This window comes from Phascolarctos cinereus, unplaced genomic scaffold (genome assembly GCF_003287225.1).
Source record: "Phascolarctos cinereus isolate Bilbo 61053 unplaced genomic scaffold, phaCin_HiC Scaffold_3;HRSCAF=262, whole genome shotgun sequence".
Classification (NCBI taxonomy): domain Eukaryota; kingdom Metazoa; phylum Chordata; class Mammalia; order Diprotodontia; family Phascolarctidae; genus Phascolarctos; species Phascolarctos cinereus.
In genome coordinates, this window is record NW_027555736.1 from 110115212 (window position 1) to 110185673 (window position 70462).

The 70462-nt window shown below is 44.1% G+C and overlaps 3 protein-coding genes across 7 annotated transcripts in view; 2 read left to right on the forward strand and 1 right to left on the reverse strand.

Annotated features, from left to right (window-relative positions):
• Positions 1–8361, reverse strand: part of HIF1AN (hypoxia inducible factor 1 subunit alpha inhibitor) — an 11436-nt gene extending 3075 nt beyond the window's left edge. Inside the window, 8 exon segments of the mRNA XM_020966673.2 lie at positions 1739–1802; positions 2241–2347; positions 3268–3413; positions 4832–4852; positions 4855–4979; positions 7287–7537; positions 8138–8160; positions 8163–8361. Of these exon segments, the coding sequence (XP_020822332.1) occupies positions 1739–1802; positions 2241–2347; positions 3268–3413; positions 4832–4852; positions 4855–4979; positions 7287–7537; positions 8138–8160; positions 8163–8331 (906 nt within the window). The 5' untranslated portion in view covers positions 8332–8361.
• An 8007-nt stretch (positions 8362–16368) lies between these two features.
• On the forward strand, positions 16369–23698 carry NDUFB8 (NADH:ubiquinone oxidoreductase subunit B8). 2 transcript variants are annotated; one of them, XM_020966652.2, is made up of 5 exons: positions 16369–16468; positions 16725–16851; positions 20364–20463; positions 20935–21090; positions 23515–23698. In XM_020966652.2, exons 2-5 carry the CDS (start codon positions 16745–16747, stop codon positions 23605–23607), a joined length of 456 nt encoding a protein of 151 aa, XP_020822311.1. In that variant the 5' UTR covers positions 16369–16468; positions 16725–16744; the 3' UTR covers positions 23608–23698. The 2 variants fall into 2 exon arrangements, with proteins under 2 accessions (XP_020822311.1, XP_020822300.1); XM_020966641.2 differs by having other exon boundaries at positions 16405–16559.
• Positions 23699–28057: 4359 nt separating this feature from the next.
• SEC31B (SEC31 homolog B, COPII component) lies at positions 28058–56875 on the forward strand. 4 transcript variants are annotated; one of them, XM_020966607.1, is made up of 26 exons: positions 28059–28234; positions 29297–29383; positions 29808–29931; positions 38497–38692; positions 38907–39002; positions 40007–40150; positions 42094–42236; positions 42845–42944; positions 43180–43341; positions 44246–44398; positions 46354–46584; positions 49028–49102; positions 49536–49631; positions 49922–50021; positions 50739–50917; positions 51167–51293; positions 51552–51697; positions 52094–52267; positions 52371–52538; positions 53209–53380; positions 53559–53885; positions 54195–54253; positions 54461–54607; positions 54903–55022; positions 55390–55461; positions 55591–56875. In XM_020966607.1, the coding sequence occupies exons 2-26, from the start codon at positions 29305–29307 to the stop codon at positions 55771–55773; spliced, it is 3573 nt and encodes a 1190-aa protein (XP_020822266.1). In that variant the 5' UTR covers positions 28059–28234; positions 29297–29304; the 3' UTR covers positions 55774–56875. The 4 variants fall into 4 exon arrangements, with proteins under 4 accessions (XP_020822289.1, XP_020822266.1, XP_020822282.1 ...); XM_020966623.1 differs by having other exon boundaries at positions 40010–40150; XM_020966617.2 differs by lacking the exon at positions 28059–28234 and adding an exon at positions 28399–29215.
• Positions 56876–70462: the final 13587 nt, after the last annotated feature.

The window sequence follows — 70462 nt, forward strand, 5'->3', positions numbered from 1 at the left end:
TTTCCTTTTGAAAGGATGAAAGGATGGGGGTGAGTAAAGGTAAGGGAGGCTTCCTGAGGCAGAACACTTAAGCAGGCCTGAGATGGTGACTGAACCAGAACACTCAGAGTGACAAATCCCCAGTGAACTATGGGGTGTTCTGGGAGTAAAGACACCATTCTCCTGCAGAAGTGAGAAGGAAACTGAAAGCTCCAGACCTAAAAACAAAACCAAACAAAACCAGGCCAAGCCAGGCACAAGGAACCATACAATGTAGTGGGAAAAGCACTGAAACTAGAATAAGAAAAGCTGGATTCAAATCTTAGCTCTGCTACTTACCACCTGTGTGACCCTGGGCAAGTAACTTACTCTTTGGGCCACAGTTTCTTCATTTGTAAAATGAGGACATTGGATAAGATGATCTCTAAGATCCCTTCTGCCTCAAAATCTTATGATTCTATGAACTATAACTATAAAGAGAAGCTTAGAAAGTTTACGTACCGCCCTTTCAGGGATTGGATGGTTTTGGGGGCTTTTTTTTTTAATGAATGTATGTATGTATGTATGTATGTATGTATGGTATGTACTTCTAATTACCTTATCCTGGCATATTATTTCTGAATGTATAGTCTTTTTCCCCCTTGAAAATAAAAACCCTGGAAAATGTACACCATGCAAAATAAGACTTAAAAAAAATGACCAATGTGGGAATTTGCTCAACTATTAATATTTTTGAATTTCTTTTCCTTCTCCCCCACAAAGGGAGCAAGGTGTGAAGGAGAGAAAACAGACTGTTAACTGAAAAAAACAAAATTAAAGAATTTTTTAAAATGAACTCTTATAGAAAAGAGTATATGGTGGCAGAATAAAGAAAAGCAGAAGCAGATGTGAACCTGACAGCAAATAAGGAGAGGCCTAGGACAAATCTGGTCTTGGACACTAACTAGCTGCATGATCTGCTAAGTCTCAGTTTCCTCATTCCTGGATAAATGAGAAAAATATTAGGGTATTTTACAGTGTTGTTGTGAGGCTCAAATGTGCTATCTTATATATGTAAAGCTCTTTTGTAAACCTTAAGTGCTATATAAGGCACTATATAAAACAGCTATTTGTGCCTTAGATAAACCACTGGACCTGCAGTCACAAAGACTTGAGTTCAGATCTGACCTCAGACACTTATCAGAGTCTGGGCAAGTCATTTAACCTCTGTGCCTCAGCTTTCTCAACTGTTAAAAGGGAATAATGATAGCACCTACCTTTCAGGGTTGTTGAGAGGATCAAATAAGATGTCTGTAAAGCATTTTGTAAACCTTAAATCATATTAATGTCAGCTGCTATTATTTATAAATGTTAACTACTACTAGAATGGCAGAAGCAGAGAAAAGGGGAAAGTGAATTAGGAATCAACAAGACTTGGGCATCAGCAAGGTCTAGGAGACATAGTTACCTTAGGGTTTAGTCCTCAGCGAAGATTTAGAAAGCCACAAAAGGAGTAAGGGCAAGATTCTCTGGACCTCTTCTAAGAAGAACTAGTACCTAGGGAACCTCCTCGAGTTCAGAAAAGTCTAAGTCACTCCTTCTTCTCCTTGACAGGGCACCTGAACCTCCTCCCTCTGCCCACAAGGAGACCTGAACCATGAAGTGATCTTCTCACTAAGGGAAACCCTTCACTTCACCAAGGAAACTAAGCCCCAGAACAAGCACAGCATAGCCTGACTTCCTCCCATCACCACCCTTACCCCAGGACAATAATATTCACCTTGTACCAGAAGTTCACAGTGATGGTGGTTCCCCCATTCAGTAATGACTCTATGTGGTGCCACCTGCAACAAAATAAACTAACATGCTCCAGTTGTGCCATGGGTATTTTTCAGAATGATGGGAGAATTACACAGGGTCCAGGGCAAAAATATAAAAAAATAGCTAAGTCATCACCTAAAACCACTGAGGTGAAGGGCACTGATACTCTTAAAACAAGACTTATATTCAGTCTCCAAATATCAAAGAAACAAGATCAACAGACCTTCTGGAATTTTTATTGATAAGAGGAATGAACATTATGTTGCCTTTATCACAAGACAGAACTATTATTCACCTGCCAGGCTTAATGAGCACCCACTGGGGATTTGCTAGCAAAACCAAGGAGGTTTCAAGCACTCCCACAGAACACAGCTAATTCTCACCAGGGAATACAAGGGACATCACACCAAGTCACAATATGAGGCCGCTTTCCCCACCACCCATCTCCTATCCCTTCTTACCAGTACATAGGGATGTAAAGAACATCACCAGGGCCAACCACCGTCTCATAGCCAACCACATTCTGGAAGTTTGGAAACCTCTCATAGTCAGGATTGTCAAAATCCACCTGGCAGATCCAATGAGAGAAGAAATTTATCAGCCAACAAGTATTTACTGATATCTAAGCTAGATGTCACCTGCACTGATAGAAGAAATTTCCTTAACCAATGAAATCCTAGTTTTAATCTCTATCCCTGTGCTAGATGCTGGGAATTAAAAGAAGAAGGCAGCACAGTACCAGGAAATGTATAGCCTACTTGGGAGGCAAAACTAAACATATGGAACAATCAGAGAATAACAGATACAACAAATCTAACTGTAAAGGATCCTAAGACCTGGTAGTCTGGGAAATGACTGACACAACCTAAAGGTCTGGGAGTTTATCCCAAAAGTTTGAAAGTTGGGAATTTTGGAATATGCTGCCAAAGCACAAACAAAAATATTCTAGTGGGACAAGAATCCTGCATGTGACGGGTTAGAAACCATTTTCTATAGAAAGCCAATTAACACCTCCCTGGCTACCCAGTCAGTTATGCCCTACTATGCCTAGGACTTCCTAGGACAATGTATACAAGTTATTCTGCTCTATACTTGGCACACTTCAATGACTTAACAGAACAATCTCAAAACCCAGGAAACAGCTTGAAGGTCTGGACCTGAGCATAAACTTTTTGGGGGACTATAAAGATTAGCCCAAGTACACCAGCCCAATCCAAGACAACATAAGCTATAGTAAAAAAGGGTAATGAAATAGAAGTGAACCTACACAGGGCATGATTACCCACAAACATCAAAACAAAGGTCTTGGGAATTGGTGCCAAATGAGAAGAATTACAGAATAATTTCATATGCTAAAATATAATTCTGACTCATCTGCCAGGCAAGCTATTTTTATTAAAGATTCAACACAACAGTGCCCACTCCCCCATGAAAGAGAAATATTATGAATAAGTCTGAATTGCCTTCCCCCATACCCTATTAACTCACCTGACTCTGCCTATCACAGGGATGGTGCACAGGGTAAGGATAGAGGCACTCAAACTGATCTGGAGGAAATAGGATGCATCGCTTATAGCCCTTGATTTGAGCAAAGAAGTTTTGTTGTTCATCATAGTGAGCAGGTGTCACATTTCCTGCAAGAGTGAAGAGACTGTCATCAACAGCAGAGCTATAATGAATAGGCCAGAACAGGGGTCTGACAAACTCTGGCCCAAGGTCCACATCTGGCCTACCACATGTTTTGTATATCCCCATGAGCTAAGAATGTTTTTTACATCTTTAAATACAATAAAATTTTATTTAAAATGTAAAAATCATTCTTCACTCACAGTCTGTAGAAAAACAGGCATCAAATACAGCTGGCTGTAGTTTGTCACCCCCTCAGCTAGAACACAGAATCCAGGAGAGGCTGCACGAAAGTACTGAAGGGTCAAACATCTTTGATGTTTGGGAATCTCCAATCTTTCCACCCACCTAAGGACCCAAAATCATCAAAATTACAAAAATCTACATGAACTAATTCTAAGCATGTACAATCATAAGTTTCAGCAAAATATCTAAGTGATAGGTGTTTAATGTGCAAGCAGTTCATTAACCATCAAGACCTAAAAAGTTTGCCAATCATAAAATATCAGATTGTGCTGACAGCTGATATCTCTTTAAGAGTAAGATAATGTACCAAAATGGTATTTATAATTTTGGCAAAAATGGCAGCATATACTCATTTTTTTTTGGTTTCCAAGGCTAATACCTTTTGCTAAAAAGTCCACTTTAAATAAATCCATTGAGAAACACTGAAAACCAAGAAGCAACACAGGCATTCCACTCTTGGGTGAAGCCAGGCAGATAATCTGAGCTATATGAATCGGCTTTTAAACTTCTCACCAAAATAAATAAAGAAAGAAAGAAAGAAAATTAACTTCTCACAGGACATGCCTAAACCCATTCCAATCTTTACCTCCTCCACCCATGCCAGTTGCTATAACTTTTTCCAGAATCTACGTAGAGTATTACATGGAAGACATTTAATACACATTCCTGAATGACAAAAACGAAATCTTTGCAGCTCAAAACTGCTTCCTCAATGGTAACGGTTCATAAATATCCTTGAGGATGAGATGATCTGCTCCCCCACTGCCCACCAATGGCAGGCAACCAGGAAAACAAGAGCCTATGTTAACTCAAATATGAATTTGTTAGGTCAGCAAAGAGCAGGTGTGTATTAGCTTGAGAAAGAAATTTCAACTAAAACTGAACTGTGACATTAAGTCAAAACCTGCTAAAGAAGCACTTAGAAGGAGAGGAATGGTTTTAGAGCCCAAACCTAAGAGATCTAAATACTCACCGAATGACTGAAAAGACACTCTCTCTCCTGACAGAAACCAAACATCTTGTCCCAGATTAACGCTTTTCTGCGCATGATAAAGACCTTGTGCTTCAGAGAAACTCCTAAAGTCTAGGTTGGTATGGCCCACAATCAGCTGGGGAGATTACTCTAGCACTGGGTCACTGAAACTTACAACCACTTCTAGATTTTTGCTTAGTTTCTTACCTTCCATGCCAATGAGCAACAGTTGGAGGTCAGCTGCCCCCAGCCACGCTTTCCCTGCTGTTTATTAATCCAGTTCCAGTTAAAACCCAAGAAGTCCATGACAATCTTCCTGCCTACTGTGTCATTGAGAGTCTGCTGCAGATACAACCTATATTCCCCAAGAAGAAAGTTTCATTAGCATACATTCAAGGCACAGCCTCCCCACATCCTGAAATACAAACCCACACTCAGAGCTGGCACAACCCCCACAAGGAACAGCTGCAAAAAGCCAATACTAATCTAGGAAATCTAAATCCTTTCCCCTATATCTCAGGGCTCTAACATCAAACCTATGCTCTTAGGAACTCCTGCGCCTGAAGAATTCTTATTATGCCTTTCAAAGCCTCCAGCTTTTAGCAATTTTCTAAAATAAAGCATAAGGCTTTTGAAGATTCTCTCTCCCAAAGAGTCAAGTGTTACCCACAAGATATGACAGCTCAGATGAACTTGGCCTAATCACACACAAGGCCAAACATGGCAGTGACATTCCAGGTGGAGCCCAGAAGATTATCAATCACCTTAAGGTGGCAGTAATATTTGAACTATCTCCAAAGTAGAATCAAACAACAAAACTAATGGAATATGCTTTGTAAACAAAGTGTGTGTCAGCTATGACAGTCACCAAAAGAATAAGAACTGGGTAAAACAATAAGCAAAATTTATAGGAAACAATTCAATCCTTCAAAGGCCTAAAAAGGCTACTTACTCCCATCAGGAAGGCAGTCATTATCTCCTGGGCCTGCCTTAACAATCACAAAAGTTAAAGCTCAAAGGGACTTAAGAGGTCAATCTAGTCTAATTCCCACACTTTACAGATTTGAAAAAACTGAGACTACAAAAGTTTAAGTGACTTGGCCAAGGTGAAATTAAGGAGCTGAGCCAGAACTTTAACTCACGTATACTGGCTCCAAATCCAGAGTTCTTTCCACCCTACTGGACTGCCCTTAATGATGAGAAACTACTAAACTCAAACTAAGTGCAGAAGTTCTAGGAAGGTGCTGGGAGCCCTGAATCCTGGGCTTTCTACACTGCTCCTGCTACACCTGACAGATATAGTGAACAGACTCAGAGGAATTCTTCCACAAGAAGCCTGTTTTCTCCCAGAACCATAGCACAACAATTACTGGACAGGTCTCCAGAAGATATTCAAGATAGCACCAAACAAAGCACAAATCATGGTAATAGTCTATCAAAGCCCATCCAGTCTTCTACCCCCCAAAAAGAAATTTAAGCTCCTCTGGCAATGAGATTCCTAAAAGATCAGAATCCAAAGGCAACAAAGTACCATGAAGAAGGAAATATCCCAGGTCCATGGAACACAGTGCTGGGAAGACCAGGGAATGGATGAGGTTGGTGGTGAAGTGCCCAAACAAAGATAATCTCATTGTGATGAATAATTTCCATGAGATAAGAGTTTCTGAGCAATTAATCAATTTATTAATTAGGCTAGCATATAATCAATAAATTGGAAAAGTGGGTGTCCCTGAAAGGCAGAGATCAACCCAGACTGGTGAACAATCAATGAGAAGGGGTGGAAGCCGAGGTGGGCAGAAAGTCAGCTCCTAAGGTGGAGAACTAGGCTAGAATAGCTGCGAGCAGCTATTTGGACAAAAAGAATCCATCTCTACCCAGACCACTTAAAACAAAAACAATGGGCTGGGAATTCACCTAGATTAGATACCCTTTATATTTTAACCAGAAATAAACTCTCCTAGTTGGGTAGGATCGACTTCAAAGACTAGTCTCTGAATGAGGAAATAGGGAAAAAACCTGGATGCCCCCTTATTAATAATCATTTCTCTCATAATCACACATCTACGTGAAAAACTGCTCAAAGAAAAGATCAACCCTAGGGTGAGCTGCTTTAAGAAGAGAAGTGAATTTTGTAAGCCAAAAGCACTAATAAGCTGCCAGACCCACACTACACAATGATCAATGATTAACTGAGATGTAAGACTGAAGGGTCAAACTCCCGTACGTGTGCGTTTACATGACCTAGAGGTGTATGACAATTCAATGTATGTACAATAAAGGTTTTTCCTCTGGACCAATGCAGACTGTCCAAAAGGTTGCATCTACAATTCACTCTTGCCCCAACAGAGCACTGTTTCCTGCCAATAACTTATAAAGACAAGGACCATGAACCACAATCAAAAAGCAACCACCTATCTAACCATCAGCCATTTCTCAGGTCCCAAGTTCACTGGACTGGCCTTGACTGCTACACCAGAGAACCACCAGAAAACTTAAAAATCTAAAGTCATTAGAGTATTAAGGATTAAGTCAGTAGAGTTCTAAGATGGCAATTCCTGCACAGTGGCCTTTGACAGAGTATCAGAAAGAATAAGAGATGAAGTTTATCTACTACAATTCTAGCCCTTACCCCTCACTCCAGTACAGCTCCTACTCAGCTTACCTCTCTTCACTGCCCCGTTGCTGTATGTCCTGTAGCTTCTCTACAAACTCATGGAATTTCATCTCTTCCCTGTTGGACCTTGGTTTAAAAGTCTGGAAGTTAGCCATCTTTTTCTCATCATAGTACAGGAATTTGTGGGTACTGGCACTATACACTGAGAAATCTCCATTGCCAATATTCTCTTGTAGATAATCCAGGTCCCATTTCAGGGCAGGATACACTAAGTTTGTGTCGGTCAATACCACAGGCTCCTGAGGAAAGAGTACCAGGCAAAAAAAAAAAAGTCGGAGAACAGTCCTTCAAGGTCCACTCCTGCAAGCCATACTCTATTTTATTCTTTCCAGTATCCCCACCAATCCATCCTAGGGGCATTCCCATGTCATAATGCCTCCTTGGACACTTCACCCCCAGGAACCTTATCCTCACTTCTTCCCTTATGTGTCCCACCCTTAAGATTACTCCCCCTTAACAAACTCCACTCGAACTGCTCCAATTTTCTTCAGACCCATCACACCACTTCCCTTCTGAACATCCCTACCACTTCACTCTCAAAACACCCCCCTCTGCCCAATTCCCTTTAACTCCGAATTTTAAAAACTCAGAAATCCCACCTCTTCCAAATCCTAGGACCGGACTAGTGCCACTCCACTGTCAACAAGCTCAGACATCCTAGACTTCCTCAAATGCACCCTTATTTCTCAAAGCTCCGACCTTTTCTTTTCCCCTTCCCCTCCATCCCAGAACCTCCCCTCACATGTTCCCCGCGACCCTTCCCCTCTCCGAGCTTCTCTCGGAAACCCCCCAGGGCCTATCAGGCCTCCCTTCCTCTGTCTTCCCCTCCCCGCCTCCACCTCACTCTCGATGAGCTCCTCTGCCGAGGATCGCTCTGGCTCAGGCGTGGGATGGGCTGGGTCCGAAAGCTATAGCTGCGGAGCTGGGACTCATCCCAAGCCACGCTTGGGGTCTCGGGCTCCTCTCGAGGGCCCCCAGAACCCGAGGCCGAGGAGGCCGCCGCCGCCGCCGCCGCCGCCGCCGCCGCAGCCATCTCCGCCGCCAAGCCCGGCTCCACCGGAAGCGGAAGTACCGCTTCCCCCTCCCCCACCTCTTCCGGAAGAAGCCACTGATGATACCATAGCGATGGCTAGAAAAGCGAGAGGGCACGGCGGAGAAACAGAGAACGCAGCGCCCCCTGGTTTGGGGGAGTGGAATCGTTACTGGAAGCGCTTTGGGGATCATCCAGACCCAATCACTACACGCTTCATACGTAGGGAATGTGCACAATGTACGCGAGCAGTGGAAAAAGACTCGGTTTCCCACAAAGCTATGGCCTCAAAGTGCAGGCGCGGATTGGAGGAGGAGGGCAGAGGCTGCTGAGAGGAGAAAAAGGGGGCGGGGCTGGTTACTCCTTCAAAAATAAAAGGAGCGCCAGGTCTGGAGTCCTTGAGCTAAGCGGAGAGCTGAAGACCTGCCAGAAGCGCAAGTAACGGAGGCGAGACTCCGAGAGAAGTACTGCTCTGTGCAGGAGCGTGGCATTAGGCGGCTTAGTCCTGACTAGCTGCTGCTGCTGCCAATAAATAAGCAGCGTAGGGCACTGAAGTAAACTGCAATTTATTCATATTCTGTATCACCTGCTTTTTGTCATGTACCCCTGCCCGCAAATTATCAAATTCTTGCTACCTTGGGGAGGAAGTGAGATGCAAGGGTCCAGCCTTTTTGCTGCAGACCTACCCCAATTGTCTTAAAGTTACCTATATAATTAGCCCATCAAAATGTTGTTACCTTGACGTACTTGTAATAAAATCCTTTTAATTTTCTTTATCCTGAGTTTTGCCTTGTCAATCGAGGTGAAAGCCTAAATGAAGAATTTTCCTTTCAACAATATATGCAGAATAAATTGGAGATGGTCTCAGAGGGAAGGCACTGGCATTAAGGAGTACCAGGAAAGGCTTCTGGCAGAAGATAGGATTTTAGCTGAGATCTAAAGGGAAGCTTGAAGGTGGAAAGGAAGGAAAGCATTCCAGGTACTAGGGATGGCCAGTGAAAATGCAAAGATGATGAACTGTCTTATGGGAGGAACATATGGTAAGCCAGTGCCACTTGGATCCCAGAAGACATGGAGGGGGGAAGTAAGGTGTAAGAACACTGGAAAGACAGGAAGGGGCTGAGTTATGAAGGGCTCTGAATGCTAGAGGATTTTATATTTGATCTTGGAGATGATAAAGAGTTTTGAATTGGGGGTGTAACATGTTTAGACCTATAGTTTAAGAAGATCAATTTGACAGGTTGAGTGGAGGATAGACTGGAGTAGGGAGAGACTTGAGGAATGGAGAACCAGAAGACCTGTAGCAGGGTGATGGTATTAACAGGTCCTAGCAACTGAGTGGATATTGGGTGTAAGGGTGAGGAGTCAAGGATGACACCTACATTGTGATCCCAGGTTACTGGGAAGATAGTGGTGTCCTCAACCGTAATAGGGGCTTTTGGGAAAGGAAAGGATTTGGGCTAAAAGATAACGAGTTCAGTTTTGTTTATGTTAAATTTTAGATGTCCAACAGGCAGCTGGAGATGGAAGACTGGAGATTTGAAGAGAGGTTAGGACTGGATAAATGTATCTGAGAATCATCTGAATAGACAAGATAATTGCATCCTTGGAAGCTGATGAGATAACCAAGTGAAGGAGTGTAAAAGAAGAGAGCCCAGAACAGGGCCTTGGAGGACACTGTGGGTGAAAATCATCCAGCAAAGATTGAAAAGAAGTCAGATAGCTAAGAGGAAAACCAGGACAGTAGTGTCTTGAAAATCCTGGAAAGAAGAGAGCAGCATGTGGTGGCTCCAGCCAGCACAGTTTCATGATTCTCTCCAGCTTCCTTCATTAGCACAAGAATAGCAGTGAACTCAGTGGATGGTTGGAGTAATCCAAGGCTGAGAGTAGGCAGGGAAGGGTCTTTGATATGGCAAGGAGGCAAGGGATTTTCGAGAAAAGAACAGTGTAGTTGAACTGATTCACTAAAGAGTCAAAATGGGGAAGGGAGGGGTATAATTAGAACAAGGGTAGAGGGATTTCTCCTATTGGTGATATAAATTTATGTCAGAGATTGACCTCTTATGGGCCTGGGGAAGGATAAAAACCCATTCCTTTGCCACTGGGGCTTGGAGATGGGCCCTGCTTTTAGTCCTTGGAGCCTTTATATGATATATAGCCTCAGATTCTAGGACTGGGTTCAAATTCTGCCTCTGATACATACTGGCTGTGTGACCCCCATAAATCACTTAACCTTTCAGTTGCCCTAGGCAACTCTCTAAGGCTATAAATTGCAAGGCAGATTTAAGTCTGCATTTTCTCATGGGGGGGGGTTCTCTATATCAATGAAATCACAAATCCTGTGAAAAAAAAGTATATGTATGTATACATGTATGTATAATATAACACTGAAATATTTACTAGGAGCTTTTTTCTTTTTTAGCTTTTATTTAGAATTTTATTTTCCCCAGTTATATGTAAAAACAATTTTTATTCGTTTTTAAAACTTTGAGTTCCAGATTCTCTCCCTTCCTACCTCCCTACCCCCTCACTGAGAAGGCAAGCAATTTGATATAGGTTATACACATGTAATCATGCAAAACATATCAATACTAGTCATATTGTGAAAGAAAACATAGACAAGGAAAAAGAACTCAAGAAACATAAAGAAAGTTAAAAAAAGTATGCTTCAATCTGTACTCAGACACCATCAGTTCTTTCTCTGGGGGATGGACAGCATTTTTCATAAGCTCTTCAGAGTTGTCTTAGATCATTGTATTGCTGAGAATAGCGAAGTCATTCACAGCTGACCATCCTACAATATTGCTGTTACTTTGTACACAGTACATTTCACTTTGCATCAACCCATGCAAGTCTTTCCAGGTTTTTTTGAGAACATCCTGTTCATCATTTCTTATAGTACAACAGTATTCCATCAATCACATACCACAACTTGTTCAGCCATTTCCCAAGTGATGGGCTTCCTCTCAACTTTTAATTCTTTATCCCCAGAAAAGAGTTGCTATAAATATTTTTGTACATATAGGTCCTTTTTTTTTTTAATCTCTTTTGGGATACAGAACAAGTAGTGGTATTGCTAGGTCAAAGCGTATGCATGGTTTTATAACCCTTTGGGCATAGTTCCAAATTGTAGGAGCTTGCTTCTTGTGGGTGAACTGGAATGCCCCAAGGGAGGTGCAAAAAATGAGCCAAATTCAACTGCTCCTGAACTATTTATCTGGGTGATGGCAACCCTATAATGCCAGGCCCCTGATTGAAGAGGGAAGAGTAGAAGATTCTCACCTCTCCCCTAGATTATTACAAAGGGCTCTTAATTGTTCTCTTGGCCTTAAGTATCTTCCTACTCTAGTAGATGTTATGTATTACTGCCAACTAAATTTTCTGATTATCCTATTGCCTCTAGGATAAAAGATAAACTCCTGGGTTTAGCTTTTAAAGTCCCACACAATCTAGCCCTAATTTATCTTTCCATTCTCAGTGTACATTACTCCCAATCCTACACTCTTCAGACTAGTCACACTGACCTTCTCTCTGATCATCACTCAAGCTACCCCATTTTCATCCCCATGTCCCTCCACCAGGTATCCCACATGCTTATGATGTACTCACTCCTCACTTCCACCTTATAGAATCCATCTCTTCAGGATGTAGCTCAAGGATCCCTTTATCCATCAAAGGTGTCAGACAAAATACTCCTGAGTACAATGGAAACCAGATTAAAATGTAATTGGGAAATATTTGACAAAATAGATAAAAATGCGATAGATCATAGATAATAATGTGTGGTTTTCTAAGACAGTATGCCCTGGTAAGGATCCTTAAGTATGGGTTTAGTGACTCATTTGAGTTTAACATTACTGTTCATGATTCTTTTCCCGACCCCAACTGTTAGTACCCTCCCCACCAAATTACCTTGTATGACTATTGATAGCTTTTATTTCTTCTTCTGAAAACTACCTGTTCATATCCTTTCAATTTTTATAAATTTAGCTCAGTTACCTACATCTTTGAGAAATGAGGCTTTCATCAGACAAACTTTCTATAAACTTTTTCCCCCAGTTTCCTGCTTTCCTTCTAATTTTGGGCTGCATTGGATGTGTTTGTGCAAAACCTTTTTTAATTTCATGTAATCGAAATTATACATTTTACTTCTTGTGATCTTTTGTATTTCTTGTTTGATCATAAAATCTCCCTTTACCATGGATCTGAAAGGTAATTTTTTCCATGGTCCCTTAATTTGCTTTAAGATATTATACTAAATTACGTACCCATTTTGACCTTATTATGATATATGGTGTGAGTTTTTGGTCTATGTTTAGTTTCCGCCAGACTGCTTTCCTGTTTTCCTAGCAGTTTTTGTCAAATAGTGAGTTATTGCCCCAAAACTCAGATCTTTGGGTTTATCAAACACTAGGTTACGATGGTTATGTACCTAATGTGTTCCACTGATCAACCACTCTATTTCTTAGTCAGTATTGGATTGTTTTGGTGATTACTACTTTGTAACATAGTTTGAAATCTACTGCTAGGCTACCTTTTTTCTTCACACTTTTTTGATTCCCTTGATATTCTTGACCTTTAGTTCTTTCAGATTAAATTTGTTATTATTTTTTTCTAGCTCTATAAAATAATTCCTTGGTAATTTGATTGGTATAGCACTAAACAAATAAGTTAATTTAGGTAGAATTGTCATTTTTATCATATTGACCTCAGCTACCCATGACCAACAAATATATTTCCAATTATTTAGATGTCTTTATTTGTTTGAAAAGTATTTTGTAATTGTATATACCATTGTCATATCCCATGACAGTTCTCAAAGATAAGAATTCACTATCTGACAAAAACTGCTAGGAAAACTGGAAAACAGTATGGCAGAAATAAATCAAAATGGGTACATGATTTAAACATAAAGGGTGATACCACAAGCAAATTGGGAAAACAAGGAATAGTTTACCTGTCAGATCTATGGAGAAGGGAAGAAGTTATGACCAAACAAGAGATAGAGAACATTATGAAATAAAAAATGGATAATTTTGATTATGTTAAGTTAAAAAGGTTCAGCACAAACAAAACCAATGCAACCAAGATTAGAGAGAAAGCAAAAAGCTGGGGAAATTTTTTTATAGCGATTGCCTCTGATAAAGGCTTCATTTCTCAAATATGTAGAGTACTAGTTAAATTTATAAGAATACAAGTCATTCCCAATTGACAAATGGTAAAGGATATGAACAGGAAGTTTCCAGAAGAAGAAATCAAAGCCATCTATATTCATATAAAAAATGCTCTAAATCATTATCGATTAGAGAAATGTAAATTAAAACAACTCTGTGGTACGACCTTACACCTGCCAGATTGGCTAATATGACAGAAAAGGAAAAAGATAAATGTTGGAGGGCAATGTGGGAAAATTGGGACACTAACAGACTATTAGTGGAATTGTGAACAGATCCAAGTATTCTGGAGAGCAATTTGGAACTACACCCAAAGGGCTATAAAACTGTGCATACCCTTTGATCCAGCAATACCCCTACTATGCCTGTATCCCAAAGAGATTTTAAAAAGAGGTGGGGAGGGGGAAAGGACCTATTTGTACAAAGATACTTATAGCAGCTCTTTTCGCGGTGGCAAAGAATTGGAAATTGAGGGGATGCTCATAAATTGGGGAATGGCTGAACAAGTTGTGGTATATGATTTGTAATGGAATATGTTTGTGCTATAAGAAATGATAAGCAGGCAGATTTCAGAAAAACCTGGAAAGACACACATGAACTGATGAAAAGTGAAGTAAGCAGAACCAGGAGAACTTTGTACACAATAGCAGCAATATTGTATGATGAACAACTGTGAATGACTTAGCTATTCTCAGCAATACAATGATCCAAGAAAATTCCAAAGGACTCATGATGAAAAATGCTATCTACCTCCAGAGAAAGAACTGATGGAGTCTAAATGTAGATCAAAGCATACTATTTTTCCACTATAACATATCAAATTGTTACTATTTCAGGGAGGGGTGAGGGAAAGGAGGGAAAGAATTTGGAACTCAAAAAATTTTTAAAGGATGTTGAAAAATTGTTTTTACATGTAATTGGGAAAAAACAAAGTCTTTAAAAAACTGTATTCATATAATTACATTCATATATACTCTCAGCAGTTTTAAATGGAATTTCTCTTTCTGTCCCTTCCTGCTGGGTTTTCTTATTAATATATAGAAATGCTGGTGATTTATGTGAGTTTATTTAAATCCTACCACTTTGCTAAAGTTGTTACTTGTTCAACTAGTTTTTTAGCTGATTCTCTAGGGTTCTCTAGGTACAGCATCATATAATCTCTAAAGTGATAGTTTTGTTCCTTGTTGCCTATTCTTATTCAATTTCTTCTTTTTTAGGGGGGGGTCTTATTGTTATAGATAGCATTTCTAGGACAACATTGAATAATAATGGTGATAATAGACATCCTTGCTTCCCCTCTGATCTTGTTAAGAAGGCTTCTAGTTTATCTCCATTAAAGAAACAAATTACCTTGTAATTATCTATTTTGTATTTGTAGTATTTTTATATTGATTCTGCATATAGTTATTTATTTGTCTCCCTTATTAAAATGTAAACTTTTTGTGAGCAGGGATTGTTTTATTCATTTTATTTGTATTCCCTAGCACCTGGAACAGTGCCAGGCACATAATAGGGGCATATAAATGATTATTGATTGATCAATGTGATTACAAGTCCCCTTCCTAAAACTGGTCCTCCCTGTACTACCAAGTGTCTAAATACCCCCATTTAACACAGGTTCCATACAGATAAGGAAACAGAACCTGAGAGTGGAAATGAGACTCCAACTCACCCTGACTTTTAGTCCGGGGATCTTTCACAGATCTCATCACAGGTGCAACACTCCCAAGGGCAGCCTGAAACAGATTAACAAGTAACCAGGAAATATTTAACAAACTAAAAAAATACAATAGAACATCAATAATGTCGATATGTGGGGGTTTTTTTAAGTCATTATGTGGACCGCAGGGATCAGGTTAGTGGCCCTGTTTCTATTTGACACCACTAGACTACACTATGCTGCTTCTCTTTGATCTCTCAGCCTTTGCAAAGATGAAGTATCTTATTTTCTCTTCCAGTATGGAACAGCAACAGCTAGGGACAGGAATCAGTCAACTCAAATATGTTTGCTAAGCCTCCCAGGGAGCCTTTGCTGCCTCCCAGGAAGAGATGAAACAGTAGATGAGGCAGGCTTGCTCTTAGGAACTCACAATCCGGTTAGGAAAAGAAATTAACTATATACATGAGAAAATAATCTTGGGGAGGGTGAGGGAGAAGAAGAAATTGGAAGTGATTGCAATCTCTCTAACTTGAGCAACTGGAAAGATGTTAGTGCTCCTGATAAAGAACCTCAGGAGAAAAAAAGGAAGAAATAAAAAAAAAAACTTCAGGTAAAGGACCAGGAAGGGGAAGAAGGGGGTATGATGAGTTTTTTCTTGGACAACTTTAATTGGAAAAGGCTTCTGCACCCCCAGCAGAAAAAGACAACTGGAAATGCGTTTCTGGTCCAGCTGGAGAAAGAGATCGGTTAGGGCTGGACAGATGTGGCACTTCCTTGCACAGGCGATAACAGAAGTAGGAAGATGGGATGAGAGGGCAGAGCGGAAGAGGGGTCGAGACAGATGCTACCCTCGGGTTTTAGGGGCACTGGAGGAGGGGCAGGACTGCAGTACGTATCCTGGAGCGGCCAGAAGAGGAGAAGCACCAGGGAGGCGTAACCAGAGTGAGTTTGGGGGCGGCCAACTTCCCGTCCCTAAAACGGCACCTCCTTCAGGACATTCACCTGCGAGAGCCATGGGATCGAGCCCGCCTCGGACTGGCATAAAAGTCCTCGGTCACTTGGCCTCAGCCCCTTCCTCACAACATCTTTCAATACGTGGCCCCCGCTCCAGGTCCCAGGGAGTTCAGTAACCGCGGAGCGGGGGCAGGAGCTTCAGCTCCCCGGGTCCCCGAGTCCCTGCATCCCAAGCCCCTCCTTCTGGCAGCTGCCCCACGTGAGCAGAGCTCCCAGCCCAGGGGACTCTTTTCGGGCTCTGCTCGGCCGCCATAGAACTGGCCTGCGCCTGCGCGAGCGAATCTTGAGGAAGGTTAAGATGGCAGCCTCCATGTCTGTGTCCCGGGGAATCCAATGGCTGGGGACAGCGGCCCGGCGGGTGACCCCTCTGGGGGCCCGCGCAGGTCGGGGGGGGGATTTGGGGCTCGAGGGCGGGGCGGAGCGGAGGAGCGAGGGATCAGCGGGGTGGGGAGGGTTGGGTAGGGCCGGAGGGGGGGCGGCGGCAGCGGGGACGTGCCGGGCTGCTAGCCCCTAGGGTGGGATCTGACTTCGGCGTGCGCCCTTCCCAGCCTCGGGCCTCCGCAAGGACATGCTCCCGGGACCGTACCCCCGCACGCCGGAGGAGCGCGCCGCCGCCGCCAAGAAGTATAATATGCGGGTGGAGGACTACGAGCCCTACCCCGACGACGGCTTCGGGTAAGGAGGTTGCCTCAGGGGCTGCATCCCCCTCCCCAGCCTGGGCTGCCGACGCCTAGTGTGTCGCGGGCGCTCGTGGCTTTTTATCAACAGATGGCGAAGTTTCCGTTTTGTTTGTTTTGGTCGTGTAGTTGCCAGTCAGGATGGGAGCCGGGGCAGCTGCTAGGCCCACCGCACCTTTGGGCTTCACTTTGACCCCAGCTGCCACCTTGAACTTGAGCAAGGCAGGATCCAGCGACAAACTCAAGGCTTCCCAAGGATCCTTCCATCCTCGGTGGTCTTGTACTCACTTGTGCCCAAAACAGAGCTCATTCTCCTTCCTCCCAATTTCTCCTCTCTGCCCAGCTTCCCAGGGAATGTCTAGGGCACCACCGTCCTCCCAGTGGCCTGGGATCACAACTTAGGTGTCATCCTCAAGTCTTGCCTCCGCTTGCAGGTCATATCCAGTCTGTTGCCAAATCTTGTTTCTACCTTAACAACATCTCTCATATATGTCCCTTTTTCTGTACTCACAGAGCTAATAGCAACACTGGCACAGTTTCCCGTTATTTTATGCCTGGTCTCCCAGGATCTTCCAGGGCCTTCCTGTGGTGTCTGTCACCACCCAGCTGCCAGAGTATTCCTCCCAAAACCAAGGTCTGCCGTATCACTCATTATTCAATAAACTTCAGTGGTTCTCACATAAAATCTTTTGGCTTCTACCTTTTCAGTCAGCTTACACTTTACTCCTCTCTACATGCTTTGCTGTCCAGCAACACTGGTCTACTTGAATTTCTTCTCACATGATACATCTCTCCATTCCTTACCTTTTCGCTGGCTCTCCCCCTGCCTGCAATGCCCTGCCTCCTCTTTTTGTCCTTCTGTTCTGTGTCTTTCCTCAGACCTTAGCTTAAATCCCACCTTCTGCAAAAAAGCCTTTCCTGGCTCCCTCATTTCCTGGCTCTCTGTTGTCTCTTCTCTGAAATTGCCTCCCACTTACGTTATCTATATTTTATACATACATGTTTTTTTTATTAATTTATTTTGATTTATCAACAATCACTTCCATATGCTTTTGAATTTAAATTTTTCTCCCCCATCCTCCCTACCACCCTCCCCAAGATGGCACACAATCTGATATAGGCTACACACTTACATTCCTATTAAACATATTTTCACATTAGTGATATTGTAAGTAAAAATTAAAACCAATAGGAGGAACCATCAGAAAGAGGAAACAAAACTCAACAGAAGATAAAAAAAAAGATAGCAATTCAACTTCCATAGTTCTTTCTTTGGATGTGGATAGCATTTTCCATGACAAGGCCTCTGGAGATATCTTAGATCCTTGTGTTGCTGAGAAGGGTCAAGTTTATCAATATTAGTCATTGCACAGCGTGGCTGTTATTGTGTACAGTGTTCTGTTGGTTCTGCTCACTTCACTCAGCATCAGACCATACAAATCTTTCTCGGTTTTTCTGAAGTCAACCTGTTCATCATTTCTTACAGCACAATAGTATTCCATGACATTCATATACCACAACATGCTCAGCCATTCCCCAATTGATGGGCATCCCCTCAATTTCCAATTCTTTGCCACCACAAAAAGAGCTGCTATGAATATTTTTGTACATGTGGGTCATTTTCCCACATACGTAGTTTTTTTACAACGTCTCCCCCATTACTATGTGAGCTCCTTGACTGCAGGGATGGTGTTTTTTACTTTCTTGTAGCTTCAGCATTTAACACAGTGCCTGGAACATAGTAGGTGTTTAATAAATGTTTGTTGATCCTGAGTGCTAGGTTCTGTACTGTAGTAAGAGCCGTTTGAATTGTTCCATCCGAGGGAAGGCTTACTATTTATAATCCGTAGAATCGGCAATAGAATTAGAAGGATCCTTAGAAGTCATCTAGATCAACCTCCTATTTTTACAGGTAAGAAAACTAAGGCCTAAAGACGAGCTTTGCCCAAGGTCACACAGGTTAGTAGCAGAGCTAGAATTTGAACTCAGGTTTTCTGATTTTAAGTTCCATGCTATCTCCTAAATACCCCATTGTCTCCTACACAGAGGTATACATATGACTTATTTCTCACTTTATGTGGCTTTTACTGTTCTTTGATTTTCTGTGCTTTTCTAGGCTGAGTGGTCTTTCTGTGGTCACCATAACAATTGTTGAATAGGTCAGGTGCAATTGAAATCTTACTCCTACCTAATTGAGTCAGTCATTCAACAAACATTCAACAAGCTGTTCATAAACCCATACTTCAGGCACTGTAATCATCACTAGAGATCCCAAAACAAAACAGTCCCTTCCTCAAAGGCACTTACAGTCTAATGGGAGAGAACAACACCTAATGTGGCAAGGAACAGCTAACTCCAGTTATTCACTTGCCTTGTTAAGATTTACAAAGCACTTTATACCCATTATCCCACTGTACAGATGGTCCTGTAGTAACCAGAAGCATCTATTCAACATCAGTGGTTATAATGAGAAAGAGGAATCTGTCTGTGATGTTTCCTTCTTTTTTTGCTTTCTTCTATTTTTGGATTTGACACTAACATTGAAAAATGACTTTGGAAAAGGCAAATAACCTAAGCCTCCATTTTCTCATTTATAAAATTAGGGAATCAGATTTGATGGTCTTTATGGTCTCTTCCAGCTTGTGTGTTCTGATTCTGTGATTCTTCCTGTGAATTGAAAGAAAGGAGAGAATATACATTTTTGACATTTTCACATGAACAAAGTTAAACTGTAATTTGAGCTTACATAGCAGTGTCATTCAGTAACTAGAATTTGGGTCCTTGGTCTAGGTCTTCGCTCAAGCAATCAACAAGTGTTTATTAAGTGCCTACTATGTACCAGGCCCTGGGGATACAAATACAAAGAATGAAGCCATCTCTACTCAATTTGCTTACATTGTAATGAATGAAACAAGTAAATGTGAAAATAAATGCAGTGAAATTATAAAGTTAGTAAATACCAATACATACAAAAAAGTAACTACCTTCAAGGTAATTTGGAAGGGAGGGCACTAACGGAAATTAAGAAAGGCATCATGCAGAAGTTGGTGTTTGAGCTGTGTCTTAAAGAAAAAGAGGGACTCTGAGACAGAGTTAAGGAGAGAATGCATTCCTGGCATGAGGGATGACCAGTCCAAAGTCATGAAGATGGAAGGTGAAATGTCATATGGGGAAGAAACAGAGAAGGCAGTTTGACTGAATTAACAGTGTGGGACAAGGAGTAATGTCTAATGAGGCAAGAAAGATGGATTGGGGGGAGATTACGTAGGGCTGTCAGATCTAGTCAGAGAAGTTTATGTTTTGTTCTAAAGGCACTAGGAAGCCAATGGGGTTAATTGAGTAGAGAGAGCTCTTGACTGGATCTATACTTAAGGAGCATCCCTTTAGCAAGTGGCCTGGAGTAAGATGCTGAGTTTCTTTGTGACTTCATTTCTCTAATTCTCAGGTGAGGTATCTCCAGTTTCCCTGGGTTGTTTGGGCCTCCACTCAAGACTTGCTATTATTTTTCAGGCGTGGTGACTATCCCAAGCTTCCGGACCACTCTCAGCATGGACGAGACCCATGGTATGACTGGGACCATTCAGAACTGCGGCTGAATTGGGGTGAACCGGTGAGAAAACAATACTCCTCCTTTTCTCTTTAAATAGTTCAGTCATTCACAGGGTTCTCCATGATACTTAAAGTATCCTAATTCCCATGCTTGGTGAATCTTCCTTTGAACCCAGGTGGCAACTGAATCCTGTAATGGAGAAGCAGTATATCTAGTTAGCTGTAAGCTTTTCTGCCTCCCAAGGAACTGGGTACCCCCATGGCAAACTTTGTAACATTAGTGATTGAGCTGCCCTCCCTAAGTAGCCAACAGTCAGAGATGCTAGCCCCACCCCCTAGTTTCCCCTTGGTGCCTCTTCAGCCACCCCTAATTCTTGGATTGTCATTGTCGTTTGAGAAAGGTACAGTCTCTTAAGAACACAGCCATCGGGAGTGCAAGAGCCTCTACGAGGCAGTTTCTTCAGAGGTGTTCTGCGCTGCCTGCCTGTTGTTCAGCTAACAACATCGTACACTAATCTATGTGTTTGTTTAGATGCACTTTGACTTTGATATATACACTCGGAATCGTGTGGACACGTCCTCCACGCCTGTCTCCTGGAACACCATGTATAAGTGTTTCTTTGGCTTCTTCGGCTTCATGATGTTCATGTTCTGGTTAGGACAGGTGTTCCCTTCCTATCAGCCTGTGGTGAGTGTCCAGGGCAGATATTCTTAACTTGGGGTCCGCAGAAAAATTTCAGGGGGATCTGTGAACTTGGATGGGAGAAGAATTCTATCTTTATTTCAGCTAAATTTTTAATTGAAATTTAACCTTTCCTTCAGTTATTTAAAAACATTACTCTGAGAAGGGGTCTTTGGGCTTCACCAGATTGCCAGAGGGGTGGGGTCTGTGACGCGTAAAAGGATTAGACCCCCTGATCTAGGGGAAACACTTCTTGACTGCATGATGCTTTGTTTCCTATGGAAACGAAGCATCTGAAACACAAGAATCCAGCTTTGATCTGAAGGGGTGCCACCAGTGGCTTTTTTGAGGATTCTCTGCCCAGGATGCTGAATAGCAGTGAGAGGATGATATATTGGCTTCTTGACCTTCAGTCAATTCAGCAAGCCCTATTAAGCAACTGTTATGTATGTATCATGCACTGTGATCAGTGCTGGGCATGCAAATTTAAAAATTAAAGTCTTTTTCCTCTAGATACTTATATTCTATTGAGGGAAAAAAACATGTTTTCCTTCAGGAAAGGTAAGTAAATAGTAACTGATTTTTCCCCCTGTGCACTAATAGCTGGAGGAATCAGGACAGAGAGATAGGGGTGTCAGGAGAGTGACCATTTCAGATATTGAGGGGTGGAGATGGGGGACAGTCTATGCAAAGGCAGAGATGGGAGAAAGAATGGAATGTATAGGGAACCGTCTGCCAGTTGGACAGTTAGCCTGGAACTTAAAACATTTGAGGGAGAATGAAAAAAGTGAAAAAATAGGTGGAAGCCATGTCGTGAAGAGCATAAAATGCTAAACAGAGGAGTTTGTATTTTATCCTAGGAGCTGTATAGAACTAGCAGGGAAGTGACAAGGTCAGAACTGCACTTTTAGGGATATAGATCTGTCAGCTATTCTCCAAGTCTCTATAGAAATTAGAAAGGGAGCTAGTTTGCCCCAAATTATGATTGCCCTGGATGGTATAAAGCCGTTATTGTAACCAGACAAGGGTTGAGAAGGCAAAGCTATACATAGTCTTCAGAGACTAAAATACGTAGCAGCTCCCAGTTGCTGGCTGCATCTCTGAAAGGACCCTTCTACTCACTAAGCATTTATCAAGGGACTATAATGTGCTGGGCATTTTGGATACAAAGACAAAAGTGGAAATGGCCCATATCCTCAGAAAACTTACATTCTACTCATCTTTTGTAGGGGACCACATGGACCGTATGTTGTATTTGATGAGCAATTAAATTCATACATAGTCTTGTATTCTAGATACTATAAAGTAGAAAATAGCTTCTACCCATAAGTAATTTATAGCTAGATTGGGAAGACTGTATACCTGAAAAAGCTAGAAGAGATGTCGTGGGTAAGAAAGAAGGAAATGTCTGGTGATTTAGCAGAAGATTGTGCATCATTTGGGCATCTGTTAGGAAATGGCACCCAAGCTGGGCCTTGAAGGAAGTATGGGATTTAGATTGGAGGTAGAGGGACAAGGTAAGGGAGGCCACGAAGACAGAATGCGTAGGAGACACTGAGGAAAATGGATGAAGTGGAGGATGTTTGTTGAAGAATCTGGTGAGGTCAGTGGATAAAGGGCCTTAAATGCTAGGCAGATTTCATAGGTAGTGACAAGCTCTGTAAGTTTTGGGGCTAGTGAGTTATATGATGAAAGTAGTGTTTTAAGAAGATTAATCTGACAGCCTGTGCAGAATGGATTGGAAGAGGCAGGAGACCTGTAGTTGCAGTGAGATGCCCCGTGCTACCTCTGCAGAGATAATCCCTGTCTGCGTGGTAGCTGGTGTGTCTGTGTGCACTGACACGAGCCTTGATCTTGCGCCCCAGGGGCTCCTGGCTGGAGTGTGTGTACAGGGCTGATGTGAGCACTAACTTCACTTCAGGAAACCAGGAAGCACAGTGTAGCTTTTGCATTTTTCAGTTCTGTAAGCACATCACCCTTTTCTCCTCCCCTTGAGCTGCGCACTCTGACAGCTGGTTGTTGGTAAAGCCAGCAGCCCCTAAAGCACGTCCCAGCCGTGCCTCCTCTGTGTTTCCCCCACTGCTGCTTCTGCACGCCTCATTTGCTAGGCCACTTTAGCAGGGGAACCATTAGAGGCTGAGTGACTTAAAGGAGATTGAGTCTGCCTCGACCCGAGAGAGAGTGGGATGGATGGATGCGCCGTCTCATTTAGAAAGCTTTGATTCTCTTACAATCAGTGCAAGCAGCACTTCGTTTACAATCTAGGCTTTTTCTCTGCCTTGGGCTCAGCACAAAAGAAGGATGTTTCTCCTACCATTGCAGCTCAGCTGGGTCTGACGGGGCGGGTGCTGTTTGCTAGATGTTAGTGTTGGGTAGGGTCACTGCAGATGGGACATTTACCTCCTTTTTCTGATGTGCTTTCTTCCTCAGTCTCCAAAGCAATATCCTTATAACAACCTGTACCTGGAGCGAGGAGGTGATCCCAACGTAGATCCAGAGCCTGTGATACACTATGAAATCTGAAGGACCTAGCCTGCAGGACCACTGACTTTGTCCTGTGCAAGCCTACTGGATCAGGAAGATTTAACCTTAATGAAATACCTAATGAAACTCAGTGACCTGCTGTCTGTGCCTCATTTCTCTTAACACAGAATGTCCCTGCTCCTGAGCCAAGCCTAGTCTAGCCTCCTGCCTCTTGCGTGGGCCTCTGTGCCCTGGGGATTCCTGCCTATATCTGGGATCATCCTAGAGCTCAGGTCCTGTTCTTACTGAACATTGTATTTGACCCTTGAGGCAGAATGATTTAGTCCACAAGTATTTAGTGAGCACAAGCCCTTTGTGCCTGGCAGGACAGTGAGAAACAACAGATGACTAAAGCCTAAGGCTCTTAGTACACACTCTGACCATTCATTTCACTGATTTTTCTGGATGTTCCCCAAAGCCTTCAACTGATCATTTAATACAAATCAACAAGCCACCCATTCCAATTCCTGATGGCCATTATCTACTGCCCTGCTCCCTTCCCTAGGTCTACCACTATCCCTTTTTCCTATCTTAAGAAGTTCAGAACCTGGCTCTTAGTCATGCCTCATCACACCAACTACCATTATTCCAGGGGACTTTAGCATCTATGTTGATGTTCTCTCATGTGCCTTAATTTCCTAGTTCCTCATCACCTATGATCCATTCCTTTGCCCCAAAACACTGCTACATTCAAGATGGTTATGCCCTGGCTCATGAGTATTCCATTTCCATGCCCATTAACTCTGAAGTTCTTTTATCCAGTCATAACCTATCATGTCATCTTTCTCTGTGCTTTAATTTTAAATCTATTCTTTGTCTTCACTACCACTTCTAATCTCTTGGTCCTTCAGTACTTCTCAAAGCCATCACCTCTCTCTGACTTCCCTTTCCTCTCCAGTCTTGAACCTGTAATTAGCCAGTTAAACTCTACACTGTTCTACTTCAGAATCCCTTTCCACCTTGTCCTCTCACTTCAAATGCCCTGGCAAACCCTAACCCTATGTTATTCCCACCACCAACCTCCACTCCTTACAAGCTGCTAAACAGAACTGGAGACCATACTGAAGAAGTCATATTCACTAGGTCCATTACAAACTTAGGTTATTTGATCTTAACTGTATCCTTGTTGCAGCAAGTAAATCTTTTTCCTTTTTCCTAATTGATGATCCTACTTTACACCAAAGGCTGCTCTAAGCCTGTAACAACCTTTCTATTTCACAGTCATTTGGTATCCTTTACTTTCTCATTCACTCCAGACTCTGAATGAAGTAGTTCTTCTTGCCAAAGCCAGCTTCTACATATACCTTTGACATGCCCTTCCATTTTATCCAAAAGCTTGCCCCTACAATCATCCTCCTCTTTAATCTTTAATCTCACTTCTTTGCTGCCTCCAAACCTGCCCAAGTCTTTGTCCTTTGGGGAAAAAAACAAAAATAGAAGACCCTCCCATCCCCTCAAGCTGTCATCCTATATTTCTCCTCCCTTTAATGAACTTCTAGAGAAAACTATTCATTGCTTCTCCTTTCTCTCACTTTGCAACTCTTTGCAGTTTAATGTGCAGCCTGTCTGCTGGACAAAAACTGCACTTTCCAAAGCTACCAATGATCACTTAATTGCCAAAATAATGTTCTTTTCTCAATCATCCTTGATTGCTTCTGCAGCATTTGACACTGTTGATTATCTGGATAATCTCTTTAGATTTTTGTGACTCTTCTCTTTTGGTTCTCTTCCTAGGTAACTAACTCAAGTCTCCTTTGCTAGTTTGTCATACATATCATGCTGCCTATCTAGATGTGTCCCAAGAGTCTGTCCTGCAGCCTTCTGTACACTCATTGCTTGGTGACCTTATCGACTCCCTGGCTTCTGTTATCACTATGCAAGTGACTCCCACATCTACATATCCAGTCTTAGTCTCTCTTGATCTGGTGTCCAGATTATTAACTGCCTCTGAGGATGTTTCAAACTGGATGTTCCATAGGTATCTCAAAACTCAGCATGTTCAAAACTGAACCTACCTTTTTTTTTTGAAGCTAACTCACCGCTGTTCCTAATTTACCTACATTTTTGTCCAGGGTACAACCATCCTTCCAGTCATCCAGTTTCCCCACCTTCGTGTCATCCACATACAGTGCCTGGCACATATAGCCATTAAGTAAATGTTTGTTGAATTGAATCTTCAAATCCATATTCTCCCTCACCCGGTATAGTCAGATTCCACACACATTATAGTTTTTTTCCTCTAGAACCTCTTCCATCGATAACCCTTTCCTCTGCTCACATTGTCACCATTCTAGTTCAGGCCCTCATCATCAAAGCCCCAAATGATTGCCCTGCCCCCAATTTGCCCCACTGCAGTCCATCCATTACAAGAGTAATCTAATATCACTTCCTTGAATCAGTTCACTCCAGTGGCTCTCCATTGCACCGAGATCCAATAGATTGTTGTTTGAAGTCCTTGACCATCTGGCCTAATCTATTTTTCCAACCTTGTTATATATCACTATCTCTCCAGTACTCTGTGATCCAGAAAAAGCAACTTTTTGGCCTTCCTTACACAAGGACCTCTAACTTTAATTTCTTTGCCTTTGCAGTGGCTATCTAGCTGATAACCAGCTGGAATATGCTTCCTCCTTACCTCCACCTCTTAGAATCCCTTGTTTCTTGGGGTAGGGAGAGGGAGTATTAAGTGGTAGGCTGAAAAATTTCTGTTTGCACAGTCAAGTCAGGAAGCACTAACTACCTACTACATGCCAGATAGGTGCGCTCAAATGACACAGCAGTAGTGAATCTCATTCACTAAGAATGATGTTGCCCTTTACCAAAGTATGAGGAAGTCATTTATAGAAGAATATGAGTTCAATTTTAAACCTAACAGCTGCTAGTGCCTTCTCTCAAAAAAAAATTACCTTTCATTTAAAAAAAAATTGTGTATAGACACACATTTCCCCTATAAAATGTAGGCCCCTCGATGGAAAAAACTCTTAGTTTTAGTCATTCCCTGCACCTGGTATATCATGGGTTGTTTAATGAAATTGGTGTATTATAGGTTTTGATGACTGCAGAAACCCGTTTGTGAAGGATAAAGATAAAAATAAAACGATCCTTGACATCAAGAAATTTATTACATCTGCCAAAAGTATACAACATATACCCCAAAAAGTGAATACAAAGTTATCTCATGAGAGAAAGTGCCAAGCATTGGGGGGAATCAGGAAAGGCCTTTCGAAAGTGGCACTTGGCCTGTGCTTGGAAGGAAGTTGGGGATTATGAGGTAGAAGTGAAGGACAGCATTCCAGACATAGGGGACCACTTGTGCACACAAACGTGGGAAGATGAGCATGGTGTATAGAGAGCAGCTACCGGGGCAGTTTGGAACAGGAATTGTGTGAGAGTAATACAAAATGATCCTGGAAAGGCAGCCAGATTGGGGTGTTTAACAGGCTGAAAAATTTCCGGATTTTTAAGTCCACTAGGGCTGGGCCTTAGCTTGTGAGCATATTGTGTCCTGGCTCTATGTCCCCTTCCGCTTGCCTCCCTCAATGTTAAGAGCAGTTTAAGATGAAGATGTGTATTGCTCACCCTTTCAAACAAAACCCTTTTGATCATATGGGCCTCGTTTTTACTAGTGTTAACTGACTGCTGTTAACTAGACCTCGAGTAGTGAAATCAACTTTTCGGGGCTGCTACTCTGGGACGTCTCCTAACTGTCACTCATTCAACCCCGTGGCTTTATCTCTGGGTAAATGACTCAAGTCTATATCTCCAGGTTTCCATGAAATGGAACTTTCTAATGAGAATTATTTCGACATTGGAAAGGAGCTGCCTACTGGACATTTCCACTTGGATGTCACCTCAAACCCAATACATCAAAAAAATGTACACCCACTAACCAACCCAGAATGCCAACATCAACTTTTTCCTCCTCCGGTCCCCAAACCCCGATCCAGTCAGTCCCAGACCCTAGCTGATTCCGTCTTCCTGCTGTCGTCTCCCCATCTCTGCACCCCTGGGCACCCCAGCTCAGGAGCCTCCACCAGCTGCCTGCTGCCTGCAAGCTTGGACCCAAATGCAGCCGGGCATTCAAAGACCATGCTCCCCGTGTTCCCTAGCACCGCCTGCCCGGTCAGCAGAATGTGCCCATCCTAATCCCGGGGCCTTGGCCCGGCCTCGCCCCCTAATCACCAGCCGCGCTCCTTCTCCCCCCTTCCTCGCCCAGGTTTCATCTGCCTCCGTTTCCCGCACGTGGGAATGGGGGTGCTCCCAGCCAGAAAGCAAAGCCCCAGTCCATGGACGAGTGCCCCTCTCAGGAACTCCGAGACGGCCCAAGCTCAACTCTGCATAAACCGAGGTGTCATCCGCTTCTACGTGGGAAATCACGGAAGAGGGAGGGAACGCTCGGGTCCGGGCACGGAAGGGTTAAAGGCGCTCCTGCCTGGGTCCTCTACGCATGCGCGAAGGGCAGCTCAGGCTCTTCGCTCTGGGAATGTTTTTGGCTCCCAGCGGCTTCCATCGTTCGGGCCCTGCTGACCTCCGAAGGAAACTGAAGTGGTCGAGCGGATAATCCGCACTTGACCTCTGACCCAGTTCCGCCACTACTTGACCTATGACCCGGTACTGTCGGGCACAGGTGGGTTTAGGGGCTGAGGGCCCCTGAGCCTGTCCTCCAGCCTTCTTCCTTTTCCCAGCCCTGCTGTCCAGCTCCGGCCCTGAGCACCCCCCACTGCCACCCTGAGCTCCCCGCCAACAGCCTTCCTACCCTCCCCCCCCCCCAGTCTAGCCCGGGCTCTTAGCACACACCCCCACCTAAGGATTCCTCTCAGCCCAGCCCAGAGGAGCCTCCCCGCCCCTGTCCTGTCCAGCCTCGGCCCTGAGCACGCTGCTCTAACACCCTAGGTGTCCTCCTCACCCCCACCCTAGTGAGCTTCCTTCCTGTTATGTCCAGCTCACGCACTTGAGCACCCCTCTCTGCCACCCTGAGCCCCCAGAATCCCCCCCACATCCTGTCTGTAGCCCCTCAGATCACCCTCATCTCGCCTCCTTTACTATCCAGCCTCGGACCTGACCATCCCCATTACCCCGAGTGAGCCAGCCAAGCCTCCGTTCTCGTCCCCGTCCCCGTCCCCATCCTCCTCCTGTCTTGTCCTGCCCCAGCTAGGAGCACTGACACTCCAACTCCTTTTCACCATGAGATTCCCCCACCCAAGAAGACTCTCCTCTCCTCCCGTCTAGCTCCTGCTCTGAGTACTGCCTCCCTTCTTGTTGCCCTGAAGGTCGCCCTTAGTTCTGTCTCATCCCCAGCCCCTCTAGAACCAGCCTGACTCTTCTGTCCCATCCCCCATCTCCACCTTTTGTCCTGAAAGCCTTGGTTCCTGTAGCCTGGATTTTGCTCAAGATGAGCCTTGCTGAGTCTTGCCTGTGGTCATCTGAGAGGGAGCAGGAGCTCCCTTGGGGCTGCTGAGCCAGGGTGTGAGAGCTGTGGTTCTCAGGGTACCTCAGCGATGCAGACTAAGCCACACCTGCAGGTTTAGGAACTGTTACTGCATCATCATCCTGCTTTTCCTAGACTGAAATCCCCACTGAGTGTGGTATAGGAAGCAAACATCCTCAGGTGCATTTCAGGTCTGCTCCCCAGTGCCTCCTGTATGGGTTCTCAGGAATCTTGAACAGTCTTGTTATTCATCCTGTACAGGACATAGCATGAAGCTGAAGGAGCTTGAGAGGCCTGCTGTCCAGGTGTGGAGTCCAGCCAGCCAGCATCCCATCTATCTGGCAACAGGTGATTTTTCCTCATGAACAGGTAGCTGGGTGTTTTTTAAGGATTCCTAGCATCTCAAACTTTTAGACTCTTTATGGATGAATTGCACTGAAGAGTAACCCTTTTCAGTAATGTATGTTCCTTTTTCTTCCCTTCCAGTTATGTCAGAGTATGTTGTGCTGTGTAGTCTTAAGTTTGTGGGAATTTGCTCTCAGTTCACTTTTTATTTTTTATTTTTTTTGCTTTTTTGGTGAGGCAGTTGGGGTTAAGTGACTTGCCCAGGGTCACACAGCTAGTAAGTGTTAAGTGTCTGAGGCTAGATTTGAACCCAGGTCCTCCTGACTCCTAGGCTGGAGCTGTATTCAGTGCGTTACCTAGCTGCCCCTCCTCAGTTTACTCTTAATCCTTCCTTATTTTCTTCTACTTCTCTGTGTTTGGTGCCTAGGAACATCTGCCCAGCAGCTGGATGCATCCTTCAGCACAAATGCTACCTTGGAAATCTTTGAGGTTGACTTCAGGGACCCTTCCCTGGACCTGAAGTGCAAAGGAGTCCTTTCTGCTTCTAACAGGTATACTACCAGGTGGTTGTATATTGTTGACAGAGTACTTTCAGGGGAAAAAAGAAGGCACTCAGCTGAGATTCTGAGAAGTATTTGTTTAAAAAAAAACCCTTTCTGGAGAAGAGCAGCAGCCCTGGCAGCTTGCTTAGATAGACCAATAAAGTCTGTGTCCCTGTGTTCCCAGTCTCCACTAGGGCCTGAAATCATTGAATCTCTTAGCTCTAAGCCTTACAGAAATAATAGCCCTGCACAATACCTTCCTTTAACATTTATCATTTCCTAGTAGATAACAATGTGATTCCCTCTTGTTTCTGTTGGATACTGATTGGGGCATCCACAGGTTTTCTCATTCTTAACTGGACTCTGAAATGAAGTGTTTTGTTTTGTTTTTCAAGTGATGTATATGACCCCAAGGAGTATCGAGTCTAAAGCAGGACTTCTTGTCAAAATGTTTTTAGAGCTTTTAAAAATAAATCCTCATGGTATATGAAAGTAGATAGCAAGTCACTTGCATTTATATGGTGTTTTAAGATTTAGAAGACACTTTCGATTAGCGATTATTATGCCTCAGGTAAATCTCATTGCCTTGCTATTGTTTCTACACAAAGCTTACAAAGCATTTTCTCCTAAGTCTGATGAGGTGGCTATCACAAGCCTCATCCATTCCCTGGCTGAGGAAACTGGGGGAAGAAGGGAGACAGCAGCAGAAAGGGCAATGGGTTTGTGGTCAGAAGACCTGGGTTCAAATTCTGTTTCTGCTGTTTACAACTTGTATTACCTTGGGCGATCATTTCCCCTTAATGAGCCTTAGTTTTGTTATGTAAAATGCAGGGATTAAACTAGATGATCTCCAAGATCTCTCCTAGTTCTGAATCCTGTGATCCGATGACTTTTCCAGTTATCATTCAGCCCCTAAGGAGACAGAGCAGGGATTCAGAATCAGGTCCTTCTGACTTCAGATCCATTGTTCTGTCCAGTACACCCGATAAACCAGAGCAACACAGCAAGCACTTAGACTGAATTGACATGGTAGCCCAGTGATGATTGAAAAGCCCTTTTTGTCCATACCTCTCATGGAGTACTTAAATTGAGCTGCTTCGCATCATCTATGTACCCCTATATTTGCATCCCATAGACTTGCTCAAAGACCTGAAGAGCTATTAATTTTGTAGCCAACAAAGAGGGATTCTTTACGAAATGTGGGTGAAGGAACTTTTTCTACTACCTCTGGGATGCTCTGTTTTATTTTGAGGGAACTATTCTTCAGTCCAGTCAGGAATACTTCCTCTCCCTTTTTCTTCTAAATTATATTCTGGGTTCCTCTATCCCAGGGCACTAAGGAGTCACCCTTGATATGGCCCTGTCAGAGATCCTCCCTGAAGAAACAACCTAAGTGAGCAGAACTTAGCCCTCACCCCAAACACACACGTGCATGCGCACATACACACACACACACACACACACACACACACACGCATGATGTGTGTACACTTGCCTCTGCTTCCCCTTTCCTCATCTTCATTGCTGACCCCCTGTGATCTTTCCAGACTTATTTCTCTTCACAAACAGTGTGTGTTCCAGCCCAATCAGCTTTCTTAGTGTTCTCCAGACTCAGTGATCTATCATCTCCTTTATCTGTGCCTTGGAATAGGCTCTTCCTCATACCTCAAATGTACTCCTTTGCCTCTACTTATTAGACTCCTTAACTTACTTCAAGGATTAGCTCAGGTTCTGCCTTTCCTGATCACCTATCACTCCCCCTCCTCTCTCCTATCCTTTCTACCCTTAATACTCTCCCCTTTCTCAAATTATCTATCCTTGTATTTACTTATCTGGGGTATCCCTCCAGGAGGATATTAGCTCCTTAAGGACAGACTGCCAGGTGGTGCAATGGATAGAGTGCTGTCCCTAGAGTCAGGAGGACCTGAGTTCAAATCTGGCCTCAGACACTTTTTAGCTATGTGACCCTGGACAAGTCACTTAACCCCAATTACCTCAAAAAAAAGAAAAGACTGTTTTTAAAAATTTGTATTATCAGAGCCTAGCGCAGTACTCAGCACATAAATAGATGCTTAATAAATGTTGGACTTGCATTAAAATAATAGATCTAGAGTTCAGATTTACCTCAGAAGTCATCTAGTCAATCAGATAGTCAAAGAGGATGTTAAGCACTTACTACATGCTAGGCAGTGTTCTAAGTACTGTAGATACAAAAAAAGGCAAAAAGATTGTACCTACTTTCAGGGGGTTTACATTCTAATGGTGGAGACAACATATAAAAACTAGGTACATAGAAGATATGTACAGAGTAGATAGAAGATAATAAGGGAAGGAACTAGCAGGTGGGGGTGGGATGGGGCAGAAAGGCCTCCTGAGAAGGTGAGATTGGAGCTAAGTCTTGAACAAAACAAGAGGACCACGAAATGGAGGTGAGGGCGTGGGGAACAGCCAGACATGGAGATAAAGGCTTGTTTGAGGAACTGCAAGTAATCTAATGTCCCTGGACCGCAGAGTGTATGGGATTAAATCGTTAGGAGGTTGAAAAGGTAGGAAACAGCCAGGTTATGAAGTTTAAAATACCAAATGAAGATTTTATCTTTGATCCTAGGGGTAATAGGGAGCCGCTGGAGTTCACTGAGTAGGCAGTACAATGAAGAATAAAATTGTCATGCTTTAGAAGAATCACTTTTGCAGCCAGCTGAATGAGGTTCAATTGGAATGAGGAAGTATTGAGACGGGGGACCAATCAGATGACTATTGTGGTGGTCCAGGCATGAGGTCATGAGGGCCTGATCTGGGGTTGTAGCTAAGTGAGTAGAGAAAAGGAGATGGATGTGAGAGACATAGTAAAGATAAAAATGACAAGATTTGGCAGCGGATTGGATATGTTGGATAAGTGTGAATTAATTGTTGAGGATGACACACTGAGTGTGAACCTGAATGGGAAGATGATGATATCCTTGACAGTAATAGGTGAGTTCAGAAGAAGGGATATTTGGAGGTGAAGATAATTAGTTCTATTTTGGGCATACCGAGTTCAAGATGCCAGTGTGACATCCAGTTAAAGATGTCCAAAACACAGTTAATGATATGTGACTAGCTCGATAGAGACCAAAGATGAATATGAAAATCTGGGTGTCATCTGCATAAAGATGATGATTGAATTCATGGGAGCTGATCAGATTGCCAGGGGAGATAGTATAGAGCAAAAAAGAGAAGGAAGGCCTAGGAGAGAGCCTTGGGTAGAGGGTATGCTTTGCATGACGAGCCAGCAGAGAAGACTGAGAATGAGGGGTTAGGCAGATAGGAGGAGGAAAACCAGGGAAGGGGGGGAGAGAGAGAGAGAATATCACAAAAACTTATCCATCTAATTTCCCTTCTATAGAAAGTTTTTATAAGAATGCATCAAGGGCATTCTCAATGAGAATATTTGTATGAAACCAGTCAATCTTTTTGCAAGTAAGTGATATCTTTACCATCACACAATTGACTGAAAAATGTAGAGAATGCAAGATCCCACTGTGCATATTGTCTGTTGCTTATTTTTTAAAGTGTTTGATTTGGTCAAATAAAATGCTACCTTAAAAACTCTCTTCAAACAAAGTGTCTCCCGTCCATCCATTAAAATTATTCAAGGTTCCTTGAAAGGTAGAACAATAGATGGATCACCTTGCTCTATAACCCTCAGATCACAAATATCAAGTGAGACTTACGTCTCTAGGAGGCGTAGGGACTTGCCACAGGTGTTTGCCACCATCGTGGGGAAGGAAAGAAAAGGGAATAAGCATTTATTTACATAGTACCTCCTATGTTCCAGGCATTGTGCTAAGTGCTTTACAAAGATTATCTCATTTGATCCTCACCACAATCCTGGGAAGTAAGTACTTGTTGTTATTATCCCCATTTTATAGTTGAGGAAACTGAGGCAAACAGGTTGAGTGATTTATGCAGGGTCACACAGCTAGGAAGTGTCTGAGGTGATCCAGTACAGTCTTGAGTTGAAGAAGGATTCAGTGAGCTCCTACATATGCTTTGTTGATTGTCTAGACTTTAAAATATTGCAAAAAACATTAATAATGCAGATTAATTTTTTTTTTTTGGTAAGGCAGTTGGGGTTAAGTGACTTGCCCCGAGTCACACAGCTGGTAAATGTTATGTGCTTGAGGCTGAATTTGAATTCAGGTCCTCCTGACTCCAGGGCTGGTGCTCTATCCACTGCGCCACCTAGTTGCCCCCAGATTTGCCTAGCCAAAAAAAAAAAGTGTATCATGTGTATGTTTTTTTTCTCAGAGAGCTGGTTGTTAAATATTTTCCAGCCCACTAAATCAAAATGTGGCCCATAGGGATCCTTATATAAGTGGTTTAGAGGCCTCATTTCTATTTGAGTTTGACACTACTGTTGTAGAGCTTCCTGGAAGAGATCTGTAACCACTCAGGCATCTGCCCTAACCATGTACATAGGAAAAACCAAGTGGATGAAGAATGTCTACTGCCTAGATTCTGACATGCAGTTAGCTTTATAGCCTATAGAGCTTGTCCATCTGGAACAGACGGTGCAGATGGATGATGAATTGGACCCAGAATTAAAGAGGAGGAGGAGGAGAATAGCCTCAATTGCCTGGCACATAATAGGCACTTAATAAGTTTTTGTAGGTTGATTGATTGATTGTCTTCAGGAAATCGCAGAGCTCCTTTAATGACTTCATATTTCTCCCAGAAATAAAGGTCTATCTTTTTTAACGTCTATATCCTTCTGAATGACTTTAGAGCTCTATACAGTCTCTGAAGAATTCAAAATGAGCATCACACAGAGGGCATTGGAAGAGGTACCTAGTGAATATGAGCAGATTGTAACATATAACAAATAAGAAATTTGAAGAATTATTATAAAGGATATCATCAGGGAAGTGTAGCATCAGAAAAAAAGATGGGCTATATAAAAAAAGAATGAGGAATAACAGCCAAAGTGTGCCAGTGGGATCTTTGTGATGTCACGCCAAAGTGAGGAAGGCCCCTCAGCGTGCAGAGTGGGTGCCCTTGAGCTGAATTTATGAGAGGACACTCAGCAAGGAGGGTCTCATTTTTCTCCCCTGTGGTCCATGCTGAGGGCACTGCAGTCCCTAAGACTAACAGTCATTTAAAATTGTGGTTAGTGGCTGTTTAGTGTCTCATATAAGCCCTTTGAGGGCAAGGCTTGATGCACCTTTTAAAAATTTGTATTCTTAGTTCCTAGATGCCTGTCATATAATGTATACTAAATAAGTAAGAAACAGAATTTTGCCTTAATATAATCCCTTCTCCTGATAAGCCGAGTTCTGTCCTGTGTTTCCTTCCCCAGTGATTCTTGATTGAACAAGTTCTTTCATTATTTCCAACTTTTCACTGTAGTTAGCCTCCATGCTGATATTTTGTGTGGTTGCTCGGTTCTGCTCTCATCCTTGGTTTGAAATCCAGGGTCACATAGCTCATTCGTGTGCCTGATGAAGCCTCCTTAAAAGGCTTCTGTGATTCAGCATGGGCTTCCTGGGGCTAAGGCCTCTGGGCCTCTCTCTTCTTGATTGGAGAACTATACCCTGCTGGTTCCTTATGAAGCTTAGGTACAATTTAATTCAATTCAGTGAGCATTTATTAAGTGTCTGTTAAATGCAGGATACTGTGCTAGTTGTTGAGGTTACAAAAATGAGAACAAAACATTCCTGTCAAGGAGGATACTTCCTAGTAAAGGGTTATGGCAAATATACAAGTAAATCAGTAAAATGTCTGTACAACATAATAGAAACAAATTTCAAAGGGGAGAGAATGCTAATAACTGAGGGGATCAGGGAAAGCTTTGTTGTCAGTGTTAGGGCGTAAGCTGGGCTTTGAAGGACTCTGTAAAATAGAGATGAGGAGGGGGTGCATTCCTTTTGTGAAGGATTGTGTGTATAAAGATGTGAAGGTGAGAGATGGAATGTATACGTGGGAACAAGGAGGCCAGTTTGTTCAAAATGACCAGTGTATTATGAGATAAACAGGAAAGGTTGGGGGAGTCTGCTTGTGAAGGGCTAAAGGCCAGCTGGCTGTTTTCTGTTTATCCTATGGCAATGGAGAACTCTTGAAGGTTTTTTTTTATTAGAATAATTTTTTAGGAATATCAAGGATCTGACCATTTTTGATTCTCTGATTTCTGTTGTAACCAGCCCCTGAACCTAGACATGGTGTTTCGGCACCATGTGGAGTCACTCAGTTTAGTTTCTGCTTCTTAGGAACCGTTCTGGAACAGTTACTTTGGTCCCCTTTATTCAGAGCTTCCCTGTAGCTTTCGTCTTCGTGGAAACTTGAAAATATAAATGGCATGATGGGTCAGACATGGACCCAACCTTTTCTATTTATGGGAAAGTGGTATCATTCTCTGTGTCATAGAACTCGGAAGGAATGAGACATATTCCAGACGATATCACTGTTTTTTAATGACTTAGGACTGACTTTGTTTTTATGTAGTATTTTATTTCTTTTCCCATTTACATGTAAAGACAATTCTTAACAATCATTTACTAAAATGTTGAGTTTAGGACACATTTTTGCTCCACGAATTTCCCTTAACACTATCGTGCTAGTTCAAATCCAGCCCCAGACACATAACACTCACTAGCTGTCACCCTGGGCAAGTCACTTAACCCTGAATACCTCACCGCCCCAAAAAAATTGCCTATAAGAAAAGAAAAACACAAATAAACACTATCATGCCTCCTTTTGGGATACTTGAACCCTTTTAGATCATGAATCTCATTAATGTGAGGACTCCCTCCAGTAGTATGGGTAGTAGCCCATCCGTACCTCATTTATACAATCTTTTACCATCCTCCCCCTTTAATCCTTCGTAGGGGTCCCATGCGGTGTGTTAGGGGACTTCCTCAAGATCTTGTCTGGAGCATGGAGTTTGATGTTCCCAGCTGCCAGTTTCTTCCCCCCCAAGATTATCTTGTATCCATTTTGTATTCGTTTGGGGTATACCTATACACACATGTTGTCTCCTAAATGGATTATAACCTTCTTGAAAGCAGGGATTGTTTCACTTGGTCATTGTATCTCCCATGCCTAACATAGAGCCTCTCATACAATAGATAGTTGATAAATGCTTGTTGATTAATTAATAAAAGTACTGTACTGTAGTTTTAGAGGGTGGCCAGGTTAAGTGAAGGCTTCTTAAGAATAAGAAAACCATGTTTATAGACAGCTAGGAAGGAGCCAGTAGATAAGGAGAGCTTGTAGGTGAATCTTCTGAATCCTTAACTGTTACAATTGGTGCTTAATCTACTTCCAGATATGGAATAGAAGTGAATGGAATAGTTTGTTAGACCTGGAAAGGACCTTAAAGGCAATCTATGTAGTCCAGGCCCCTCATTTTATAGATGTAAAATTTCAGAAGTGAAATACTTTTCTTAGGGTCACACAGTGAATGAGGTATTGGCAGAGGGGGAAGTAGAACCCACATCTGATTACAGCATGCTGCCTGGTGTTTGCAATGATCTTTTAGAAAATGGGAGCATGCACTGAGGTGTCTTACTATAGAGGGCTGGCCATTCTTATTTCTTTGTATAGGTTCTGGGAGCCAGGATTCTTTTCAGAATGTGCTGAATGTTGTCATGTGGCTCTGTCTCTGAGGCTTTCACAGAAAAAGCCATAGGGATTGGCTTTTGGGGGCACACAGCAGTGGGCAGAGGTTTTGGACAAATGTTGTAGCAGCTTCTTTCCCTTAGACAGGAGGAGTATTTTCACACGGACTGGGATTTGCTCCTGGGTCGCAGGATACCAGGAAGAGCTCTGATTTTGGATCCAGAGGACTAGGGTTTGAAGCTAAGCAGTGATACTTCTAGAGTCATAAGCCTGAGAGTTAGAAGGGACCTTAAAGATCATCTAGTACAGTGCCCTCCTTTTTACAGATGAGAAAACTGAGGCCCCTAAGGTTAAAGTGACTTGCCTAGGGTCACATAGCTAGTGTCCCTGAGACAGTCAGGTAATCTCTCAGGACTCAAGTTCTTTATTTGTAAAATGTACATAATACTTTTGCTACCTTCCATTGGAGGGTTATTGTGGGGAAAGTGCTTTAAAATCTCGAAGTGCTACATAAATGTAGATGATGATGATGATGATGATGATGATGATGATGATGATGATGATGATGATGATGGGCAGCAGTGGCCTTGGACCTGAAAGGAGAGGAGAACTTGCTTGTCCTTGAAGGGAACCAGCCCTTCCATTTTAGTGAATTAAAAGCATTTATTATACACTTACTGTGTCCCAGGCAGTCTGCTAAGCACTGGAGAAAAGCTGGCATCTTCTGGCCCAGAGGCCATGACCCTCTACTTCCTCCAGTGGTAAGAAGGTGGGCTAAGCATCTCTTTGGTGCCTAGGAAGGGGCTGATGGTATTGGCAGGACTGGGCAGGGGTCCCAGAACCATTTCCTGTGATTTGGAGTATGAGAGTATAAGGATGCCTGTGAATGGTGAAAGATGGATTCTGTGTTCTGGCTTCTACTTACTGGACCCTGTAGCTTTGAATTTGTGCCAGTATGACCAAGTCTTCTCTTTGTAGGTTTCACAAGCTGATCTGGGGGAACTTTAGCAGTGGATCTCCTGAAGGTTCAGGAGTCATTGCAGGCGGAGGGGACAATGGCGTGCTCACTCTATACAGTGTCTCCCAAATCCTGACTTCTGGAAAGGAACCTCTCATTGCTCAGAAGGAGAAGCACACAGGTGCTGTCAGAGCCCTTGACTTTAATCCTTTCCAGGTATGCCTGTAGCCGTTTGCTGTTGAAACCCCATTAGGTTTATGTCTTCACCTTTCAACTCATCCTCTAGTATCTGACTGACAAGGGCATTTTCCACCTGTGTTCTCAGGCAGGCCTTGGACACCCCTCAGTATAATTACTTTCTATACTGAGGGCCTAGATTTGTCTTTCCTGGGAATGGGGAAGCCACTGTGTTTCTTTTTTTTCCATATAGAGCAACCTCCTGGCCTCAGGAGCAAACGATTCTGAAATCTACATTTGGGATTTGAATAATTTCAGTGTGCCAATGACTCCAGGAGCCAAGTCCCAGGTGAGGTTGGAGTATGTCCAATGTGTGGAAGCATCCTTGGGGGAAGCTGGGAGCCAGGCTTCTCCTGATTATGCCACTGGGGGGCACTGAGGCTCCATAAGCCCAATAGTTAGTAAAATGATGGTAGCTGGGGGGAAAGGTTGGAGGAGGGGGTGAATCTGCCTGCCAGATGGGATTCCCTAGAAGGCAAGGGAGCCTTTTTTTTTTGGGGGGGAGGTTTCTTAACTGTCTAGGTAGAGTAGGTTGAGAGCCAGGGAAAGAGTCTGTAGGAGGAAGAAGGATGGGGTTAGGAAATAAGTCAAAGGTTAGGGGGTTATCGGTCCATCCCAGGACTTTTTTCAAGGGTCCTGTGGGATAGGAGGGAGGCACCTAACCTGGATCAGGTAAGGAGGGAGAATGGATATTCCTGGTATGAGTTTATGGCTTATCTGGGAAGAGGGGAGTTCAGCTTTTCCATTCGGAAGCACACTTTTGCCTGCTTGCCTGTGTCTGTTTGAGTCTGTCTGTCAGTCTGTAATTGTTTTCTCTTTGCTTTTCTGTCCCTTCCCTGCCTTGTGCTTATAGTATCGTGAGGTAAGTTGGGTTTGAATTCATCAGCGTTGTCAGCCAGGTGTTTTCTAGCTTGAGTTTCTCCTTGAATGTTTCCCACGGTTTTCTCTCTTTCCTTCTGTCTGTGGTGTCAAGATTGGCTCTGTGGCCCTTATCCACCCCTTCCCTTCAGGCATGGTCAGAAGGGCCATAACTACTGAGGAAGCCTTAATGTCTGGGGCTCTTGGCTTTCCCTGACCTGTTGTCATTGCAAACTTAATTAATGGTGAGTGACACTTTGAGATGGAGCCAGAATGGCCAAATGGTAAAAGCCTAACATAGCCCCTTCCCAGTAGTCCCACAGTTCCCAGAGGGCCTGTCCTAGAAGCCCAGTCTGCTTATCCAGAACAACAGACACCCCTTGGCCTGAGGGGAAGAGTGCCAGGCCCCCCTATAGTTGTGCATCTCTGCTTCAGCAGCCTCCAGAAGATGTTAGTGCACTGTCCTGGAATCAGCAAGTCCAGCACATCCTGTCCTCTGCTCACCCCAGTGGCAAGGCTGTGGTGTGGGACCTCAGGAAGAATGAGCCCATCATCAAGGTCAGCGACCACAGCAACAGGGTGAGTAATGGAGGCCACGTGGCCCAAGAGTTTCAGGTCTCCTTCTGCTCCCTGAAGATCCTGTCTCTGTCCCCTTCACTGGCCTATCTTCTTCCTTAACCTTAAATGTAAAATGGATGGCCCTTAAGGCTCTGTCCTTGGCCCTTTTCTGTATCTACACCTTTCCCTTAACAGTCTCATTGACTCTCGTGGCTTCAGTTATTGGTGAGGAAACTGAGGCAAAGAGAGCTTAAGGGATTTGCCCATAGACAAGGACTGGGCAGATGACTTCCGAACTTCTCACTTCTCCTGCTAGATATCTCCTGAACACCTACTAGCAACTCAAACTCAGCGTGTCTAAAACTAGCTTTTCATCTCAAAAACTTCACCCTTTCCCCTTACTTCTCTATTTCTGCTGATGTATCTTCCCAATCCCTAAGACTCAAAATTTTGAATAATAGTATTGTAACATTTGTTTCCTTTCACCTCCCAAATCTAATTACTTGTCAAGCGAGTCAGTCAGTGAGTATTTCAGTGTTTACTCGGTGCCAAGCACTGGATGCAAAATAAAAAAGAAACCATCGCTGAGGATTGTCCGTTTACCTCATTTCCATGTGTCTGCTTCCCCCCACCTCCTGCCAGTCCAGGCCCTCTTCACCTTTTTTTCTCTACTGTTTACATAGTTTCCTAATCAGTCTTCCTTCCTCTAGTCTTCTTCCCTTGCCAAGCTGCCTTCATACACTGCTGCCCATGTAATCTTCCTGCTCTGTTCATATCATTTTTCTACTCAAAAGTTCCTCCCTGCTGTTTTTCAAATAAAGTTTGAGTTGTCAGGGCTGTCGTTCGAGGCCCTCCATAATCTGGTTCCAACCCGCCTTTCCTGCCCCTATCACCAGGCACTTTCCAGCCAAGCTGGAGGATTTGACGTTGCTCAGCCTTGTCCTGCCCTCTCCCATCTCCATGCCTTGACACACACTCTTCTCCATATCCGGACCATCCACTTACTCCTTATTCTCTGCCTATTAAAATCCCTTCCTCCCTCCAGGCTCAACTTAGGACTCCCCCACTAAAAGGGGTCTCTCCCTTCTCAGATTGATTCTCGCACCTTGTCTGGCCCTCTCCTTCACACTTCCCACATTCTGCCCTATAGCAGGCTTCTTTCTGTCCTTCTCCCCTCACCATGACATGTTAAGCTCCTCGGAAGTAGGTTCTGTGTCTTAAGTAATCTTTGTTACTCCTTTGGCACTGCTAGCTTTTCTTCCATTTTCTTTCTGTGTCCTTTATTTACCCCCGTTCTCCCCCCACCCCCATAACTGCTTCTGAAGCTCTTCTCTGTCTGAGGTCCTTGGCTTCCCCTAACTGATTATTACTGCAGGATTAATTAATTATCAGTGGTGCATTGAGGTGGAACCAGAGTGGCAAAAGCCTAATATACTCCCTTTCCCATTCTCAGCAGCCCCACAACCCCAAAGGACTCTTCCAGAAGGATGTCTAGTCTTGCTTCCCGTGACTCTCCTAGGGACTGCTCTACCAGCTCACACCTGCTTTTGCACGTTTTAGGCACTTAATAAATATTTGAATTGAATGTCCTGGTTCTTGCTGCCCCCCTTTCCACTCTGTATTTCTGCTCTCTCCTCTCCCTATCACACCCTCTTGTTTTATTCACTGGAATTGTGGGCCTGCTTACCTAATGAGCTCTCAAAGCTGAATAAGGCTGAGCCAAACATCTGTGCATGGGCATCCCCCTGGTGGCCCACCTCCCTGCCTGATACTCAGCCTGTACCCTCCTTCAGCATGAGCCAGCAAGGCTTTACTGATGCCTACCATGTGGTTGGCACCAGGCATATCTCTATGGAGGAGACAAAAGAAGCCCTTTAGAGAGCTCACAGTGTGTCTGGGGTTAAACAAGGTTGTCACGTGGAATGGTTGGACACAGCGTAAGGTGGGACCTGTTTGGCCCACAGATGCACTGCTCAGGCCTGGCTTGGCATCCAGAAGTGGCTACCCAGCTGGTGCTGTGCTCTGAGGACGATCGCCTCCCAGTGATCCAAATGTGGGATCTACGGTTTGCCTCATCCCCCCTCAAAGTGCTGGACAGCCACAGCAGGTAGTGCTAGACTTTCCATCTTTGTTGTTGGGAGGTGGCTAAACTGGGGTTTTTGGCCCTGGATAAGAAGCCCACCTCCTGCATCTCTGAGACCGTAGGATCCTGAGAGATTACTGCAGACCCCTGGGTTATGGAAGACAGCCTGAGGCTCGCCATTCACTTCTGTCCTCATGGGTTTTCTGAGTTTCATAGGGCATGGCTGGAACTGACAGTGAAGGCCTTAGCTGTTAGCCAGGCTTTTAGCCTGCCCTCCAAGGGCAGGCAGGGATCTTTGGGAGATTCCCTCAGGCTTCATCTATGCCGACACTGTAGACTTGATTACATGAACCAAGATCTTTAGCCAAAGTTTAGATTCCAACATTCCCTCCCCCAGTGGAACTGGTACCTCTCTGACATCTGTTCTTACATTCGTCAGTTGAGCCTTCTTACATGGGATGAAAGTCAGGTCGTCATTGCCTTCCTGGTGATAGAAAGTAGCCTGGGACCTCATTCTAAGTAGATGCCGCTTGCTTAGGCAGGCTTAATTGGTACTTTTTACACTGGCATTACTCCTTCAGGATGGAAACAGATAACTTCCTTGAGTGACTTCTGCCTTCTGGACTTTTTAGGGGAGTGCTATCAGTGTCATGGAGCCAGGCTGACCCAGAGCTGCTACTCAGTAGTGCCAAAGACAACCAGATCCTGTGCTGGAACCTAGGAAGTGGAGAGGTGGGCTGCCCCCCTGGAGCAGGTAGTGGGGGGCAGGAGAGGGAAGGTGGGAGAAGGAAGAGGGTGATACCTCAGGAGCTAGAGCTTTGACAGGTTCTAAGACCTTATCTTTTGGGGGTAAGGGCAATTTGGGATGCAGGGGTAGGGGGTAGGAGGGATATCTCTGATTTCAGGCGTGTGCTTAGGATTGCATTTTGGGGGACCAGGCCTTGATGACCATATCTCCCTGTATCAGGTGGTGTATAAGCTGCCCACACAGAATCGATGGTGCTTTAATGTTCAGTGGTGCCCCCGGAATCCTCCAGTATTCTCAGCCGCCTCCTTCAATGGCTGGATCAGTTTGTACTCAGTAATGGGAGGGAATTGGGAAGCCCAACAGAAGACCCACGCTGACAAGGTGAAGGGCGGGGGTGGTAGGCTCTGTGAGGGGAGCTCTGACTGGGTTAGTCAGACAGGGCACAGGGTCCAGAGATGAGTTCTCCTCTAATGTTCCCCCCTCAAGGAGACCGGCACAGTGTCAGTTGTCTGTGTCTATGGCTTGAGCTTGCTGTGGTAGCCCTTTGAGGGGCAAGCTGAGTGAGTTGGCACCATGAGAAGAGCGCAGGCCCAGGAAGCAAGACCTGGGCTTCAGGCTCCAGCTCTGCTACTTATTTACCTGTGACCTTGGGGGCTCACCTGGCCTCTTGGGGTCTTAATTTTCTCATCTATAAAATAGGGAAAAGAATAATATTTCTAATATCCGTCCTTGTGATAGATATTATTATTCCCTATCTCTTTTTTCTTTTTTTTTTTTTTTGGTTTTAGGCAATGGGGTTAAGTGACTTGCCCAGGGTCACACAGCTAGCAAGTGTTATGTGTCTGAATTCAGCTCCTCCTGAATCCTGGGCCAGTGCTCTATCTACTGCGCCACCTAGCTGCCCCTGATTATTCCCTATCTCAAAGGGCTATTTTGCACAAGGGTTTTTGTAGCCCTAAAGCACTTGGTGAGTGTGAGCTGCAGCTGTTCTTGTGTTTATAGAGAGCCTGGCAGATTGTAATCCTCCCTTTCTTGAGGCCTATTAGAGAGGTGAAGACTGTAGCCTAGCACCTCTGCTCTCACACCTTCTAGGAAGCATCATTTGGGTCAGATCCCAGTGTGGTCTCTGACATTCAGTGGGCTCCCTACCTCTCAGCTGCAGATTATAGAAGGCACAACTCTTAAGAGCAGCTCAGGACTGCCATAGATTTGCATTTATGTGACCTGGGGCCTTGGCTGGGTCCTCTGCTTCCTGCTAGTGACGCATCCACACTTCTGCCTTCAGATCTCATCTTCTTTCAGTAGCCTTGATCCATTTGGCACTGGCCATCCTCTTCCTCCGCTGGAGGTACCAGAGCAGGTGGCCCACACCAACTTAATCCCACCACTAAAGAAGCCCCCAAAATGGATTCGCAGGCCAACAGGTGCCTCATTTGCCGTAAGTTCTGTTCCCTTCTTGCCAACAAAGAATATGTATGTCTGTGTGTGTCTGTGTGTGTATACAAACAAAAACACCAATTAACATGAATAAGTTAAGGTCTCTTAGGTGTGAACTTGTGCTAATCACTTCTTTGGGCCTCGGTTTCCTCTTGGTAAAATGAATGGGTTTAACTAACTTTTCCCTTCAGTCTTACATTCCTGTGAAACCTGTGCTGGGGGCTTTGGAGGAAACAGAAATCTACATGGTCACTCCCCCCAGAGACCTTGTATTGAAAACAACGTGGTCTAGTGGATGGAGTACTGTTTTGGGAGTCAGGAGCCCGAGGTTTGAGACTGGGTACTTCCATGTACTAGCAGTGTGACCATAGGCAGGTTGCCTCACCTCCTTAAGCCAGTGTCCACATCTGTAAAATGGAAAATGTTCTGCCTGTTTCAGAAAGTCACAGGATCATAGGTTTCAGGCTGGAATAGACTCTAGGGGGTCTTCTAGTTCAGCTTCCTTATTTTGCAGATGAGGAAATTGGGACCTAAAAATGTTAAGCAACTTGCTTAATGCCCCTCAGATAATATATGACAAATTAGTGTTTGAACCCAGGTCCTCTGACTTCATCTACCACCCTTTCCACTGTCCTACATGGTGACATATGAGGATAAAATGAAATAATGTCTTTTAAACACTTTGTAATCTGTAAGGAGTAATGTAAATGTATTCCTTTTTAGTCTGTGCTGTAATATAAATGTAACAGCTAAGTGTCCAAACTTTGATTCAAACTAAGGGCCTATGGGAGTTCAGAGAGAGGGGTTCATTATAGGATAGGTAGTCAAGGAAAGCTTCATGAAGATGGCCTTTAATCTGGGCATTAAGAAATGGTAGGGTTTGAATGGTCAAGGAGAAGAACAGAGAGTACTCTTTGTGGGGGACGTCAGTCCAGAGTAAGCTTCATGGGTTAGGGGGACAGGAGGTCTGGCAAGCTGGAGCCAGGAGTGCCAAGGGGAGGCTAAAAAACAAGAATGTCACAAAAATGTAGAGGGCTTTGATTGGTGGGCTAGGAGGTTGGCCTTCCTTCTGTAGGCGTGAGGAAGGCTCAGATCTTTGTATACCTCAGGGATGGTAATTTCACATTGGTGTGGCCAGGGGAGAAACTGGAGGCAGAGCAGCCAGATAGGAGACTGTAGCAGTGAACACGAGCAAGGTGACAAGGACCAAAAATAGGCATTGGAGGTCAAGAGGTGGGAAAAGGTGCAAAAGATCTCCTGAAAGAGGAAATAACAGAACTTCATCTGTGACAGCTTGGAGAAGGGGGTAGGGAAGAGAGGAAAGTCAAAGGTGACACCAAAGTTTCCATCCAGGATGACTAGGAGAGTTTGTATTTACTAGCACAAATGTTTATAGTGAAGTTTGGACACAAATAGACTGGCGGGCACAGTTTAGAAGGAGCCACCCTTCTTAGTCCTGTCTGGGGAACTCTGGTTGAGGAAGGCATGTTCTCTAAGGCTGTATCAGCAGCCTAAAGCCAGAGGAACCTCTGTTTAGGTCAGTTTGTCCAAACGTGTTAGCCAGTGCATCACTCTGGCTGCACATGATTCCTTCCCTGCTGGTCCCAGGCTCCCATCAGTGTCTGGTCTTTTCTTGGCTGGGGTAAGTGAGCCTGACTGATGCCTCTTACTCATAAGGGCAAGGGATTTCAGAGAGGGAAGCAGACTTAAAGACTGTCCAGTCTAGTCATCCATTTTAAAGGTGTGGAAACTCAGGCTTAGAAAGGTGAAGTGCCTGGTCTAGAGTCACACGAGGGGCAGAGCTGGAGTTCAGATCCAGGATGGCACTGACAGTGGTCTTCCCCTTTCCTTTGGTGCTGCTTTCTTTGGTGGCAGTGGGAAGGAGAGGAGAAGACACAGACCATGTTCTTACCTTTGGCGGAGCTAGAATGTGTGTGATCTCTCTTCTTTTTACAGTTTGGGGGGAAGCTGGTTACTTTTGGTCTGCCCAGCCCCCCTACCCAGCAGGCACCACAGCCTGGTTCCCACTTCATCTTCATCAGTCAAGTTACCACAGAGTCTGAGCTGTTGGCACGGTCCAAGGAACTTCAGGAGGCCTTAGGGTCAGGTAGTCTCCTGAATTACTGTCAAAGCCAGATCCATCGAGCTTCATCGCCTTCTGAGAAGGACATCTGGCAGTTCCTAAAGGTATGAGGCCCAGTGGAGCCTATGCCTCCTCAGAGGCTTTTCCCCTAGACTAGCCTCCTAGTCATGTACTGGGCACACAGCAATAATGGAAGCCTGTGGCTACCGAATGTTAAGCCTTTGCTGAAAGCTTGAGCACAGAGAGGATAAAGAAAGGGAGGGAGGAAGGAAGGAAGAAGAGGAGAGGTGGGCTATAGAGGACTTGTCTAGCTCCCAGGGTGAAAATGAAGACCGTAGAACAGGTCCTGGGAATGAGGACTTGTGAGAGTGACTGAGATAAGGCACTAAGGGAGATTCAGGGAGAGGCTGGAAAGGTAAATAGCAAGGCAGGGAACCTGAGAAGGACTCCAGCTGTTACCTTCAGATACAGAATATTTTTTACACAGTATTTTGATGACAAAGATTGAAAAGGTTGAGGTAGAGAGACCAGAGATAAGTGGTTGTAAGAGATGATTAATGTTAAATAAAGACTGAGAGGGGTAGATTTTGGGGAAGAAACAGGGGGTGAAGACATTAATCAGTAGACATTTATTAAATACCTACTATGTGCAAAGCACTTGGGAAGCAAAAATTCAGAGCTAACAGTCTGATGGGGGAAACAACAGCAAACAAATATGTACAAGGCAAGCTATATACAGGATAAATGGGAAAATAAGTAACAGAGGGAAGACACTAGAATTAAGAGGGGTTGGAGAAGGCTTCCAGTAAAAGAAGGTTTTAGTTGGGAGTTAAAGGAAGCCAGGAAAGTTAGAGCAGAGGAGGGGGAGCATTCCAGTCATGGAGAAGAGCCAGAAAACTACCCAGAGCCCAGAGAGAGAGTGTCTTGTTTGTGGGATAGTGGAAGCTGGTGTCACTGGATCGAAGAGTACATGACAAGGACTAAGGTATGAGAAGACTGGGAAGGTAGGAAGGGGCAGGGCTGTGAAGGGCTTTGAATGCCAAACAGACATTTTGTATTTGCTACTGGCGACAATAAGAAGCCAGTGAACTTTATTGAGTAGGGGGTGACATGACTGGATCACATTAGGATGAATGATGGGTAGGAGTAGGGAAAGGCAGGCAAAGCCATCAGCAGGCTATTGTAATATTCCAGGCATAAGGTGATGAGGGAACAGTGTCAGAGGTGAGAAGGGGGCTTATTCAAGAGATGTTGCAAAGATGAAATCTTCAAGTCTTGACATCATACTGGTTATGAGAGATGAGAGATAGTGAGGAATCTGGGATGACTCCTAGGTTATGAACCTGAGGAACTGAGAGGATAGTGTTGTCCTCTATAGTATTAGGAAAGGTGAGAGATGGGGAAGGTTTAGGGAGAAAAATAATGAGTTCTCTTTCAGACATTTTAAGTTTAAAGTATATACTAGATATCCCTTTTGGGGTGTCTCAAAGGCAGTTGAAGATGTGAGATTGGAGGTCACCAGAGAATTTGAGTGATATTAGGTAGATTTGAGAATCATCAGCATAGAGATAAGTGGTAATTAAGTCGATGGAAGCCGATAAGATCACCAGGTGACATAGTGTAGAGGGAGAAGACAAGAGGACAGTACCCTGAGGGGTGCTTATGTTGGAGAGCTCTTTGCTGGAAGAGGATCCAGCAAAGGAGACAAAGGAGCAGTCAGTTGGTGGGATGAGAACCAGCAGAGATGGAGAGGTGTCCTGAAAACCTGGAGGACAGAGAGCATCAAGGGGGAGAAGGTGATCAACAGTGTCAAAGGCTGCAGAGAGGTCGAGGAGTCTGCAGGCAGAAAAGGATGGGGATGACAGAAAGGGCAATCTGTTGGAGAAGATGGGATTGAATGGGACTGTTTAACACGTAAAGGGCTTGGTAACCAGTAATGCCACTTCATCACGTGAAACAGAAATGAAGGAAGGAAAATAGCAAAAGGTACCAGAGTGATGGGAGACAAGGAAGAGGGAAGAAGAAGGAGCTCACGGCCAGTGGCCTCAGTTTTTTCAGTAGAAGTTGGGACACTGCCACTCTGGGGTCACCTGAGACAGCAGAGATTGGCTTGGGTGATGACTGACCGCTAGCCAGCAATCTAGATTGGAATTGAAGCTGTGTTAGCCAAAGGCAGTTTGACTTCCATCTTAGGGCAGTGGAAAGAGGGGTTAGTCTCCTCCTGTGTGCAGCGCACCAGGTGTAAAGGAGCAGGGAGAGTTGGATCCTGAGTACCAGAGCAGAACAAAATGGGGTGTCAGGCAGAGCTCAGAGTTCAGTCCCTGCGCAGTTAAAGGGAAGTCAGCCCCCATGCATTCAGAGCAGAGCACTAAGTCGGAGGGGAGATAGTCTTTGCCTTTGCTCACCTAAGTCACTTGGGACCTCAGCCTAAGCCATTTCAGGAATGGGAAGAACCTTGACATTTTGGAACAGCCTCTGCCAAGTGTGGTTCAGGAGAGGTCCGATCACTGATTGACTGACTTACCTCTGTGTCCCATGGTTCCCTAGGTGGCCTTGGAACAGGAACCCAGGACCAGATTCCTCAAGCTGTTAGGATATAGTAAGGAGGAGCTGGATGAGAAGGTGAGCTGCTCTCCAGTTCAGATACATGTGTCAATTTCAGAGAGCAGGAAAATCTGTCAGGAAAGACACAGAAATTGGGTTCCTTCCTTGTCATTGTGCCTGTAGCCCTGGTTCTCTGGGCATGGGTCCTTTTCCTCCCTGACACTCCAGAAGGAGAGGGCCCAAGGTTATCATCAGACAAACCTCTCAAAAGATTCATGGAGCAATGAAGGGCAAGCAGAGGGATCAAGGGCTCGAGGCGATGGAGTGTGAACCCATCTGAGAACATAACCTACAGCCCCGTTGTTCCCCCCAGCCTACACACACCCAGTGCCCACCATGATCCTCCTCATTTCATGTCCTTGTGTGAAGCAGAGGACCACACCAGCGCAGACTGAGGGAGGAAAGGCAGAGGGGTCATTCTGAGCGTATGCTTACAGCTGTCTTCCTGCAGATGGCTGCATGTTTGGGGAGTGGTTCAGAAGGAGGTGAGAGTCCTCACCCCAGAGGAGGTGACCCCTGCTGGAACAGACAAGCCTTCTGCAGGCAGGTGTGGTGGGAGCCCTTCCTGGACATTCTCAAGGCACATGGGAGGGCAGTCTGGGGGCTTTGGGCTACCTTCCCTGTCCCAGTACTCAGCTGCCATTGCAGTTCCTCAGGTTTCTGTAAAGCCCAAGGTGGGGTTGTGCCTTAGCTCATTTAACCTTTCCACTTCTTCACTTGATCTCTACCCTCACCAGTGAAGGGATGGACGAGGGACGGGGCTCACAGAGGGCTCCCCCAGCTTGCCAGTAGGCTGCCTTTGGGTGCAAATCCTAGGTTGTTACTTTTCTGGTGCAGGGCTCCAGACGCTCTTCTGAGGAATCTACTCCATCCTCTGCCTTCTTTGATGAATTTGTGCCTCAGAACATGAACCCGTTGGAGATCCCTGTCACAGAAGGTGCTGCCACCTCAGGGAGGACTGTGTCCAGACTTACACAAACTCAAGACAGTAAGCCCCATGCTCCCATATGGAGCATGGGGGAAGAGGGGCCTATCCCTGAACAGAGTCATGTGAGAGGCATTTCCTGGGTACAAATAGCATCTCTCCACTTCCCATCTATTTCATTTTTTCTCCTGCTTTGTCTCACTGTGCTTTTCCTTTGACATGGCTTTCAGGGGTGGCTTTATCCTGTTGCCTATTGGGAAAGGCTTAATAGAAGGTGCTGTGCAGCGGCTCTGCATGGTATCTCTTTTCCCAGTCCTATCTTTCTGCCTGAGGGGCAAAGAGATTCCAACACCCACAAATGCTCGCCTCCGCCAAAGACACAGTTTTAGTGATTTCCAGGCCCCTCCCCAGGCTAGAATAGTCCTGGGCCAACTCCAAGGGAGGGAGACTTGAGAGTCCTGGAGGTGTACTGGGCAGAGGTTCAAGTAAGGGGAACTTTGAGGGCTGCCATAGCTGGGTAAGGGAACAGGGTCTCTGGGTCTGAGGTATATATTAGGGGGAAGGATGGGAGGCTCAGGTCTCAGGGGGGGGGTGGGGGGTGTCCTGTATGTAGTTGTTGAGGGTGTGGGGAAGAGAACAAGGTCCTGTGTTTATGAAGGGGTTCTTGGGGAAGAAGCAAAGCCCAAGGTCTGCGATTTGACGATGGAGGTGGGGGCCCTCTCCTTGCAGACACTGATGGGCTGCTGAGCCAGGCCCTGCTGCTGGGAGAGCTGGGCCTTGCTGTGGAACTGTGCTTGAAGGAGGAGAGGTTTGCGGATGCCATCATCCTGGCCGGAGCTGGGGGGGAGCAGTTGTTGCGGAAGACTCGGCAGCGCTACTTTGCCCAGAGGAGATCCAGGATGGCCTCAGTATGTTCCAGTCACCAGGAAGGAGGAGGCTTATTGCTTCAAACACAGATCTGGGGCTTGTGTGTCATGCAGTGCACATTTAGGACGTTACTGTACAATGTGGGCATTACACCAGTGTGGGAGTGTGGTGCCTGCGCTCTGCATATGGTCTTTCCCAGCTGCTGTGTGGGGAACCCATCCTCCCAGTGCCCCTCCCCACTGTGCCCTCAGACCCCAGTTCTGACAGCCTTTCTCTTCAACTCTCTGCAGCTTCTGGCTTGCATGGTAGAGCAGAAGTGGAGGAATGTGGCATGTTCATGCAGTCTGAAGAGCTGGAAAGAGGCTCTGGCCCTATTGCTGACACACTGTGGCCACCAAGACTTCCCTGAGCTCTGTGGTGGGTACGCCCAGCCCTCCCTCTTCCCTGAGCCTCTTCCTTCTCACCTCATCTCCCCGGTCAAATGAGGGCAAACCATTATCGTTGTCTAATCGCCACACCATATGCCAGGTGTACCATTGCCACTGAATGGAGCCAGCCTCTCCATGTTACCAGCCATGGAGACCATGCTGTCCTGGTGCCAGGCATCCTTCTGGAAGAGAGCACAAGAAAGGAGCTTGGATTTCTGATGTTAGTAAAACTTCCTTCTCCCTGCAGATGTACTAGGGACCCGCTTAGAGCAGGAGGGTAGAGGAACACTGTCTGCAGAAGCCTGCCTTTGCTACATCTGCTCAGGAAATGTGGAGCGGCTGGTGGAGTGCTGGGCAAAGATCCACCAGACTTCTTCACCCATGGCTCTGCAGGTATGAGAACCATGTGGATACTGAGATAGGCACTGATGCTGTGCTCTGAGATCTGCTGCCACAGGATCAGAAAAGCGAGGACTAGAGGCTTTTGGGACTAGTGAGGTCCCTCAGTGTTTGGGACCTTCTTCAGGTAGCCAGGGTTGGAATGAGGGAGAGGTTTGACCTGGTTTGGGTGAATCTGAGCCGGCTGAATAGAAGGGAAGATGGAGGTTGGGGACAGAGAGTAAACAACCATTTTCTGTGGAGTAACTGCCTCACTGGTTTGGTCAGAAGGCTCACTACCCCCACCATACTCCCTGGGAAATTGCTTGATGTTGAGTTCTGGGAAGTTAGTCAGACCGAAGAGACTTCTCATCCTTGTCCTTTTCCTTTTCCTTTTTCTTGTCACCAAAGAACTTGATGGAGAAGGTGATGGTTCTTAGTAGGAGTCCAGAGCTGCTCCAGCGCCCTGAGGGGGCAGTCCCTGGCCCTGCTGTGGCCCATAGAGTTACTCAGTATGCCAGCCTGCTGGCAGCCCAGGGCAGCCTCGCCACCGCCATGAGCTATCTCCCCAAACACTGTGCTCAAGTGAGTAAGCCCCTGGCAGGGGCAGGAAAAAGAATGGACGAACCTGTGGGGTCAGGCCAGCGTGAGTCCTTTGCTCCATCTCTCCGTGTTGTTGATATTGCAGCCACCTGTCCAGCAGCTAAGAGATCGCCTCTTCCATGCCCAAGGGTCCAGGCTCCTGGACCAGCAGCCTCCTCCTTTCCCTTTTCCCCGGGTCCCAGTCAGATCCTCTTCCCAACCTAGAGGCCTTGGAACTGCTCCCCATGCTGCAGGATTCCGGCCTCTTCACCAGGTGAGGCCCACCGTGCAGTGGGATGGGAAGGGTGGGAAAGCATGCCTTGCATGTTCACGTATGTGGAAAGGACATTGCATTTTGGGACAGAAGAGCAGTTCTACTGTCTCCTGTCCTCCTGTGATATTAGGAAAATAATTTCAACTCTCTAGGCCTCAGTTTTCTCATTTGTAAAATAAGAGTTAGACAGGACAGGTAGGTGGCACAGTGGATAGAGCACCGGCCCCAAAGTCAGGAAGACCTGAGTTCAAATCTGGCCTCAGACCAAACACTTGACACTAGCTGTGTGAGCCTGGGCAAGTCACTTAACCCCAAAAAAGCAAAAAAAAAATGAAAAGAAAAAAAGAAATAAGAATTAGACAAGATCAGTCTGAAGGTTCGTTTGAGCTCTAAATTCAGTAAATGATGATCTCAGATCTTTGGGTTAAGGGTGTCAGCAGTGTGCTGAGAATACCTACATGAACTGGCCCCTTCTCTTTTGCTCCTTGAAAAAACCTTTCACCTCCCAAGGCCCAGATTAGATTCATAACCATAGTCAGCTCCTGGCTGTCCTTGTCTTATAACAACAATAGATCACTTCTACCAATAGAAGACAGAAGTTGTTTCCTTCTGTATGCCCTCCCTAACCCCCTGGTTTATGTCACACTCCTGGATCCCCCCCTCTCCGCAGGTCTCAACTCCAGCCCCAGGACCAGGGGTCTTCATGCCTCAGCCCTCAGCGACAATGGCCCTCACCCACCTGAGCACCTATCAGGGCCCCAGAACCCAGACCACAAGGGACTCTAGGGCAGCAGGTGCTCAGCTGGTTCCATCTCCACCCTCAGGTCCTAGACTTGGTCCAGGTGAGTGAGTTGCTGTGAGTAGAGTAACCAGGAAAAATTGTCCGAGTTACATCTTGGTCGTGCCAGGTGCCATTCTCCCATTCCTCTCTGACCAATTCCTGGGCTCATGTCCTAATTCCCACCTTTTTCTGAGTCAGAGAGCTAAGGGTCACCAACCTCTTTCCCATTTCTCTTTCAGCTCTGCCTCAACCACAGCTGCTGGGAGCTCAGCAGACCCGAACTCCTGGTCCTGTGGGCTTCCCAGGCTCCCAGCCTTTCCCTGGGCCACCTCCACCAATGGCTTCCCAGACAGTATCATTTCCTGGCTCTGCTTTCCTAGCAGGGGTCCCAGGCCTGTCAACTTCACTTCCAGCCTGGGCCCCTGGTCCTGGCCTACCACCCCCCATTGGCTCCCAACCTCTAATTCCTCCTATCAGTTTCCCTATGACATGCTGTCCTCCTGGAGGGCCTGGTGCTCCAGTTTCTAGAACTTTGCCAGCCACTGGCATCCCGGATCCCCATTCAGGTCAGTTTCTTCCTTCTTTCTCCATTCTGTCTCCTTCCCACAAGATTCCCTCCTCCTTCCCCCAGCAATCAGTCTCCCCCAGAAAGCTCCCTTCTGATTTCTAGTCTTCTCTCCTTCCATCACAGTCTGGGCCCTCGTAGGGTTAGAAAATGTCAGGGAAAATGGTTGAGGATGAATGACAATATGCATTTCCTTCACCTGGTGGAGGGCAGGAAGGTGAGATTCCTGTTCCTCCATTCCATTGACCTCCATCCTTGGGGGACCAGAGTCCGTTATTCTTCTTTCTGTCCATCCCTCTGTGGCTTACAGGGCCCCAAGAACCCTGCAGAGATACCTCAGCATCCAAGGGAGGCCTTCAAAGGACAAAGGTTAACCCCTGTCTTCTCCTCACATATACCACGCTACACACCCCCTCCACAAACACCCTGGCTCTACTCATTTACCCCCACGAAAACCCCACTTGCCTATTCCTCCCTCAAGTTGCACCCCTCCCCTCACTTCCACTCTTCAGACTTCTATAAGAGCCCAAGGAAATGCTCAGCTGGACCTGTGACTCTTTATATTCTTCATTTTAGCTGTCGGAGATGTTTACTCCACCAGCCCCCATCACTGCTCCTATTGGGAACCTGCCCCCTAATCCTCGAGAAGCCCGCTCCCCTGGCCCTTCCATCTCTGCTATGGGTCAGGCTCCCCCAGGAGCTCCAGGAGAGCTTACTCTGCAAGTAAGATAAATGAAGGGGAGTGGGGTTCTTCCCCCAGTGCCCCTGTACATAGAGACCTTGTGTTTTAACTTCCTCTCTGCTGTGCTATACACAGTGAGAGCTAGCTCAGACCACAGGGGCCAGAGCCACCTTTTCCCAAGAAGGATCAAGGTGATGCTTTTGGGACCATGGAGTCAGTCCTCAGGGAATGCAAGAGAAAAACAGCTTGTCTGTTTATGCAGTCTGGTCTGTGTGTCTTGCTGTTCTGTCTGGACTGGCCTACCCATCTGACTGGCCTGTCTGTGTCATTTATTAGCAGCTACAGCAGCTGCCACCTGAGCAAGTGAAGAAGAAGGAGATGCCCCTGGAACATCAGCCCCTGAAGACCAGTTTTGAAGCCCTTCTGCAGCGCTGTGCCCTGTCAGCCTCTGACCCTGTGCGTATGACTTGGAGGTGGGGGACCCTGCCCTCCACCCCCTCCCCAGAGGACAAACTCCAGGTTATCTCCACCCTCAGCAGCAGGCCTCCGCTCAACCTCCCTGACTTCCTTTGTCCCCACTTTATGAACTGTGTCTGGATTTGACGCTCTGGAAGGGTTAATCCCTGAGGGTAAGAGAGGGAGAGCTGTTCAGAGTGTGGGGCCTTCCCCCTCCCTCTGACGTTTGGGGAAGGTCTGGAGTGGGGCAGCAGGGATGACTTCCAGCTCAGGCCCTTGGGCTAGCGTGGCAGGGTGGAGGAAAGTGCTGTCCAACACTCGTCCCTGGCCAGGCTCATACCCATACATCTTTCCCCCTTACTTTCAGAAAACAAAACGGAAGCTAGAGGAGGTAGCCCTAAGACTGGAATATCTATATGAGAAGCTACAGGAGGAAATGGTGGGTACCTCTCCTTTTTCCTTGTCTGAGATGTATACTCTAGCCACAGTGGGAGGGCTGGTGCTGTATGGATCTTTCCCTAAGAAACCCACTGACCCAGACATATTCTTGCCTTCTCTACCCTCACAGCTCTCTCCCAATGTCCTGGCTGGGCTCCATGAGGTCTCCCGGTGTGTGGATGCTGGTAGCTATGAGCAGGCGCTGGCAGTGCACACCCAGGTGGTGGGCAGCAGCAGCTTCAGTGAGGTGTCTGGCTTCATGCCTGCCCTGAAGACCATCCTCACTATTGCCCAGAAGCTTCAAGGACAGTGAGATAGGTCATCTTGTTCTTCTGACCCTCTGTCTGTATCTCACCCACAGACTCCGAGGGTGGGAGACTGACAAAGCACTGAGATAGATGGGGATAGATGGTTAGATGGCATATCTCCCACCCCTCTCAGAATTAAGGCTTGTGAAGGAGGACAAGAAAAATGGTCTCTTTTCCTCTCCATGTCTCCACTGACCCCCAGTTCTAGATCTGCTGCTGTCGACTCACCTTGGCTCCCACTGAGCTCTGCTTCTTCCCCCAGCCTGTGTGGGAGCTGACTTAGATTGGCTGTGTTGCAAAGGCGGATTCTTATCCCATCCTGTACCTTCCCCACTTCGTTTATCTCCTTCAGCCCATCCCAGGTTCCTTTAAGACTCAACTGTCTCCTGCCTTCTTCCCCTCAGCAGTCTTCAAAGAGGGTAAAAGAGAAAGGATTCTGCACCCCTTCCCTGTTTCCACTAGTGTTTTGGGTACCCACAATGAGCATTCTTTTCACCTCTCTTTTTTGTGGCCCTGTTCTTACCCTCCCCCCATCCTTAGGCCTGTCTCCAGTTCTGTTAGAGTTGAAAAAGATCTGGCTGGTGCTCATTCCAGATCCCTGGTCAGTTAGGGCGCAGGTGGGGTGGGGTTGAAGGAAGTCATCAGGCTATGGAGAAGAATGGAGAGTCTGCTTAGCAGTTGGGCTGGCCAAGTTATCTTTTCCCTTTTCCTCCTGTGGGATGGGTGGATGCATGTGTGTGTGCCCAGGAATCCATGAGCTCAGTCCACACTGCCTCCTTTGCCCACTCTTGTGATGTAGTCATAAGTGATCATCAGAATGTGTATCCTGTGGTCCCAAGTGGTTGTTAGATGGTCCATGCTATGGTCACAGGTGCTGTAGGACAGAGGAGAGCGGGAGGGAAGAGAAGCCTTCCCCTTGCTCTGTGGTCTATGGGTTGGTCCCCAGGAGGGTGGAGCAGGCATGGGGAGCTCTCAGGCCCCTCTGGTCCTCTTCTAAACTCCTCACCATGTGCCTCAGGCCTCCTTCTTTGGCTGCCTCTCACCCTTTGGATTCTGCTATTTGATGCACTGAAATACTTGAGGATGAAATAAAGCGCTTTGATTGTATTTTCTTAGTTGTCAGGAGCGTATGTATGTGCGTGTGTCATTCCAGAGCCTTCCTTGTCTCTTCCCCTGACAGCAGTAAGCTCTTCCTGAGTGCTTGTCATAGGCCCCACATGGTCTCTGCTGTCCTTAAAGCTTAGTGTTACTAAGGTTATAGAATGGGCATAAGATGTAAATGATGGTGCACATAGGATACAGTCGATGCTGTTGGAACAGTAGGGGCTCAGGTTGTCAGGGAGGCCTTTCTTGAGGAGGCTAGACTCATTTGAGGGGGAAAAGGGGTAAAATACATCCACCCCTGAAAGCTCCCTGTCCCATAAGAAGGAAATGGGGGCTGCAAAGGCAAAGCCTTCCAGGGCCCTGACAGATCCCTAGAAGCAGCCACTCCCCTTAGAACCCCACCCCCAAAAGCCCAGGATCCTGTTCAGTCTTCCTGATAGATAGACTTCCTTAGGAAACTTACTGACACAGGCAAGTGTCCATGACCCAAATCTGGGAGGGCTTCAGGCTGGAGATGACCTTCAATGATGTTGGCTTCAACTTTGGAGCATTTTAAAGTTCACAAGTGCTGTAGCGCTAGATGGTAACGAATACAAGTGTTGAACCATTCTATTTTATAAGGAAGGAAACTGAAACTCAGAGAACTGAAATCACTTGACCATGGTTAAGTAGGTACTAAAAGTGGCAAATGACAATCTTCTCTGGCTTTGTCTTATATCTTATCTCCTATGGGATAGATATGATTTTGAAAAGCATGGGATGGAGGGGGATGACTCCAGAATATGATGTATAGTCAACAGCTGGACAGCCCTACCCCAGGACTACAAGTTGTTTAGAATAGCTCACTACCCAAGATGTCCAGGATATATTCCTTCATACTTAAGAATGAACAAGCTACTTAGGCTTTTCTCATCTAATCTCAGGGAGCAAAGCTCAGGCACTTTTGAATAACTCAGTCATCAATAAGAGCCAGGTATGAAAGTGCCCAATGTTGCTGGAGTTTCTATGATTCTATTGTTTACTACGTATGAATTAATCAGCTGTTTTATCTCTTTCTTCCTTATTTATATTGGGGATCCTTAACTTTGTGCCCATGGACCTCCAAGAAATCCATAGAGTGATTTCAGGGGGTCTGTGAACTTGCATAGAGAAATATACATATTTATTTCAATATAAATGGCCTCCTTTATCATTCTATTTTATTGTATGCATTTACTAACATTCTAAGATGGGATTGGTTATTTCATGGAACTTCCAAATGGGTCCATGACCAAAAAAAGTTAACCTTTGTTCTAGGGGAACGGGTTCAGTCTTACCAACTTGCACCAACATAGTATTGTGCTAGCCATGAGGAATATAAGATGGAAAATAATAAAAATCTTTGCCTTCAAGGAGCTTACGATCTAGTAAGAGGGTCATTGTCAGCATTTTATTCTATTCAACAGACATTTATTAACAATTAGAATGTAGATTAGAATATGTTAAATTCATAGGAGAGCTCAAGGGGAAGGCAGGGAATTCACAGGAGAGCTCAAGGGGAAGGCAGGGAATTTTACCCTCTTTGATGGGGAATGGAGAATGGTGGAGGAAAACATCATGGAGAAGTTTGCACCTGAGTTAGGTTTTGAAGGAAGCAAAACATTGAACAGATGGAGATGAGAAAGGTATAGGTGCAAACCTAGCTACACCAAAATATGTAGTCTAGGTTGTTAGTGATGGGTTGTTAGTGAGAGGGATCCAGGCGGGCTGGATAAGTAGATTTTGGAGGCACAGATTCAACAATAGCTGAATTTTTTTTGTGGTGAAAGTCTCCAAGTTCTTCCACTTTCTTTTTTTAGCAGTGAGGCTCACAACTGGCCCAGGTTACTACGAGTCCATCTTTTTTTTTTTAATTGATTTCTTTTGTCTTTACATCAAATTCATTTCTAAATTACTTCCCTCATCCTTTACCTTGAGAGTTATCTTTTGTAAGAAAAAATAAAAAAGAAACCAAAAAACAGTTTAGCGAAGTTAACCAACATATCAACTGAGCCTGATGGTAAACGCAATGTTCTCCATCTGTGGTTTCCTACCTTTTTTGAGGAAGAGAGGGTAGTATATACTTTCTCATCTCTCAGGCCAAGATTTTTCATTATGATACTATAGTCAGCTTCAGGTGTTTTGTTCTTTCTATTAACATTGTTATAATCACTGAGTATGTTTTTCTGGTTTTGTTAGTTTCCTGGTTACTGTTCCCCGCATCAGTTCATATGTCTTCCCATGCTTCTCTGAATTCTTCATAGTCATCATTTCTTAAACTACAGTTATATTCCATTATATTAATGTGCTGAACTTTTTTAACCTTTCCTTATTTGATGGAAATCTTTTTTGTTTCCAGTTCCTTGATACCACAAAAAGTGCTGCAATTAATATGCTGATGCATGTTAAGATCTTTCTGTCAGCCTTTGTCCTCCTTGGGGTATATGCCTAACAGTGGGATTTCTGAGTGGAAGGAAGGAAGGACAGAAGAAAAGAAGAAAGAAAAGAAAGAAGGAAGTAGGAAGAAAGGGAGGTCTGATTTAGAAGTCAAGGCAGAGGGGCAGCGAGGTGACACAGTGGATAGAGCACTGGCCCTGAAGTCAGGAGGACCTAAGTTCAAACTTGACACTTACTAGCTGTGTGACCCTGGGCAAGTCACTTAACCCCAATTGCCTAAAAAGAAGGAAAAAAAATACAGAAGTCAAGGCAGAATTAGGGCTGGGACGGGAATGAAGGCTGGCCTGGGCCACTCCACAAAATGGAAGCTCCAGGAGGAGTTCATCAATGGAAGAAGGGGGTGGGCCTTACCAAGGGATACTATTGCCAAAATAAAATAATGAAGAGAGAGTCAGCGAAGCAGTAAGGTAGTGAGTTTGCCATCATTATAGATTTTTTAAAGTTTTTATTGATATTTTCTGCATTTCATATCACCATAGTTATCCCAAGTATCACTTCTCCTCCTCTTCTTCCTTCCTAAGAGCCATCCCATAGGACAAATAGCATTTTTTAAGAGAGGGAAAACAAAGTCAGCACAACTGATCAATACATTGGAAGAGTTTGAAAGCATATGTTATGTGTACCATCTGTGAATCTCCTACCTCCATGAAAGGGTAGGTTGGGTATTTCTTCTCATATCTCTTCATTTGAGTTCTGCTTGATCTTTATAATTTTATTACATTCACTTTTGATTTTTGCATGTGTCATTCTTTCCATTTACATTATTGTAGTTACTGTGTATATTGTTTTCTTGAGTCTGCTTACTTCATTCTGCTTCTGTTCATATGGATCTTTCCATTTTTCTTTATTTGTCACACAAATCATTTCTTACAGCACAGTAATATTCTTACATTCATGTACCACAATTTGTTTAGCCATTCCCAATTAATGGGCATCTATTTTGTTTCCAATTCCTAACTATCGCAAAAACTGCTGCTATAAGTATTTTGGGGGATATGGAGACTTTCTTATTATTGATGGCTCCTTTTGGGTATAAGCCCAGTAACGGAGTCTCTGGTTCAAAGGGTCTGGACATTTTAATCACTTTATTTGCATAATTCAAATTGCTTTCCAAAATGGTTATACCACGACTCCCAAACTAAAGAGGAAATCCACTGAAGAAGGAACTTTCCATGAGCAATGATACACCAAAATGTAATGAAGCTTTAGGAAGACAATTTATTTATCTGCACTTAGCAGGTGAAAAATTATAATCCACAGCAACTGAGGAAAACATGTTATATGGAACCAGATGAGAAGTGGGGAAAACACAATGAATTTGTAGCTAGGGATGGGGGTTAGTTCCATCCAATAGTGTTAATTCTTCCTTCTCCAGATCTCAGTGAATTTCTTCTTTCCTTTATTGTCATGGGAGAGAAATCCAAAGACTTTAACCTGAAGCACTCACGATTTCACACTTCTCATTAGGGTCAGACTTCTTCACAATGTGAAAAACACAGGACTTTGCATCAAAAATGTCTATACAGTCTTTCTTGTCAAATGTAGAGGGAATTAGGTAGCTTTGGGAAAGGAAAAGCAAAAAAAGAAACTGGTTAGAATATTCTTTGAGCCATCTTTTCCATAAAGCCCTCCCTGATTACCCCATTTTATGGAGACCAGTTTGCTTTATTGCCTTGTAAATTAGCAGGCACTTACATGACAAACTAGTAAAGGTGACCTCCACTGGATTCTCTGAAGCAAATATCCCTTTATCAAAGGTAATTGATGTTCAGTGGTTAAGTAGACTTGGGATGCTAGACAAGGCCATTCAGTGGCGAGGTGAGGCTAACATACCTGGAATGGGGGCTAGAGCTGATAGCATTAGAGGAGTGGTGCCCTAACCCTTTGGGATTCCCCTAGAATCCTGAGAGGAGGAAGTAGCTATCCATGCTTAGAGAGGGTGAGGCTGTAGAGTACACACTGCACATAGGAAGACCAAAATATTTACAGCGGCCCTCCTTTGTGGTTAGGAGCAAGCTGGAAATAAAATGGTGACTACTGCTTGGGGAATGGCTGAACAAATTGTGATTCATAAATGTAATAGAGTATTATTGCACCGTAAGAAACAATGAGAGTGAGGAATTCAGAGAAATGTTGGAAGACCTTTATGAATTAATTCACAGTGAAGTAAACAGAACCAGGAGAACAGTGTAGACTAAAAGTCAGACCATCTCTGATTAATTGTAATAACCAATCTTGGCTCTGGAGAATAGATAATGAAACATACTTCTCTCCTTGGGAAGAGGTGGCGGGGTAGAAATACAGATGCAGAATGTTCTATTCACTGTCAGTAATGTTAGTTGGTGTTGCTTAACTATTTTTGAATGTTACAAGGAAGGGTTCAATATATGTATGTGTGTAGTATGGTGGCTATTGGGATATGTCTGTGATGTCAAAACAAAGCCATCAATAAAACCTTGTAAGAAAAATTAGTAAATTTTGGGCCCAAAATAGGCTAATACAACAGAGGTGGGTGTCTAAGACACGTTGTCCAAACTAGACACAATTGTTCCTTATATGAGATGTTATATATGTTGTGCTCTTGGCCATTGCATTTGACAATGTTGCACTTATTTAAATCCAGTTCATGAGCAAGTCAAGATATTACTCTTACAGTGTCCTCTTGGAGAACTAAGGACGAACAACAATTTGGTATGGGTAGGAGAGGTATACGCTTCCTGCTCCTAGCTTTCTCTTCTCCTTTTGTACACTGCTGAATGGTTGTTTCTTCTTGGTTTAATCACCAATCATCTTTGGTTTAGTCCCACCCCCAACTCCACCCCCCCCATACACACAGTGATCAACAAGAGATTGTTTTGATATCCTAAAGTTCAAGTCCTTCTGAGCTAAGCCAGAACACAGGAGCCAGTGCCCGCACCTCCAGTTCTGTGGAAAGTAGCCTAGTCCAGCAGACCAGGAAGTTCTTCTGATTATCCCTGTTATATTTGTGTAACCCTGCATCACAGTCACCATGGAAATGCAGATACTTCCACAGAACTACCAGCACCATGGCTGTGGACCTGAGGGAGGCTGGGAGAGTTTTCCCAAAGAATTTGAGAAGAACCACTCTGAAAGGGGAGAAGCTGGACTGAGGGTGAGAGTGTGAAATTCACCTTCTATTTTAGGAATCTGTGCTGGAGACTCCTGCATATTAAGCCCCAGCATCACAAAGAGAGACAGAGACCAAAACAGAGCCAGAGAGCCAGAGATGGGGAGATAGAAACAGAGTCACAGAGAGAGAGAGAGAGGGAGACAGAGACTGTTGGTGAAGACACTGCTACTGAGGCTGACCATGATTCTGCAGACTGTGCTGATTAGATCAGGGGCAGGTGAGATGTCTGACACTGTGCCTTAGAGAGAATTTCCTTCTTCTGTTTTTCTGAGTGGGGAAAAGGTGGGTTTAGAGGAAGCAGGCAGTTGCTATTTGCTGCCCACACTCCTCCAGAGTTTCTGCCTCAGCTACTTTCTGTGAGAAGAAGGAGTTAAAGCAGGAAAGCTCCAGTTTCTGTGAAACCAGAGCTGGCTGTGCCTAGTCAGCATACACTCACAGCTGTTGACCATGCCCCTGAGCCTCCTGTTTTTGCCCTTGCTACCTCTTATTCTCATTGTTATATAAATAAATTATTGGCTGTTATAGCTTGTGTATTTAATGTTATCCCAGCTGGAATGGATTTGGGTGAAAGAGCAGTCTGGATAAAAATAACAAGACACAACCAGAACCTAACATGAGGCAAGGGATAGCACACAGCAATAATAGTTAATAATAGCTAACATCGATATAGCACATAAGTGTCAGATGCTATGCTAAATGGTTTACAATTATTATCTCATTTGATCCTGTAAAGTAAGTGCTGTTATTATCCCCATTTTGCAGTTGAGGAAACTGAGGCAAACATGGTGAGTGACTTGTCCAGGATCACACAGCTAGTAAGTGTCTCTGATCAGATTTGAACTCAGGAAGATGAGGCCTGCTGACTCCAGGTCCAGCACTCCGCACTATGGTGCCATCTAGTGGCTAGACACCAAAGTCTAGCGCACTACCTTGAGGAAACACACTTGGTGCCATTGTTTGAGTTGAGAGCTGAGGTTGCTGCTTTTTTTTTTTAATGAAATACCATTTTTACTTGAAAGAATGACTGGCAAACTATGGTTTTTCAGACTTAGGTATTTGTTAGACATGTTCTCAAAAATGAGCCAAGCAAACCTAACTCTTCAAGGAAAATACTTGATGGTATTTGTTGCCAATGATAAAATACAAGCTTTTGAACAAAAATTAGAATTTTGAAAAACAGCCACTGTAGCTTGATAGCTTTTCAGTACTTAAAAGTCTTTTCTGATGACATTGGTGGTGACATTAATCAATGTGATTTTTTTGATATTGCAAAATGGAAGACCTGCATGGGTTCAACTTAGTGAACCAATATTTTCCAAAGGATCAATGCATGATATTAATACTAAATCATGCAGGAGTAAAAGATTCATTCAGTGTGAAAGACAGGGAGAGGATTTTAATGTGACAGAGCATGAAAAGGTCGCCGAGGGGATTCAAATTTCACATTGCAACAAACCTTTAAGCAGCGACCACTGGGTTGAGTTTGGGCTTAGTGTCAAAGAAGAATATCTACAGTTATCTGAGAAGGTCATTAAAATACTCTTCCCTTTCATAGCCACAAATCTGTAGGAGGCGAGATTTTCTTCATATACTTCAACCAAAACATGTCTCAATAGAATCAATGGAGAAGCAGATAGGAGAATCTAGCTATTTTCTACTAAGCTAGATATTAAAGAGCTGCAAAAATATGTAAAATAATGCTACTTTTCATTAATTTTTTGTTTTGGAAAATAGTTATTTTCATAAAAATATGTTATTTGATGTTAACTTATGTTAACTTATAATGGGCTTATCATTATTGGGTTTAAAAAAATTTAAGATATTTTTATTTAAAGTTTTGAGTTCCAAATTCTATCCCTCCCTCCCCTCCCCACTCCCTGAGACATTAAGCAGGCAGAAATAGGTTATACATGTGCAATTATATAAAACATTTCCATATTAGTCATTTTGCGTAAGAAGACTCAAATAAAAGAAAAAGAGAAAGAAAGAAAGAAAGAAATAGCATACTTCAGTCTATGTTCAACCAGTATCAGTTCTTTCTCTGGAGGTGGAAACTATGCTTCATCATTAGTTCTTTGAGATTATCTTGGATCATTTTATTGCTGAGAATAGCTAAGTCATTCACAATTCTTCATTAAACAATTTTGCTCTTTCTGTGTATAACATTCTCCTGGTTCTGTTCACTTCACTATGCATCAGTTTGTGAAAGTCTTTCCAGGTTTTGCTGAAATCATCCTGCTTGTCATTTCTTAATAGTGCAATATTATTCCATTACAATCATAGTTTGTTTAGCCATTCCCCAGTTGATGGACACCCCTTTGATTTCCAATTCTTAGCTACCACAAAACAAGCTGCTATAAATATTTTTGTACAAATAGGCCCTTTTCCCTTTTTTTGGATGTCTTTGGGATGTTTGGGAATAGTATATAAAAAGTGTTTAGTAAATATTGATTGATTCACTTTATACATGAGGATTTTAGATATTGAAAAGCTAAGCAGTGGTATTGCTGGATCAAAGAGTATGCCCAGTTTTATAGCTCTTTTGTCATAGTTCCAAATTGTTCTCCAGAAAGTTTGGATCAGTTCACAACTCCACCAACAGTGCATTAGTGTCTCAATTTTCCCACATCCCTTCCAACATCCAATATTTTTGTCATATTTCTTTTGTCATATTACTCTGTTTATCATTGTTTTTAAAAATGAATAAATACATATTTTAAAAATTTATCCATTTTACTTTCTAATATTGTAGTTATTAATAGATATAACCCACATAAACAAAAGTTCTTTGGGGTCCTCAATAATTTTAAAGGTATAAAGGAATCCTGAGACCAAAAAGTTTAAAAATCACTGTTGGATCATCTTATTTTTAACTCTCCTGGACTTATTATAAATTTCTCCGAAGGAAACCAATCTGTGAGAAACTTATGTGCAGGAGACTGGGGTTAAGCACATCTCCCTCCAATCCTCTTTATAATTCATATTAGAGGTCAGCCTTTTCCTTACTAGATGTAATATTATTTATTACGCTTTTCCATTCCTGTCCAGCAAGACTACAAGTTCCTTGAGGGCAAGGGTTTTCCATTTTTGTTTTTGTATGTCCACTTACTAGCACAGGGAATAGTATATAAAAAGTGCTTAATAAATACCGATTGATTGATTCACTTTATACATGAGGAATTTAGATACTGAAAAGTTAAGTTTACTCGTACAAGAATATTTAGCTTTATATGTAGTGGTTGTGATGCCTTTTATGTATCAGGGAGCCTGAGGGTCCCCAAAGGCTACAAGGGAAACAGTCCATGAGATATCAAAAGTAGGACTAGCCAAGCATAGCTTCAAGTCAAGGATGAAGCTACTCAAGAAGGAAATGAGAGATTTTGCCCGTGATCACACAATTCAGCTCTTCCCCTTTGATTGGCCACAAGTTTCACCACAGCAAGAGACTATTCCTAACTATGCTTTCCATGCTACTGATGGAATAGGTAGCCATCACTGACTGCTTGTAGTCACCATTGGTTACCAGCTATGACTATAGACTAAGATAGATGCAATAACAGATGAGTTTGGACAGATCCTGGAGAACCCTGGTGTCGATGGTGAAGACCTAGAGTGCAGATGGGGCCAAGTGGTGGTGGTGCAAGGTTGACCACATGACCAGGGCATGACTAAACTGAATTGAAACTTTTGAAAATGTCAGTGAAAGATAAGATGGAGAATAGGGCACTTTCTCTCATTCCAACATTTGTTCCCCACTTTTAAAAAATCTCCTTTTTTAGTTCCTCTAGAAATATTAATAAATAATATGTCTTGGCTCTAAAACACCTTCTAAAATTCTTGGAAAAGCCCTTTAGAAAGGTGGGTGACAGGTCAAAGACAAAAAAGCTTTTCTTATTAATGAATTAAAGGATAGTATACTACACCTTTTTCTACAATAAAATTACTCTTGTTTGAATCATTGCCTCATTACATATATAGAGCTGATGGGAGCCATGACTCATCCTTTTTCATTAAAAAAGGATATATATGTGTATGTATATGTATATATGTATATACACACATGTATACATATACACATACACATACACATATCACTGTGGCTCCAAGAAACTGTAGTGTGCACAGTAGCCACACCCCAGTAAACCATTTTGGCAGATGGGCTAAACTAGGTTGAGGGTAACTGAGGGGTCTCAAGCCGGTTGGTGAGTTAGGGGAATGTCTACCCAAAGCATGGGAAGACTTCCCTTGGTGGAATGGGCGGATGAAAACAATTTGTTCCAATGGCCATGAAGGCAGCTGAAGGAGGTGCTGTGGAGCACTTAGAGCTTGCTTAGACATCAAAGACACCAAGGTCATCCACTGCATCTTGAGCCATCACCAATCATCTTGACTCTGTCCTGCCACTAGACTGTGATGTCTCTGGAAGAGAGTGAGGCAGACAACTTCATGCAACTCTGCCTCACTTAAATCTAATTTATGCACGAATCAAAAGACATCACCCATTTTTACCATTTTTACCTATCTTTTAAAAATTTTAACCTATCTCAAAGTCCTGTGGTGACAGACAAGTGATGAAGCAGCAGGTGCGGATACACTGGAAGCTGTAGTCACAACCCTGCACACAGGCAGCCCAGGCCATAGGGTCATCTCATTGGAAGCAACAGTGGGATTCAGCAGCCCCCTGGGTGTACGAGCAGCCTTTTAAGGACCACACTGTTCACCTCCTGGTGTGAGGAAAGGGCTAGAAAAGGTGCCCTAAAAATTGTCTGCTTACCCAACCCTGGCCTGATTACTGCAGCAGGCAGAGATCCCACCCTGTAGTCAAAACACAAAAAAATGTACAAAAACTTTTGTAAAGATGACTCCACCCCCCATCAGTACATGGAGCGTGTGAAACTTATAGACAACACAAAATCCAGTAGACCTGAAAGATGAACATCTCTCGTTGCGAGAGAACTCAGTGGGTATTATATCCAAATAGCAGCCCCAAGTGAAACAAGGCTGGCAAATGAAGGTCAGCTGAAGTCAGGGTTGGATACAGGAGTCTGAACATTGAAGTCAGGGTTTTCCTGGAGTGGCTACAGTAAAGGGGAGTGCAGTAAAGCTTGTGTAGGCTTTGCAATCAAAACGAACATGGTCAACAAGCTTGTATGCCTACCAAAAGAAGTAAACAACAGGCTTGTGACAATGCGATTGCTACTTGCGGGAAAATGCCACACCATCATCATCAGTGCCTATGTTCCCACCATGATGAACTCTGATGAGGTCAAAGAAAAATTTTATGAAGACCTGGAGACCCTTATCATCAATGTGCCAAAAGAGGACAAGCTTATAATTCTGGGTGACTTTAATGCTAGCTTAGGCTCAGACTACCAGACACGGCAGGGAGTCCTTGGGAGGAATGGAGTTGGAAACAGCAACAGTAATAGTCACTTACTACTGAAGACTTGTGCATCTCATGACCTTCTCATCACCAACATTGTCTTCTGTTTACCTAAATGCAATAAAACTTCATGGATGTACCCTTGCAGCAAACATTGTCATTTAATAAGACTATGTGATTGTAAGGAGAAGAGACAGACAGGATGTGAGAGTGATGAAGGCAATGTGTGGCAGAGTGCTGGATAAACTTATCCTCTCCAAGCTAAATATTCCATTCAACAAAAGTGGCACCCCCAAGGCAAAATGACTACCAGAAGAATTAATGTCAATAGATTAGAGCTCTTTTCTGAGCAGGAATAGGTTGTTGCTAACTTGGATGGAAAGTTGAGCCAACACACAGCTGTCAACAGTGGAGCAGAAAAGCAGTGGGCAGCTTTCAAAGATTTGGTGTATAGAAATGCATTTGTTCATCTGGGTCAGAACACTCTCCAACATCAAGATTGGTTTGGTGAAAATAATGGGGAAATTCAGAAGCTACGAAATGAAAAAATAACTCCACAGGGTTTACCAGCAGGATAGTTCATCCATCTCTAAGAAGGCTGCATTTAATTCCATCAGAAGTAAAGTACAAGTGAAGCTTAGAGAGATGAAGAATTCTTAGCTCAATAAGAAGGCAGATGAAATTCAGCTTTATTATGATATTAACAAAGCAAAGCACTTTAATGATGTCCTGAAGGCTATTTATGGGCCAAAGACGTATGGTGCATCTCAGCTACTTGGTGCTGGTTGAGCCACATTGATTAATGATAAGGACATGATCCTGGAGAGATGGGCTGAACAGTTCCATAGTGTTCTCAACAGACCATCATCAATCAATGCTGAAGCCATTGACTGAAGGTTGAAGTCAATCCTCTCTAGCTGAAGTTCCAACTGAAGAAGAGGTTTTGAATGTCATTAGGCTCCTTTCATATGGCAAAGCACCTGGTGCTGATTCTATTCCAACTGAGATTTACAAGGTATGTGTGTGGGGGGTCCATTGCTCATACAAAATCATAAATTCAGGTCTTGTTGACTCCAGGCCCAGCACTCTATCCATTGTGCCACTGAGCTGTCCCAAGGAAAAAAAATCTGAAGAGATAGAGGTATGCAAACATATTTGAAGAGGTTCAAATGTGGAAGAATAAAGAAGGAAGAGGACCATAGAACATTTGGAGTCAAGTAAGAGATATGAAGCTCTTCCTGAAGAGAAAGAAGTTGGACCCTCTGAGGAAGGAACAATGGCTTTGATCCATAGGTGCTATTAGGCGACAAAGGAAGAATTGAGGAAGAATCAAGTAATGGTGGATGGTGACTACTCCATGAGGAGATACTAAGGCAAACAATATGTTGACCACATAACCACCGTAGAGGTATCTTGTCTTCCTGGGATATGTGTCTAATGTCTGAGAGAAAACCTCCTAAGACTTCTCAAACCAAATGTCTACTATGAACTTCTGGGAATTTACATGAGAATAAATGAAACCTCCAGAGGAGATCTAAAAATTACTTATTGTCTCAGGGAGGGAAGGAGAAAATTTGGAACTCAAAATTTTTTTAAAAAGTGAATGTTAAAAATTGTTTTTACATGTAATTGAGGAAAAATAAAATATAGTTTAAAAAAAGAAGAAAAGAAAATACCAGGAAGGCAGACAAGAAACATGTCAGATGTCAGGAGGAAATCAGCTTAGGATTCCATATTTGCTACCATTAATCATCATAATGGCGGATAGAAAATAGCTTAGTACTTAGAATCAGAAGTCCTGAGTTCTAGTTCTGTCTCTTCTTCTTGTTGGTTATGTGACCCCAGGCAAGCTAGTTGACATCTCTGAGACACAGGGTTAAAGTGTGATATGAATGTGAGCTATGATTGGCTCATAGGAAAATTGTCAATGAGAGATTCATTGAGCTGAGCACTTCTTTTATTATTTTGCCATAAAAGCAGAGGGCAGATAATCATCAATAACCGAGATCATTCTGCTCAGGGTATTTCTGGCGGCCTGGAACTTACCTGAGGCAGCAAGTCATATGATTCTCGAAACACACACAGTCTTGACAATCATCAGGCTTCCACCTTCTCCCTTGCTCATAGAAATTGTTATCTAGGAGGCAGCCTAAATACACAAATGTCAAACAGCTTTCAATGAAAAGATGGGAGAAGCATTACCTTAACCAACGGGATCAGTTACTCAGCCACTTACCAAAATGGCACTTTGGCCACATCCATAGTAAGAAATGGACTGAAATAGCTAAATTAAAGCAAGAAAACAGACAATCGGTTCATTTTTATATATGGTATATGCCAAGCTTATTGTTTTAATTATGCAAACAAAGTCATAATTACTAGAAATTTTGGCATCTGAAGCAAGGGAGGGAGGAATGGGCATGAATCTGGGGCAAGGCTATAAGGTCAGGCATGGAAAGACAGCATAGTGGGACCAGGACGTGGGGAAGAATTCACCTGGAAGGCCTTGGGATCTTATCTTACTGGGTTTTTTTTAAAGTTCATGATTTTTAATTTTAAAAATTTTGAGTTCTAAATTTTC

What these genes read in the sequence shown, in the direction of transcription:
- NDUFB8 (XM_020966641.2), top strand. Translation starts at nt 16,475, where the DNA reads ATGGCAGCCTCCATGTCTGTGTCCCGGGGAATCCAATGGCTGGGGACA. An exon ending in TACCCCGACGACGGCTTCGG is followed by an intron (nt 16,852 to 20,363) that starts GTAAGGAGGTTG and finishes ATTATTTTTCAG; the next exon opens with GCGTGGTGACTATCCCAAGC. An exon ending in TCCCTTCCTATCAGCCTGTG is followed by an intron (nt 21,091 to 23,514) that starts GTGAGTGTCCAG and finishes TTTCTTCCTCAG; the next exon opens with TCTCCAAAGCAATATCCTTA.
- SEC31B (XM_020966607.1), top strand. Translation starts at nt 29,305, where the DNA reads ATGAAGCTGAAGGAGCTTGAGAGGCCTGCTGTCCAGGTGTGGAGTCCA. An exon ending in GACAAGCCTTCTGCAGGCAG is followed by an intron (nt 49,632 to 49,921) that starts GTGTGGTGGGAG and finishes TTTCTGGTGCAG; the next exon opens with GGCTCCAGACGCTCTTCTGA. An exon ending in CAGGAGAGCTTACTCTGCAA is followed by an intron (nt 54,608 to 54,902) that starts GTAAGATAAATG and finishes GTCATTTATTAG; the next exon opens with CAGCTACAGCAGCTGCCACC.